Raw genomic sequence first — 72,089 nt, 5'->3', positions numbered from 1 at the left:
GTCAATTATTTACATGAAAATGGAATGGAGTGTGATTGACTTAAAGTTAACCAAACAATAACTTTTGGTTAGGCTTGACATTGAGAATAAACAACAACGAACCGATCAACGATCTGCAAGTCCGAACTTAAATTGAGATTGTGGACAATTATCGGAAACAAAAACTGCAATTAAATGCAACTAATGATATGGAACTAGGGTCTCTGTGCTATGGAAAGTGCTATATATCCAAAGAACGACAAGGTGAGAATACACAGCGACTCGTACGCTGTGATGCTGGTTCTAGCACAAACCTGAAAAGTGTGTACGAAATAGCATATAGCGCTCCACGTCATGTACGTTGTCGGAATCATCTGTAAACTACATAAAATAAAAAGAGGCAAATTGCTGAAATAGCAAGTATACCACGTAATTGCATAGGGATGTTAATAATAAATAAGTACTATGAAGTTAATAACTCTACATAAATTGTCCGGTGAGGTCCTTGGTACCTAAAATTGTGATCCTGCGTAGTAAAAACCCGTGAACCCCTGTGGCCGTGAATAGCAATGCCTACCCTGAAACTTGGGCCCAATAATGCCTAGCAAGTAAACCTTGCGAGATAATGTAGTGGTTGGCCACATTGCAAATTGAACCTCGTGGTAGGTTGAGGTCCGAGTCCCTGGGCTATGCAGTGCCGACATGGCACAATCAGGTATACCTGAACGTTATCCAGGTTCATCTGTGTATGACATGTAAATGAATAAAACAAGTAACGCGACATAATGAACTGATTACAGAATGGGACGAATTAAGAGTAAGCAAGCCTTGGAATTTGTAGCATGATCTGACTATCTGGTGCCCTTTGCTTGACCGACTCGCTAGCCATGCCTATGAAAGGTCATGAAACCTACGTTAACCAAGTACCTTGAATCATGAATGGCATTTTGGCCAAATAGATACAATCAAAATTGTGCCATAGGTTTGCCATTGGGATACATAATAATAGAGCACCGGCAATGCTAGGTATATTAGGTGGTGTAGGACATGACCAGGACATGAATTTACATATGGCGGCTGCCAGAAGATACATACAGAAACTAAGTCTGAGTATGGTATCGCCCTATGGGCTATGTTGTGCGAGTGCTTTACGACAGCCGGTAGAATTTGAACTAAGTGAATATTAAGGAATATCATATAATTGCAGCGACTCACCATGTTGACTTTGAGAAGGGATGGTAGCCTTCGTCAGGGATTAGACGACTATCGCTGGCTGAATAGGTACCTCCTGCCTTCAGGGGAGGGGGAGGACCAGCGTTGTCGTGCTTCATTGCCTGGCTGGTATGCCGTCCTTGTCTCGAGCTCCAGTCCCGTGGAGATCCCGTTTAGAAAAGGTCCGTGTGTGGTGGCACGATAAAAATCGCTCCCCGCAGGGCGGCCGAGCACAGGCCAAAATTCGGAAACCCATCGCCGACAGTGGTGACGATTCTATTCAGGTTGACCTTGAGAAAGGCGAGTTGCGTTCGCCCGGGATTAAACCTCCATCACTGGCTGAATGGGTACCTCCTGCATTTAAAAGAGGGGGGTGACCATAACGTTGCCGTGCTTCACTGCCTTGCCCTCCTAGTCTCGGACTCAAGTCCCGTGGGGATCTAGGATAGAAAGGTCCACAGCACCCATCGCAGTTGTAACAGGCCGTCAAATTAAACCGCGGGTCCGAGTCACAGGTGGCACGATAAAAATCGCTGAGGCTGGGGCTCCCCGCTAAGTGGCTGAGAAAACGCCTAACTCAGGACAAAGTTTAGCAACCCATCGCCGACAGTGGTGACGATTCCATTGTTGGAAGAGATGTTTTATTGTATTGCTTATAGGAATTAGATAGGTCACAGTTCGTTATCTTCACCATGGACAAACAAATCAAAAACCAATCAATCGGTATTGCTTCTATCTGTCCCTTTTTTTTTTTTTTTTTGGCTTCATCCTGTTTCTGCACTGGTAAAGGATTGTTTGGCTGCGTATACGATTGCACGATGTTAATAAAAAAAGCTCGATGGCAATGGATTGTCATTAAGAAAATCATTTTTCACAATGTGTTGAGGTCGGATCAGTTCACGGGCTTATAGCCTATCCCGTTGAATCTAAGGTTTGAGCAGAATGAAACGTTAACTCGTTCCCCGTTAAGCGGAATTGTAAGAGGCAAGATAGTTCGAACCAGGGTTATTTCGTAAACGGTACGAACTGTATTAGCCAATCTTAATTAATTGTGGACTATTTGATATGTATCAAGTAATCTTGATTAATGTGCACTTAGCTTACACTGCTGTTCGCTTCAAATAAGTAAGCTGACTATTAAACCAACTCTGTATCACTGTTAAAGCTGCATTGCTTACCGTACAAGTATGTAAATTCCATAAAATAAATTATCACTACATTTTCCGTTCAAATGAAGACTTCCATGGCGCAATATTTAATCTCCCAAAATTGAAGAGTTCCTATACAATACTGTAGTTTGTTTTTTTAAATTAGCGCTATACATGTACATGTAAGTAGGAGGAGATACAATGTATCAGTAACTAGATACAACAGACTATAGGAACTCTTCAATTTCAGGAGATAAAATATTGTGTTATGAAAATTATCATTTGAACAGAAACTTTAGTGACTATTTTCAATTTGGGATTTTCATACCTAGACGGTAAGCAACGTAAAATTAATAGAGATAGAGAGTTAGTTTAACAGTCAAATCACTTATCTGAAGCGAACAGCAGTGTCGTCTTAGTGCACATTAATTGATAGAACCGACCAAAGCTGAAGTAAATTTCCAGACTTGATTTATGAAGGACTGCTCCGAGATTCGGAAAATTCAAATATTCAGCCAAGCCGAATCTCAACCGAGATTAAACTTCCATATAATCAGTTTAACTAGGTCTGTCCATCTGCTTTTTGGAAAAGTGCAAAGACAGAGGCAACTGGGTTTCTTTATGGCAAAGTTTTTTGCGTCGACAATTTCCCCCCCTCAAGCCTTCCTTCCAAAAAATGAAACAACTCAGTCTCCACCCCTTTTTCTGAAAGCCATTGCACCTCTAAGCGGCACGAAACGCCTTAATACAATGTTATTTACAAGTGGTTAATGTGATAATTGACCTGGTTGTCGATTAATACATGTAAAATTGCTAGCAGCTGTTTTCTAAGGTCGCATATGACGTCACGCATAATGGCGCATAAAATATAATAGTGAAACGTATATTCTACATCATCGTCGGAAACCCACGGTTGATTACGCTTTGTTTCTCACTCCATCACCCGTGGGTCCATTCATTCCTACTCGCTCGTTCTCATGAATAAACAGTTTAAAATATCGTCCAATCGAAGTAATGGTTATAGTAACGGAACTCTTCTGTTTTAAAGGTAGCATTAACTTAACTTTGCTATCATAGCAGTTGTATACCGAAATTGGACCGAAAGCGTCTTGTTGATTGGACAGATTCGCTCAGGGTGTACTATGAGCGCCCAATCAAATTGCCTCATTCATTTTTCATGAGAACGAGCGAGTAGGAATGAATGGACCCACGGGTGATGGAGAGATAAACGAAGCGTAATCAACCGAAGGTTTCCGACGATGATTCTACATGTATATATAAACACCCCTATGTACATATATATAGCCTCTGACCTTGGTATGGTCGTCTTCCTAATCCTAGAACTGGAGCTCCAGTGCGCACAGCCTTGACCACCTACATGTACATGTGCCTGTCCAGCAGTCGATCACCTACCCTGATATTATATACCATATAAATTGGTTTGGGGCAGTTTACGCTTAAGCGGTTTATAAAAAGCGTAAACTGTCCCAAACCAATTTATATCGTATAAAAAAATTCATTCCTTAGAGGAAGGCATAATAAAGAACAAAGCCCGAGGTTGTATTGGCAAAATAGATCGTTATAACGACCATAGAATTTGCGAAATGCTGATTTTAAACGAGACTGTTGCAACCCCTGCACCATCAACTTGTTTGTCAGTAGCCTGCTTCGGTTTATAAACAAGTTCTTGCGTATCGAATCAGTTGAGTGGACGACTCTGTGATGTCTTTTATTTCGAGTTCACTGGGATATATCGAATCGACATATGAATGAAAATTATAATTGTTAATAGATAATGCATCGTCGATATATCCAAATGTCGAATTGAAGGCCACAGGAAGAGATTGTTTCTTCTCACATAAAGGTTTTTGAATAAATTCTGCTTCATAGGAATATAAAAACAGGTCAGCTATTAAAGGAGCACAATTTGTGCCAGTGGGGATTCCAACAGACTGACGGAAAACCTGATCACCAAAGAACACGAAGATATTGTAAATGAGGAACTACAGCATATTTTTTATTTTAACTTCAGACTACATGTGCGTGGAATCAGAGTAGTGTTTAACAAATTAATTTTTTGGATGACTGATCACTAGATAGGAATATTTGCGTTTTCCATTTTTGTTGAAGCAGCAACTGTCTATGATGTCAAAAAACCTAGTCTTTAATTATCGCGAGGAATGGTCGTGTAAAGAGTTGAAAAGTCATGTTTTGATGTTCTTGATTTGAAAAGTTTTGTGTTTCAAATTTACTAAAAGGTCTTTAGAATTTTTTAGAATCCACATTTACACCACTTCTGGCATATATAGTTGCACAGTAAGTTTGAAGTTTCTCCTTCACAGCTGTTTATATTTTCGTGAGGAGCAAAGATAGGTGCTTGGTAGAACATTTACTGGATCCAGTAATGTATCTTTGTAAGGGTTTTTATGAAGTTTAGGAATCCAGTATAGGTACGGTAACTCATATTCATCTGACCCATTGACTGGGATATTAAATGTGTCTAAAACTGAAGCATGGTTTTGAAGACTTTCATCTTTTGAAAGGGCAGTTGGAGTATAAGTACGATTACCAAAAGTGGAAGTAATGCCATGTTCGTTTAAAATACAGTTGTAATAATGAGCCTTACAAACAAAGACAATGTTGTTAGTAGCTTTGTCAGCTGGAACCAAAACATATTCCTCGTGTAACCTATCTAATTCTTTTATCACTTCTGGTTTACTAAACACAGAAGGATAGATGGTACGTACTTTTGTTTTCATATGTCTAATGCGGGATTTTGATATTTTTCTTATACTTTTAATTCATTCTGACAATGTATCAAGTTCTTCATTTTCATATTTAACCCATCGTCTGGCATAATCCTCGACAGAACTCATAATAGAAATGAAGTTCTGTCGCCAATTGAAAGACCGAGGTTCTCTGTATTTAGGACCTTTTAGAATAAGTGATTTGAGGTTCCAATTTTCAACTACATATAGCAACATCACCAGTTATGACATGTCCAGCTGGACTATAGTTGAAAGAATATCAAAAACACTTAGGTGGATTAAGTATAAGATGGTCTATATCTAGGCACTGCAAAGTTGGTTTATAATTGAAAAGTTTGGATGCAATAGTAGAAGTATATTTGTAGGAAATACTGGGTGTAGACTTGAACTTGAAATAAGTTGGAATACACGACTGAATTCTTTTATGATGAAGAATGTTGCTTATGTTGACGGCACATATTCCTTTGTTTGTAAATTTGAGCTTCAGGAACTGGCGGCACGATTTGGAAGGAATATCATCCATGACCCGTGGTGGTTTGTCTTTAGCATCTTTTCAAAAACATAACTGATTCGATAATAGACAACTGAGGAAATAGAGTAAATAAAACAACTGGTTTTCATCTGATTTTTGACTCTTGTGTCAATCAATGAAAATATTTTTTTAAAGTATGCCCAATGCTGTAAAAGAGATTTTAAATTACGAGACTATTCCCACGCAATAGGGATAAAATCATCTAAAGCAAATCCTGATAATTAAAACGTAATTTTTTAAAGTAATATTTCAGGAATATTAGCTCAATAGGTTAGCATACCAACTGCTGAACTATAGGTCGCAGGTTCGGGTCCATCTTCGCTAGCCAAGGGTTTACGATCCGCTCCGCTTCTCTACAAACCCTTGGTAGATATAGTGCGATTTTCGTAGCTTTGAGTGGTGCCCTGTAGCGGATGGAGAAAACAATCCGGTTTGGATTACATCATAATTATCCAATGAAAATGCGTGTTTCAGCTATTGTTTAAAAGTTGTTTAGAAATGGCTGCGCTCGTTGTTTAGAAATGGCTGCGCTCAGAGAGTAGCGCAATGAGTATGCAAATCATTCTAAATATTAATAATAAATTTAACTATCACTTAATTGCATACTTGAAAAAGAAATCAATGAGAACATTACTTTGAAAATAAATATGTGTGAACCCGTGAAATATATGTAGTCGTTGAGTATACGTCTAAAAATAACCCAACGTGTGTAAGGTGAATTATAGCTCTGACGCAACTGTCTAAATCTGGGATAGATAGAATATAAAACAACGAATTACAAGATATGTTTGATATTAAACTTATGGTACGGTATTGTAGTAAATAAAATGCACTTCTTTACGCAGATACGAGTCTGAACTGCGCACGTGGCATCATTGGTTTGGATATGTTTTTGATCCACGGTCGAGTAACAATTGTAGGTATTTAAATTCCTTTGTTTTGCACGTGATCTAACGTAACACGTTTTCTGATTGAACAGTGGACTTTCCCTGCGTCCAATCATATGCTGAAAGTTGAGGCTACGAAAATCGCACTAAATCTGCCAAGGGTTTGTAGAGAAGTGGAACGGATCGTAAAGTCTTGGCTAGCGAAGATGGTTCGAGTCCAGTAGAGGTTTTATTTTTTCCCCTTCAGATTACCTTCTATTAAAACTGACAAAATACAGTAAATTAAAATTTTTTCAACTTCCAAATATTGTAGAAAACCTCCATTTTATCTACATCAAATTTCTCTGGTGTAGCATTCCTCCTTTCTTATTTAACATACCAGCATAAAATCGCGTTTTACATTATGCCAAACGTTCGCGGATTATGTTTGACGTTTGTGTCGTTTTTTTTTTTTTATATCGATCTGTTCGTGCCTAGAGCAAGCACTCTTAGACACCTGACCCCCCCCCCCCCCAAAAAAAAAACCCCACACCGACTCCTCATTCTTTAAATGTGCATCCGTAAGGAACGATTTCTTGGAGAGGGGGGGGGGGGGGCATATATAAAATTGTTCGCAAAATAGAAAAAAAAATTACTGAATTATTTTATAACAGTTTTTATCAAAATTTACAGCTCACGAAAAAACAAACAACCAAAAACAATCCTGTTACACTGTTTATTATATGACGATCACGTGAAATGCACGTGAATTCTTTATTGCCAAGACAGATGCAGCCAAACTCAACAACAGTTGTGGAACATGACGGGAATTCTTCAAGGTCCAAATGCATGTAGCCACATTGCTTTAATTCAAAAACAATTGTGGAACTGAATCTAAAAGAAACCGCGTAGCAATTAGAGGCAATCAAAATATATCTTTAACACATTGAATCTAATTCTAAAAAGCGTTGCATTCAATCAAAATGTATCTTTAACACATTGAATCTAATTCTAAAAAGCGTTGCATTCAATCAAAATGTATCTTTAACACATTGGATCTAATTCTAAAACGCGTTGCATTCAATAAGACTTTTTTGCTAACCATTTGGAAAAAAAGCATGGCATATTTTATTATGTAAGATTGGAAAATTAAAAAACTAAAGTGAATCGACTTTGGAATCGCAATACATTCTGACGTGTTTCATACCGATTGTTCGGTCATTCTTGACACACTTGACTATGGATAACTCTGTTTACCTGATCAGGATATAGGGCTCACGGCGGGTGTGACCGGTCGACAGGGGATGCTTACTCCTAGGCATCTGATCCCACCTCTGGTGTGTCCAGGGGTCCGTGTTCGCCCAACTATATATTTTGTATTGTTCATAGGAGTTATGAGATTGATCACTGTTCGTTATCTTCACCTTTCATTCTAACATAATCACCAATTTGTTATACTGAAAATTGGTTCCCTTTTTACCTTTCAAATTAGTTAACTAAAGTATCAAATATTTTATTTTAATGTTCTTGCTCGGGTGATATTCTTCAATTTTTTTATATATACATCTTCAGTTGCACTATACTGGTTTAAGAATCATGGGGGAAAATCCGTTTTAGACAGAATCAAAACTAGCCACATGTGAGATCATAGCGCTCTGTGAGCTACTCCACTTTATGTCGACAAACGACGAATGAGTAATATTTGCTCAGGAAAAGGGGAGATTATTTGTGTTTTATGTACCAATATCATAATTATGTTATATCATTTTATTTTTATGCACATTTTAGGGTGCATGAAATGTTAAGTACGCTCTGTAAATGAGACTCTGATGATTTATCTAAAGGTGTGATTAATTTATAATCTGTTATAATTAAAATTTTTAGATACATTATAAATGCTATTCTTTGACCGGCATACATCGCTTATGATGTAATATATAACTAGCTTCGTATCACTTACCTTATCAATGTAGCCTACGAAGCCCAGAGACAACGAATTCTTTTTACCGATTTCCATGGGACAGGAGGAGGACTGCACTGTAGACGCTAAATCAATTCATATGAGTAAACAAAACAAGATTTGATAAGCGGGCAGATTTGTAAAAAATTAAAAAAAAAAAAAAAAAAAAAAAAAAAAAAAGTAATAAAATAATCTGTAATGTGCACTTTATCAATATATAAAACATTCGACTTATAACTTTGTTATAAACAGAATACAAAATTGTCTCTGGTGCTATTGCAGCCAAATTTAAAAACAAAAAAACAAAAAAAAAACCACAAAAAAAAACCCTTTAGACAAGATAGTTTACCCAAATTAAAAAAGGGTTCACATCCAACAGATATATTGGAGAAAACACAAGGTAATATACGATATTATGCATTATATTGAAGAAGATGACATCCCTGGCCTTTTGCTACTTATTGACTTTGAGAAAGCCTTCGATACTTTAAATATCGTGGAATTTCGTACAAAAAACTTTGGATTTCTTCAATTTTGGTCCTTGTATAAGAAAATGAGTTAGCTTTTTATACAAATACTCAAGTATAACATCTACGGTAAACCAAGGCGGCAATCTGTCTGAAGAGTTTGATATTCAGAGAGGGGGCCCACAAGGAAACACTTCATCACCTTATGTATTTCTAATTAATATGTGCAGAAATTCTAGCAATGCAAATGGGAAAAAATAAAAACATTACTATAGGGAATATTAAAAACAAATTCTCAACTTGCTGTTGACACTTCACTTATTCTCGATGGAAGTGCACAAAGTCTATTGGAAACTCTAAAGCCCTTACAAAAGTTTTCAGAAATGTTTGGTTTATTGGTTTATGTATCAATTACTCTCTCTCTCTCTTCTCTCTCTCCTCTCTCTCTCTCTCTCTCTCTCTCTCTCTCTCTCTCTCTCTCTCTCTCTCTCTCTCTCTCTACATGTATATACAGTGTATATATCTTGTACTTCACAGATAGGTAAAGCGTCCTATTGATCGAGAAAATTTCAATAATTGTATTTTAAATACAACATGGTGGGATAATTTGACACATCGATTGATTATTTGTATCTTGCTTAACGTCTCACTCAAGAATTTTTCACTCATATGGAGACGTCACCAAGATCGGTGAAGGGTTTCAAATTTAGGCCTATGCTCGGTGCTTACGGCCATTGAGCAGTGAGGGTTCTTTAGCGTGCCACACCTACTGTGACACGGGTCATCCGATTTTAAGGTCATCTCCGAGGACCCGTGACATTCACACCTGATGCCGAGCATCTGGCGATGGAACTGTCACTACCTGTTTAAAAGAAAACATAACGACTTAGGTGTGTCGCGGCCAGAATTCAAACCCCGGCCTTCCGCATACGGGGCAAACGCTCTAACATCTCGGCAACCGCGGCGGTCTGACACATCGCAAATGGCTACTAGAGCGTAGGAAACGATGTCTGGGCTGGCCGGCCATATTTGTATACAGCTAGACTGCAAGTAACCTCGGTGAATGTGATAAGAGACGCGGGTTTTGTGTTGATATATATATTTAAGGAATGACTTTAATTCTGGGGCAAGTTATACGAGTATAACCTGGTTTGGGTCAGTTTACGCTTTTTTATAATCCGCTTCGCTTTTTTATGATTATAAAGCGTAAACTGACCCAAACCAGGTTATACTCGTATAACTTGCCCCAGAATTAAAGTCATTCCTTATAATTTAATGCAAGAGACAAAGATGCTAACCTTCGTTTATCAAAATGTAGATCTACATAAACTCGGAAAAATACAAGTCAACTAAGCCGCGCAATGATTTACTTAGCAACAGCGACACGAAGCGTCTAACTGCGAAGCCAAAGGTCGCCATCTTAGTTCTACGGAGCCTAGCCATTTATCAAAATATTGTATCGAAAGTGAAGTTTGTCATGATAGAAAATATGTGTAGACTATCCACGTAATGCGTATTTCACTGTCCTTTATAGATAGAGACCGACTTTGAAGTTGCTCATCTCCGACAGATTGAGAAAATACGGGACATTGCATTGTTTAGGCCTACCCAAAATAAATCTTCAAATATCAGAAAATGCAATAATTTACGACTTTCAACTCTGTGAAAACTTCTACTAAACGAAAACTTACCCTTGTATGCAATGTTGTCGCTAATAGTAAATCCGACACAAGAAAATATGTAAGCAAGTAACAAATAGCGATCCACATGTCAATGTGTCTGACGTCATGTGATAAAATGTGACGTGTGAATTTTTGTTTGCTTTGTTGAAAGACGGATCAAGGAATGAAACAACGCACCCTCCCTCCTCCTTTTCCCCAGTGAGAAATGTATTTCAAAATGAACAGGGTAATGCTTACTTGGCAAATCATTAATTCGAATATAATATCTTTGTTTTAATCTATTAATAGTATTATTCGACCATACATACAGAGAAAGATGTTTTACAAAAGTGATTTGCGTACAAGTAGGCCTAGATGCTAATATTGACTACGAGAAAACAACATGTGTATCAAACCGAAGTATCTTATTGTGCACGTTGACTTTCTATTCCATAGAACGCTGAAAACAGCGCTACGATGTAAATTTAGAAAGGGGAAAAAAAATAGTTCCGACATCTGGTTGTCAAGGGGGTGTGTCCCCATACCAAACCAATTATATATTTAATTTAATTCTTATTGTATCCTTGTCTCTGATTGGTCAATTTCCAATTGAGGAACGTAAGTTATTTTTGTATAACCTGGTTTGGTATGGGGACACACCCCCTTATTATGCGGATTATAAAGCGTAAACTGACCCAAACCAGGTTATACTCGTATAACTTGCCCCAGAATTAAAGTCATTCCTTAAATATATATATATATCAGTGGCGGATTTAGAGGGGCGCAGCCGGCGCCCCCCCCCCCCCCCCTAAAATTTTCAAATTTAAGGTAAATCGCGGTATCTTGTTTCGGAAAATGTACTAAACGATAAAAGAAGCAATAATTTCTTCCACTCCCGGAGAAATAAATTACAAAATCTTTTGATTTCTTGAATACCTTTATTGGGAGAACTTAATTTTTTCAACAACAAAAAAACTCTTAAAATTTGGGTCATTTTATTAATTTCACCTTTAAAAAATGATAGAAAATAGTACAAATAACTAAATAGGAGAAATATTTCAAGCCCCATAAAATCTGTAAAATCCAGGAGCTTCCGGGGGGCTTCGCCCCCTGGACCCCCATGAGGGCTTCGCCCTGGACTGTCTGCCTCATAAAGTGGCGCCCCCCGTAACCGCAATTCCTGGATCCGCCCCTTTATATATATCAAACACCATATGATTCAATAATATAAAGTATTAAAATTACAATACGATCTTTAGATAAGATTTAATGTTATCAAATTAATAAATTGTCACCCCAGTTCGCGATAGAAGTAACATTTTCTTTACAATTATAGTTTACACCTTTATATAGAAAGTGAGTTTTCATTGAACGACTAAAAAGAATATTAAATTCACCGCGTGTTAACTATGCAACGATTTGTTGATTTTTCGCCGCTTCGGCAGCGGACAAGGCGAGTTCATTACCATTTTTAACAACAATGATCCATTGTGTGATTAAATCTATCAGTGCATGGAAGGATTGAATGATTGTTTGCTGTTTTTCGCCACACTCAACAATTTTTCAGTTATCTGGTGGCGCCCAGTTTTTATTGGTGGAAGAGAGAACCCAGATACAATATACCTGGGAAGAGACCACCGACCTTCCGCAAGTAAACTGGGAAATTTTCGCACTTACCGGCGCGAGCGAGAATCGAATCCGCGCCGACCAGAGGTGAGAGACCGTGTGATTTTGATCGCGATGCTCTAACCACTCGGCCACAGACGCCCCTTACACGGAAGAAAGGCATAATAAGGGTTTCTTAAACTAACGACAAAGTAGATGTATCCTTTGCGATTTTTGCAAACACCGCCCAATATCAGCCGATTTGCGTGGAGATCTTGCAATTTTAAAAAAAAGTGTATGTCCAAACAACTAATGGTCCTAAACTTAAAAAATGTTACACATGTTCTTCATCATCCGAGGTCGAAATTACGATCAATAAAGATTGAATCTTCAAAATTCGAAGAATATTTTATTAAGAAATCATGCATCTGTATGACTTATGGAAAATAAAAATTCATTTCCGTTCAAGGTTACACTCCAAACTTGCACATTTCTATATCTGATTTTCCATAAACCTAATATCTCAGAACTAAATTTCGTTCCACAGATTGAGTCTGAAAAGCAACGTAATCTAAACAAGTGTATGGATTCGAAATACTACCTAATGCTTCAAGATTATATGATGCTCTTTCTGATAACTACAACTTTGATCATATAAAATTCGAAGTAAAATAAAATTTAGAAAAAAATGTTATAATGTATGTTGCGTAGAAAACCATATTTTTGAATTACGACATATTACTCGAATTTCAGATTTGAATTTCGTAATTCATTTGAGTATATAATACCCTGGACTACATTTTCCTGACTATTTCTCTGCTTACTAGGGATGTCGCTTCCTTTTATTCTATTTATTTGGACTACCTTTTGCTGATTATTTCTCTGCTTACTAGGGATGTCGCCTCCTTTTATGCTATTTATTTGGACTACCTTTTGCTGATTATTTCTCTGCTTACTAGGGATGTCGCCTCCTTTTATGCTATTTATTTGGACTACCTTTCTCTGATTATTTCTCTGCTTACTAGGGATGTCGCCTCCTTTTATTCTATTTATTTGGACTACCTTTTGTTGATTATTTCTCTGCTTACTAGGGATGTCGCCTCCTTTTATTCTATTTATTTGGACTACCTTTTGCTGATTATTTCTCTGCTTACTAGGGATGTCGCCTCCTTTTATGCTATTTATTTGGACTACCTTTTGCTAATTATTTCTCTGCTTACTAGGGATGTGTACCTGGTTATGTTTAGTCAGCTAGGCGCTTGAAGAAACCTTCATGTTCATGCAAACTGGGATAACACTGATCAATAAAAAATACTTATTTGAAACAGAAGACAATTAATCAACATGTGAATCTCCTTCTCAATAGTCTATCAAACAACTAATGGAATTCCACAGGTAAAGTTCATTTACTCAATGGTAGACCAACTTCATCCCCTAAAGATGACCACTGGATCTGCTATAAGTTGTTGTAAATCCACTGTAGATAGTGTTACATTGTCTGTAATAGTCGGATAAGGAACACGTAAAACTAAATCGTTAACATAAGCTAATTAGTTTCATAGTACGTTCATATACACCATGTATATATATTAGCTAAGTTCTCCGTATAGTTACTAAGTCTTGTATTTTAACTTTCACTTTTCTTCAGAGCCTAGAATTGTAATTGTATCTATGAAATGTCATGACGTCAAAACTTCCTCTTGTTTTCTTTTTCACATCAGAGTATGTGACATGTGTTAATAAATTGTTTGTCTACACGTGTACAGACACCAATCAAATAAAGTCCGTAGATGATCTAAGTACAAAATAATATATACATTCTTGACGTAGAACCGATAATTTATATGCCAAGAAAACCAGAGCCTTCAGCCCATGAGGAATAGGGCATCAACACCCCATACGCATGAAGATGTAGTCTTTTATGAATGTGTTTTCGACCTCGGATGATGAACATGTGTTTTCGTAACATTTTTTTTTTAAATTTAGGACCATTAGTTCTTTGGATATATTTTAAGATCTCGACACAAATCGGCTGATGTTTTGTTTCTCGAGCCGGATTCTCAAATTGGGCGGAGATGTTTTCAAAAACTGCAAGGCATACAGTCGTTACTTAAAGAAACCCTTAATATGTCTTCCTTCCGTGCAGTAATAGATTTAATCAGACAATGGATCCTTTTTGTATCAAGAGTCCCACAGGCCTTATCGGTCACCTGAATACTAGTGAAAAAAGTATCACTACTCCCAAGGGCTATGGAATCTAGAAAAAAATTCTGTTCTGAATTTCTAAGCTAAATTCTAATGTTCAGCAACAGTATAAAACAAGATATGTTCTTTAAACTTCACTGCCCTCAAACGTGCACACACTGATGAAAGGCTTTACATGATACATGTATAATAGGTGTATTAACATTAAAACATCAAAAGATGTGACTAATTTGGACCCATCCTAAAGTCAAAACCCTGGGTTGTGAAATTCACCATTTTTGTAGATCTTTTCTGCTATTCCTAAGTATGCATTTAGAGTTTAGATCAACAAACTCACACATAAATGCTATACACTAAGTTTGACCCCACTCTGGGGATCATCAAATTTACAATTTTGGTAAAGGACTAACTGTTTTTTCTAAATATCCATTTAGTTTCAATTTAGTATCAATGACACTAAAGAAGATGTTATTTAAGTGTTTTACACATAAACACTATATAGTAAATTTGGCCCCAACCTGGGGTCAGAATCCCTACCCCTGGGATTATGAAATTTACAATTTTGGTAGAGGCTTTCCTGCTCTACATAACTATGCATTTAGTTTTTTTTTAAACATGTGCGGTTCTAGAGAAAACGATTTTTGAAAATTTGTCAATTTTAGGCCGTTTTTGCCCCGCCCCTAAGGCCCCAGGGGTGCAGGAATCCTGAAATTTACAATTAATGTCCCTCTTGTTCTAAATATGTTTCCTACCAAATTTGAAAAGAATTGGAATGATAGTTATCAAGAAGAAGTTAAAAATGTCTATTGTTCACACATTTTATAACTGACAATTTTGGCCCCACCCTGATACCAAAACCCCTACCCCTGGGATCATCAAATTTACAATTTTGGTAAAGGACTACATGTTCTTTCTAAATATCTATTTAGTTTCAATTTAGTATCAATACCACTGAAGAAGATATTTAGTGTTCTGCACATAAACACTATATAACAAGTTTGACCCCGCCCTGGGGTCAGAACCCCTACCCCGGGGATCATGAAATTTACAATTTTGGTAGAGGCCTTTCCGCTCTACATCACTATGCATTTAGTTTTTCTTACACTTGTTCTTGAGAAGAAGAGTTTTGAAAATTGGTCAATTTTGGTCCCACCCTAGGGCCCCAGGGGTGCAGGAATCCTGTAATTTACAATTTATGTCCCCCTTATCACAATGCTGCTTCATACCAAATTTGAAAAGAATTGGACTGGTAGTTATTAAAAAGAAGTTAAAAATGTTCAGTTGTTACATGTAACGAACGACGAAAGACGGACGACGACGGATGGCAACCATTGCAATTGCAATAGGTCACCTGAGTTTACTCAGTTTAAAAAAAACTGGAAATGAACTTGCCTTGTCCGCTGCCGAAGCGGCGAAAAAATCAACAGACCGGTCGTAGCATAGTTAACACCCCAAACGTTCCGTTGGACCGGTGTAATTGCATCGACTTAGAAACAACAAGTTTCATTTTGTTCTGAAGTTTGATATGAATGTGAGTGTATCGTTCTATTATATCTAGATTGTTGAATTTCGGCCAATCAAAAACTCGGTATTACATACACTATACATATGCATATTCAATCACATAACAAAGTACCATATTCTCCTCCACGTGTCTTCTTGTCATCAGACCATCAATTATTTTGAGCCCCGGGCGATCAGTTTTATTATACCAGTAAAGAATACAAAATTAAGAATAGGTCAAACACGGATCCCTGGACATACCACAGGAGGGATCAGATTCCCATGAGGAGCAAACATTCCCTGTCAGCCGATCACACTCGCCTATGAGGAGGTCAAAGTGATGCATTAGTTACATGTACTTGGGAAGTAAACTCGGCTGAGATTCGGCTTGGCTGAATATTTGGACTGACGCCTTCACCAAATCTCGGAGCAGTCCTTCATAATTCATGCCAGGAAATTTATTTTCAGCTTTGGCCGGTTCTAACAATTAATGTGCACTTAGGTGACACTGTTCTTCGCTTCAAATTAGTGATTTGATTGTTAAACTAACTCTCTATCACTATTAATTTTGCATTACTTACTGTCTAGGTATGAAAATCCTACTAAATTTTCCATTTAAATGATGATTTCCATGGCACAATATTTTATCTCCAGAAATTGAAGAGTTCCTATAGTCTGCTTTATCTAGTTACTGATACAGTGTATCTCCACATACCGTCTTGTATATCGCTAATTTAAAAAATAAACTATTGGAACTTTTCAATTTCGTGATAAAAATATTGCGCCATGGTCAATATCGCGAGATAAAATATTAATAGTTTATTTCATAGAATTCGCATACTTAGACGGTAAGTAATGCAGCATTAATAGCTGCCTTTTGCTCTGCATGTGATCAGTTTTGAAATTGAGACAGGCTACTAACAAACAAGTTGATATAACAGGGATCTCAACAATTTCGTTTAAAATCAGCATTTCGCAAATTCTATGGTCGTTACAATGATCCAGTTTGCCAATATAACCTATCATTGGGTCAGATGCTGTCTGACGTGGTTCATAACGATTGTTAGTCCGTTCTTGGCACACTAATTTTGACTACGGACTTCTTCGTTTACTCGATGAATCATCCACTGCAAGCTGGTCACACCCGCCGTGAGCCCTATACAGTATCTTGATAAGGTAAACGGAGTAACAATCGGTATGAAACATATTACACAGTATTTGAGCCATTGATACGTTGCCCCCCACCGCGTTCTTATGTATGTATAAGTCAGTCAACATAATGTAAATTACAGAGAGTGTGGCGCAATAAAGATCCCTCCCTGCTCAATGGTCATAAGCGCCGAGCATAGGCCTAAATTTTGCACCCTTCACCCGCAGTGGTAACGTCTCCATATGAGTGAAATATTCTCGAGAGGGGCGTAAAACAATATTCAATCAATCAATCAATCTTTTTCCAATAAGCTAGTGTACGATAACACAATTCTTTATCTTTTCAAAGCATACAGAACCCGGTACAGACTGTACGCAAAGGGCATAAGTATGGTGCCTGGAACCTAAACTAGAATTTGTGCTACTTGGGTGACTTTAAGGCACGTAAGTACTTCCATTCTTTTCTTGGGATTAAGCCCTATAAGAGTACATGTAGACATATACCGAATAGACGCCAATTCTGCTACACGGAACAATACTAAAAGGGTCTACGTTGGGCACGTAGAGACATTTTATTTGGATCCAGCCTCAAAAAACTATCAGACAGTCTAAACCTTATTTCTCCTCTCGGAGGTTTGCGAATAGCCAGTGCCCTTTTTGGACCGTCATACAAACGTAATGGTTCGTGTAGATTTTTTAAACGAAGTAATCAGTGATGTTGTGTCCGTATCGTTAACCTTGTTATTTTTAATTTAAAAATCATAGATTATTGCGTTTTGTGACTTCTCATGACTGCTCTTGATTATTGCGTTATCTGATGATGATGATGATGATGATGTTACCTCCAATATTGGCAGTTGTGTTGGTTTTGTCTGTGTATAACACGACGTCTCCTGCTGTTGCCTGTAGTGATATTGTGATCCAGTTGTCAAAATCCTAAAATAAGACACCAATGTTCATTAATGATAACTAATGCGACTTCAAAGTACATGTACCTTTATTTATTAATCAAAGAAGTGATCTCTCAACCTGATGAAACATAAATAATAATGTGAGGTTTGTGCATGTAATAGGGGGACATTAAAAACAATGGAAGCATTTGGTAATTTCTGCATAATCGACAGATGAAGACAATCCATTCTTTCTTTGTTCTCTCATAAGACAAAACACCAAAGAGAGCACATTTATGCCAACCTATTCTACAAGACGATGGTCATAAAGAAAAAAGTTTTTTAAACTAGATATTTCTTTATCAATGAAAAGCGCATTTATGATCGCATCTTCTTTTTATGTAAACGTTCATCGATATAGTCAAGTATTGTTTAATAAGCATTAGTCCAACGTCAGGTCCAAAACAAACTTTACACATGAAATGCAAGACTCGGATAGCGTAGTCTCTTAATGTTTAAAACATGTAACATACCACGTCAGTCAAAAGGAGATCCACTTCGTCATTATTTCTCAACATCAAAAATGAATGGAACTCTCTCTGGATGGGGTTAAAAGACATGCTGTACCGTGGAAGACTTTCTCCACATGGTCCATCAGAAATTAAGCTGTAGAACTCGTCTTCATACGGGTAATCAGGATGAAGTTTAAAGCGAATAAGAAATTTGAACCTAAAGGCAAACGTAATGTAACTCATACCCCACACAGTTACAATTCCGCTCCCGTCAAAGAAGGCGGACGTTTTCCCCGTACTTCCAGGTTCACGGAGGAAACGAATAGTATTAGTTGGCTGAGAGGGTACACTCTTGTCTTCCGAAAGAAACGTTCGGTCAAAAACGAATTTAAAATAAGGATTGCAGAAATTTTCGTCTTTTGTATCTATGAAAGAAACCACAATCGCTATAATGCGTCAAGTTAGCCAAGGGAAAAAAACTCAAACAGTAAAAATGCACATGGATAGAAATTTAAAAAATGGATATGTATTATTACCATCTACTGTAAGTGAATGATGATTGTATAAGTCTTTCTTAGATGTACTATCAATGTGATGCTCATCTCCATTTGATATTTTTACTCGCTTAAGAGGTTTGACTATCTCTTGTTTGCCTTGGACTTTGGTGCGTGCTCTTCTATTGAAGGGTGACGATGTCAATATTTTAAAGTTCTTCTTTCTAGCTGACTTAGTAGATGTTCTTTCAAACGGTTTAAAAATTTTGCTCTGATGTTGTAAAAGGCGCCGACTTGATATTCTCCTCGAGTTCACCTCTCTGTTTTCAGGTACATTTGAGTTAGGAGACTGGATCATGTTAAAACCCCCTCCCATTAGAGCGAACGAATTTGTCACCAGAGGGTCCACAGTGGTCACAAATTTTGGACGTTCCTCTATTGTAACTGGGAGGAAGGTGGTGGGCAAGGGACGGTCTGTTCTGATGTCAGCTGGAAGTCGATTTGTTTTGGTGGGTAGCGGGCGTCGTCTCGGAAAACACCGACAGAGTCGGGGTCTGTAATACTCGCCAGGTGGACATTGTCGAAGCAAAGAATAACCTCTGATATAAATGACGTAATAATCTGGTCTTCGGAATGGTTCTATGCTACAGACTGTAAATAAAGATAATGCTATTTTCAAACTAAACCCTAAAAAATATCAGCTTTCAAAGAAATTAGATGCAAATTGCAAATTTAATCTCAACGTCAAAAACCATTGTGAACAGATGTGCAAACAATATATTCTTCCGCCAAATGGATAATTGCGCGGGGGGGGGGGTATTTTGTAGATTTCATTTATGAAATATACAGGACAACTCCCAAGTAATCGCTAACCATTAAAGATCCACGTTTTGAAATGGACCGTGTTTACACGATGGGACTGTTCTCAATATTCCAACACAATACATTATGATAGTATACGACGGGCTAGTATTTCTTTTCTTTTTTTTTTGTTAGCTACAGATCCATCTCTTATAAAAACCTGCATTAAAGGCGCAGGGAAAAAAAATGCGCGTGGTTGGGGCCTTATATCGCCGTATTCTTACATTACTGTTTCAAAACATTTTGAATAAAAAATTTCCTGACATTTTCCCCACTATACTTGTGTTCAAATTTGCCTTCAAATACTCATTAAAGCCCCATGCGACCCCGAAAACTTGCAGCCTCAAATGAGTGAAATCGATCCCTGTTCATTTCCATACTCCTACTCTTTTAAAAACAATAATGGACAGTGTCCCCACGACTATTTTAGCTGAATATTTTGGATGAAATCATCCAAGTTCAGTTGAAAAATAACCATTTTAAAGAGTTTGATTATTAAAGAAAACCCCAAACGTCTTACATTAGTCTGGTGCCCATCCCAACCACTTTGTTATTACACTTCGCCATTAGTAGAGGGGGCGGGGACCAGAATAGGCTTTCATAACAAACCATGATTACTTGTCGATGTGCAAAAGGGTATTTTACGTATAGAGGAATTACACTTTTTTCACTTTTTATTACCGGTAATTATTCGTGTTTATGATAAATGAAGATCGAATACATACCTCGTACTTGATATTATGACATAGACAAAAATTAACGAGGTTCGAATTGACTGTCTACCTAACGTGACTACGTCAACAAACGAAATCATTTAATGCGGTGAGATTTCGGATCGCAACGGGATTTAATGAATATCTAAAGGTATAATTTTGGAAAATAAGTTAAGAATTTTTATATAAAATAATGCAAGAATATAGCGATATAAGTCATCAATCGTGCGCCGTAAATTGCAGATTTTTATCGGGGGTTGATCCGTATAGCTTTCTGGTCTGTCCCAATACTTTACCAAAGAGCTACAGATCTACAGCCAACAAAATCCATGCATATTGACTGTACAGGTAACATATATTCTTTATTGCTTAAGACATATGCCTTATCACATCAATTTCATAAATACATGTACATAAAAATGACATTGTATGGCAGTGTACTAATTCAAGCAAGCAACGGAGAATGACTTAAACAAGGTTTTCTCGCAACTTGAGTGCAAGACATAAATATTTTCCTAAATTACAAAGTTCGTGTACATTATGAACACTTAATAATTGTACAAATTTGAAAACAGATGGTTTTTGACAATAATAATTTTTGATATTTCTATGTCGAAATTCCTCGTAATGAGGGCAAATTAATATAAAGTGGTATTCGTCCTCTATGTCATTTTTACAAAATTTACATACTCTATTTTCTCTAAGTATATTGTTATGGCGGCCTTTTTCAATTTCAAGATTATGAGAGGATAGTCTAATTCGACAAATGTGTCTTTTATACATATTAGGTATAGGTTTACAAAGGTAATACTGTAACGAAAAGTGATCAATAACATGTTTGTAAATAATACGCTTTGAAGAACAATTAATTTGTTCAACTAAACTTTGAAAACACATATCAGTCAACCTCTGTTTATAATAGGAGAGAAAAGTTTAGAAGTTGCATTCTCCTGATCACACCAAATATATCCTAACCCTATATCGTACAATTTTTGTTTAATACAATAGGCCCGATTTTTGCTACAATTTTTCATTCTATCACAGTTGTAATATAATTCCGTAACAATTTCTAATTATACAATTTTCACTACGCAACACTTTAAACCAAAATTTGAACATTCTGAAGAATCGAATGATTTCATAGGTAACCTCCCAGTTTCAAAATACACCGAGGCAGAATTTATGTTTTTTCGCACACCTAAAACAGATTTTATAAAATCTAACTGTATCTTTTCTATATCTCTGGCATTATGGCTTCCCCATACTTCACAACCATAATTCAGGATACTTGCTACATATATGTCAAAAAGTGCCAATAGTGTTTCTGTGTTAAAGCACATATTTTTTTAACTTTTGATTTTAATGAGAACATTGCTTTTCTACCTTGACAGACTAATTGTTTTTGCGTAAAATTATAGTTACCGTTAAAGTTAAATAAATCACCAAGGTATACAAATTTATCATCAACTTCAATTGGCTGACCATTCAGATTCCATTTTACTGTATGTTTGATTTTACCTCCATTCCTAAAAATAATTTTTTTTTGTTTTATCAACATTAACAGTAAGAACCTAGTCAGTTATATATTCATATAACTCATCTAACATATTTTGAAGCTCATATACGCTTTCAGTAAAAATGACCATATCATCTGCATACATCAAAACATACAAGTTTAGCTCATGAAAGTTATTTGTAAAAGTAAAAAAAAAAAAAAAAAAAAAAAAAAAAAATCATTTTAGTACACCTTACCGTAAATTATCGCATAATCGAGTCAATTTCCCCAATTATTGGTTAAAGATATGATGATGTTACTTTATTTCGACGATGGAAAGCACGCTAGAACAATATGATTTGTTTTTATATCTAAAATTAACTGAAATAATTAGAAAATAATTAATAATTTTCAGGGAGTATGTCAAAGGTCGATTTTTGACCAATTTTCAAGGGAAATTGTCATCAAAGAACTTATGGTTTCACACTTTTCCTTCATACTAAATATATGTATGTAATCATATGGATTTGGAAATAAATCATCAATAATATAAGTATTCAATCATTGTACAAAATTCAATGGGTGGTATCAAAATATATAATACAATTATCAATTGTTACACATTTAATGATCCCGCTACTAGTGGTCAGTGTTGGATTGGGAGATTGGGAAACTAGATCGTTATAGCAACCATAGAATTTGCGAAATGCTGCATACTTTAAACGAGATTGTTGAAAGCCTTGTTAGATCAACTTATTTGTCAGTAGCCTTCCTCGATTTAAAAACTGATCATATGCAAAACAAGCTCATGTATAACGAATCACTTGAGAGACACAAATACCATATGCAGGTGATAATGGAATATTGCTACATAGATATGGGGAGCTGACTATTAAGTTGAGTGTTAGTTTGCCGTTAACCTCTATATTCAATAAAATATCTAAGTTCGACGTAGATGTGGAGGACTCTTTGGTGTCTTTTAAATCGAATTCTCCGACATAAATCGAATCTACATAGGAATGAAAATGAGTATTGTTAATAGATAAAACGTTGTCGATTATCTAATAGTTGAATTGAAAATTGAAAGCCACAGCAAGATATATATATATATATATATATATATATATATATATATATATTCAACATTATATATATATATATATATATATATATATATATATATATATATATATATATATATATATATATATATATATTCAACATTCTGTAAATAGTTCATGGTATATCTTCATAATATATACATGTAATATAGAATTACAGAAGTGTTTATTTCTTTTAGAGAGAGAGAAAAAAAGAAAGGAGAGAGAGAGCTATGAAAATATTTGGTTCCATCTATTCCAAAGGGCATCAAAATTTTCAGTATCACCATTTTTATATGAAATGAATTTTTGTGTTTCATAGAATAACTTTAAAAATGATATTGCAAAACGCACACTCAAATTTTTTCTGTACACCTTGCTGTATAAATATAATACTTTAACCAAAGGATGAGAATATTTTGTATACCCTTGTTTTTCTCAAGGATGCCTACTATAAAAGACTTTTTGTAAAGACTAGTTGACAATTTGTTCTCTGTTCTACGTAAACTTCAAAATCAGCTAGAAATGATTGAACACAATTACATTCCCATATTATATGTTCTATTCTTTCCTCCTCATTGTGACAAAAGGTACACATTTGTGAGTTCACTTTTTTATTTTAAATAAAAATGAGTTTGTCGCTAAAATTTTAGTAAGTATTCTATATTGGAACCATTGAAGTTTACTATTTTTTGTTATTATGAAAGGTATTTTGTGGATTATTTTCCACTCAGTATTATCTATTTCTAAGAGTTCACTCCATCTTGTTTTGCCAGTTGTCACAGAGGAATTTTTGTTGAGAAGTTCATAAAAGCATTTGGACTTTCTACATTTCAGTACATTGTATATGTTTGACATAAAGAATGGATTTGCCGACTTTTTAAAACTTATGTTTTTGGAAGACTTTTTAATACATGTTTTTATTGCATGAATGATGCTTGCATATTCTAAGAAATTGATTTTCACATTTGGATAAGTATCACAAAAAGTTTCATAGCTTAAAAAACTACCATCTTCTTCAATAATATCATTTATGTGTCTAATGTTACTGTCAAAGAGTTGTTTATAAAAATAATCCCACCAATATGAATCATATGATTATAAAATAGAGGTGTAACTGCAGTAGTATTTGATTCTGCACTAGCATTTTGTAGTTCAATCCAAGATTTGAATACATCTATCCAAAAGCTGGGTTTTTTTTAAAGGATTTCAAGAGTAATTTGACATATTCAATCCCACAAGAAATGAACGTAGTTCAAAGCCAGGTATTAAGTTATTCATTCCCCTGTTTGTAGAAATAAGTTGTTGTATCCAGAATGATTTCATTGATGCTATGAAAGATTTTAGATTAATCATCTTTAGAACCCCATCTTCATATTTCTTCACAAGGACATCTTTTCTTACTCTATGAGTTGAACCATTCCATACAAATGAAAAGAACATTTTTTATAATTCTTTACAATAAAACACAGATGGGTTAGGGATAGACATAAAAATATGATTCAATAAGGGTAGAACTAATGTTTTAATGACTGTAATCTTGCCAATGGGGGTTAAATGTCTTTTCCCCCATTGATTTAGAATGGATTTGATTTTTACTAATTTTGGATCATAATTTAGCTTAGGCATTTTGTGCAATTCAACATCAAAAATAATTTCTAACAGGGTGAATTTAGTAGTTCCCTATCTGAGATTACTGTTGGGTAATAAAACGTCATTACTGTATTTTTTGAGCCAATCCATTTTTTTTTCTTCTCATGTAGAAGCTTTTGAAGAGATTCTGTCTCGTAAGAATATTGTAATCTGTTACTTGATTTTCTACTTTTAACATGTTTGGATCAATAATAATTAGTGACATTGTATTGTGCATTACGATGTATTCCTTCAGAAATGGTCCCGTATATTCTGACATGTCTCATGTTTACACGTGTTCCGATAGTTAAGTTATTCATTTACGAGTTTAGAGCAATCTCGAGTCATTTCATGTACTTACGTGCATTCCCTTGAATAATTCCTGTTGTAATTACCAGTTTTAGTTTCACGAGGGGTAGTAGTAGTAATAATGTTGGGGAATGTCGGGTGGATATTTACATTTCATGTTTTTGGCTGCCATCATCTTTTTTACGAGTGCAGTATCACTCGTCACTTCCGGTTTGGTGACGAAGATATTTACGATGGTTGTGAGATAGTATTTACTATGTGAATCATTTAGACATATGAATTAATGTTCTTTAACAATTTGAGGTTGAGAATTCGTTGTTATTTATTACATACTACATGTAACCAGTCATATCTTAAGGAACTATATTTGTTTACGGTATCGTTGATAGTAACTGTATTCATGCGCACACAAGACAGAGTATGTTTAACCCACATGCATGAGATATTGTGATATTTATTTACTTGTTTAGATTAGCAAATTGAGCTTCTTAATGTATGCTACTCAGTTTTAATTATTGGTACTTATTGATATTCCTTTCGCGCTTGTACGGTGGCCTGTACGGGAAAAAGTAGTTCTGTGTGGGAAATTGTGTGGGAGCCGATGCCACCGTACAAGTCGCTGATTGGTTAGAGGCCTGTACGGCATATTTTGATTGGTTAATTGTAGTCATGTGGTCTAGGACCGAAGGTTATATAAGTAAGCTCGCTACGTTACTACGGCAGATTTCTACAAGTTGAGCGGCGGTAGCATTCAAATCTCTTGGAAGAAAATTAAGGTGAGACTACTCATAATGTAATAATCATAGTAAAAACTTAGTTAGAAATCTCCTACCACACTGGACAACCAAAACTTGTATTTCTGAAAATTCAGCACTTGTATAAAGCCTGTCGTAGTATACAGAGTTCACCACATGAAGAGATTTTATTTGTGCCTTGTTTTGTTTATTCATCATAATAAATACAGATTAAGACTGAAAAGTTTCTAGTATTCTTCATCAAAAGGAAGAGAAGTGTGACCGAGATATTGTTTATTGAAGTTAAATGATCTTTGGAATTATCCTGACATGAGTGGATCTGCTGAGGATTCAGAAATATACAAGCAAACCCCTATCCTTGGGTAGCTTACAATATAGAAACACTGTTGGAAGACCTGATCATTAAAGACTACGAAGATATTGTCAATGAGAAACTCCATCATATCTTTGATATCAACTTCAGAGTATTTTGTGCGTGGAATCAAAGTGATGTTTAACAAAGTATTTTTAATGACTGATCACAAATATGAATATTTCCTTTTTCCATATTTATTGACGAAGCAACTTTCGGTGATGTCAACAAGTCTAGTCTTTGATTTATCAATAGGAATGGTCTTGTAAAGTGTTGAACAGTTATACCTTCGGTGTTTTTGATTTCAGAAAAAGTTTTGTGGTTTCAAATTTACTCAAATTTCTTTAATTTTTAAAGAATCCATATTTGATTTCACCGTTTCTGGCATATGTCGTGGCACGATACGTTTGAAGTTTCGCCTTTACTACAGTTAATGTTTTCTTGAGGAGCAAAGATAGGGGCTTGTTAGAACATTTACTGGATTCAGTAATGTATCTGTGTTTGTAAGGATATTTTTAGTTTAGGAGGTACGGTAACTCATAGCATTCGTCCCCTTGACTGGAATATTCAATGTATTTAAAACTGAAGCTTGATTATGAAGAATTTTATCTTTTGAAAGGGAAGTTGGAGTATAAGATGAATTATCAAATGTGGAATTAGTGTAAAGTTCGTTTAAAATACAGTAGTAATAATAAGCATTGCAAACGAAGACAATGTTGTTATATAAGCTTTGTCAGCTGGAATCAAAACATATTCTCCGTGTAACCTATCTAATTCTTTTATCACATCTGGTTTACTAAGCACAGAAGGATTGATGGTACGCACTTTTGTTTAGATGTGTGAATACATGATTTTGATATTCATCTAATCGTATTATTGCAACGATATCATGCAACAAGTATACAGATAAAATTACAAACATCTTAAGGTGAAAAGTGCATATTTCTGCTTAACAAAATACATTGATAAAACGAAAAGAAAGAAATAAAGGTACATTGTATTAATAAAGAGTATCAATGTTCGTAGCTGATCAAATGTACTATAAATTGTACATACAACAGAAGAGTATTCAGTGGTTTGAATACTAATTCTTTTTAAAATCCAAGCGCTTTTTTTTGGTATACATGTATTTTTAGAAATAAATTTCATTTTCGAAAATACATGAGGGCATGAACTGCAACGGCCGGCACACTTCATAAAAAGCGTTATTTAAAAAAAAATGAAATTTACATTCTACTTTCATTTTTATCGGTATTCCCAAATTAAAATAGACATGCTATATTCATCAAGATTCATACGTGTATTGTTCACAACTGTTACCTGTATACGATTCACATGAGGAAATAGCTATCATTACACGTATCTCCGTACTTTCTAAAACGAGTTCAAGTATATTGTTGATACCTTGGTCTGTCCGTCCGTCTGTCACACGTTCTTCTCTTTTAAAGTAACCAATTAATCGTTTGGAACACGATAAAAAGTGTCCTGTAGATGTGCAATAAGGTTTTTGAATTTTCAATTTTACCCTGGAGGCATAATGGCTATTAAAAACGACGTTTTTCTTTAAAAAGCTGGTTCCTAAAACTCCTCTTATACTTTAGGTAGACCTAAATCATTCTTTGTACGATGATTGGTGGTGTCCAGTAGATGTTTTTCGCCCTTGGGGCCAAATGGGGATCGAAAATGACAATTTCCTATACAAACCTGGTTTCCAGAACTCCTCTTGCATTTTATGCAGTAGCCAAATTATTTTTTGGAAGGTGATTGGTAGTGTCTTGTAGATGTGCAATAAGATCTCCAAATTTTCCTTCACTCTAAGGGCTAAATTGGGGTCGAAAACATTTTTCTTCAAAAGTCTGGTTCCTCCTCTTACAATTTACGCAGGTTCCCATGGGCACTAATTGTGCTCCTTTAGTACCTGACCTGTTTTTATATTCTTACGAGGCAGACTTTATTCAAAAGCTTCTACATGAGAAGAAAACATCTCTTGCTGTGGTTTTCAACTCGATTGATTGTATCTTGCTTAACGTCTCGCTCGAGAATTTTTCACTCATATGGAGACGTCACCAAGACCGGTGAAGGGTTTCAAATTTAGGCCTATGTTCGGTCGATTCGATATATCCCAATGAACTCGAAATAAAATATACCACCGAGTCTTCCACATCTGTTTCATACTTACATGTAGATATGTTATTGAACATAGATATTTACAACAAACTAACGGCTGAACTTAATGGCAAACGGGATTATTTCAGCTCCACCATCAACTTCCCATATTTATGTAGCAATATTCCATTATTACCTGTAAATGGTGTCTATGTCTAAAAATGATTCGATACGCAATCTATTCTGCGTATGGTCAGTTTTGAAATCGAGACAGGCTACTGACAAATAAATTTATGTTAAAGGGATCTCAATAATTTCGTTTAAAGTCAGCATTTCGCAAATTGTATGGTCATTATAACGATCTAATTTACCAATACAACCTACCATTGGGTCAAATGCTGTCTGACGTGTTTCATACCGATTGTTAGGCCTTTCTTTGCACACTGATATTGACTACGGATAACTCCGTTTACCTTATCGAGATATAGGGTTCATGGCGGGTGAGACCGGTCGATAGAGGATGCTTACTCGTCCTAGACATCTGATCTCACCTCTGGTATGTTCGGGTTCCATGTTCTTTATAGGCGTTATGAGAATGATCACTGTTCGTTATTTTCACCTTTTCACATTATCATTGGAGATGTAAACTGGCCGAGAGGCAAGCTATAAAACAACTCAGGTGCAACAATCACTTTTGCGGTATGTACTAGATTTGTTCAAGCCTCTACGCTATTGTTTTTAACAATTCATGCATCTGCTCTCTTTCATGCCTTTTTATAATTAGCAAAGATGTTTAGGAAAATCAAAATATCACAGAAAGCAGTCAGCAAACATCTAATACAAATACACAAACTGGTTTGATGTGTATGTTCATATAGACAGACGTCATATTACGTCACGTGACTCGGAATCTGAAATATTATGTTGTGTTCATGACATTGACGTGCATACAATAATTGATATCACACAGATGTTTCGAAAAGCTACACATTTGTATTGTACTCTGTAGAGATTGGTTTTAACGAGCTAAAGGTACATATGCTCCAATTCTTATGTTAGATTTTGATAAGGATATCAATAGTACGGTATTCTATGAATAAAATAAAACAGTAACTTTATAAGATATGCGAACAAAAGACAATGGCTGTAAAGATAGATGCATACATGAAAATCTGACTGTCTTTTTACACACTTTCTTTCCGAGACGAACCGATTACTGACCACGTGACTGTCTTATTGGCATACAACGTACTATTTTCTTAACAATTCTTATAGATATGTGCATATCTAACTACCCTTTAGTGTTTTACATATTATCTAGCATGACAAATCAAGTTTAATATGTCCAAGATCTACAGTCAAGGAACTTACAGACGCCAATGTTTTCTTTCCGACCACGTGTGAAGAGCATGCGTTATACACAGAATTAGTCAATTGTCGGCCCATTACTTTAACCTGGGATGAAATCAAATAGTTTCCGCTACATAAGTTATTATATATCGCCATCATAGATACACATGTACATTAATCGTGTTAATTTGGAAGCAAAAAAAAATTAGTAATACTAAGTACCTTTAGAATATTCTTTTTTTTTTAAATTACAATTGTTGCAATTCCGAATTAATCATTACATTCTTACTACAAATAGTTTTATGTTTAAAATTGACAAAGTAAACTCAAATTTGTGTGATTTATGTAAAAACGAAGAAGAAACAATCTATCATCTGTTGTTACTCGGAGAGTTCATTAATCTAAAGTTCATTTTAAACCTGGATGTCATTACCTTCATATTTGGAGAATTAAACAAAAGTGAATCGGCCAAAACATTCAATATCATGTTAATGTCCATAAAACATATATATATATATATATATATATATATATATATATATATATATATATATATATATATATATAATGAGATGTTTAAAAAATAGCCTATCCATGAAAAGTCTGTTAAATGAAATAAAGAGTATGTTAAGAGCTTTAAAGCAAATTGCATATGAAACTAATAAAACTCTCTCTCTCTCTCTTTCTCTCTCTCTCTCTCTCTCTCTCTGAAAACGACACAAAATATATACATAGGCCAAGATTATTATGCGATATTAGATATGATATCAAAGATTTAGATATGTTTACCATATATTTATGCTTGACATCAATAATATATATATGTACTTATGTTTTGTCATCATACATTCACATACATGTATAATAGTGTATATATTCATATGGAAATAAATGTAACACCAAAAATAAAAAATAAAAAAAAATAAAAAAACCACAAAAAAAACTCCTCATATAGACGTTCTCATTTTTTAAATAAAAATATAAAGCCCCCCCCCCCCCCCAAATATTCGTTTTTTATACCAAAATTAGAAAATCACTAAAACAGTCATGCTTTCTATTTGGAAAGAGAATTGTTTTCATAAAATTGATTCTTGCCTTCTTTAGTTGAAGTTTGCACCCCGTGGAAGCTGCATAGAATGGTAGGATATACGGAGAACAGCAGGAAATGATATGTTTTCATGACCTGGAAAAAAAATTCCTATTATAAAGAGGGACGGCAGTAAGGTAGATATTTTACACAAAATATTTCATCTACGGACAAGGAGATATTTTTACTTATTCATTACTCGATTTAATTACGCTTTTAGTACAATTAATATGACGCCATTCACATTTAAAAACTGAAATTTTGGTGTCACATTTTGTTAATATTTAGGTGAGCATTGAATTAAATAAAACTCAATGCCGTTTTTATATTTTATTTTATTTTTGCGCGACTGTACTAGTATCAAGCGCTTTTTTAAAACAATGTTGCATATATTGTTCTCTTTGAGTTAGATTGACAAGTTTAAAGCGCAAAGATATAATTTATGACGTCATAGAGACAAATAATTAAGAAAACACTTACTAAAGGTAGAACGTTGGGTTCAATTTCAAATACTTACATTCCAACATGATTTTGCTATGAAAATATATTGCAATATATTCTGTGGTTCATTTGACAATAACTACCAATGGCATTGCACAATACATATTGACATACCATCCCTTTACACTAGAAGGATATCGCTATTGGTTGTAAGGATATCTCTGTAAGTTAGAGAGATATCTTTTTACGCTAGGGAGATATTTCTTTAACCAAGAGATATCTTTCTAACTAAAAAAGAGATATCTTTAAACAAAAGAGATACCTCTTTACGCTAGAGAGATATATCTTTCTCTTTGAGAGATATCTCATAGCTAGAAAGATATTTTTCAAAGAGAAAGAGAAATTTCTCTAGTATAAAGAGATGTCTCTCTATCAATGTAATAAGAAATATCTTTTTACGCTAGAGAGATATCTCTTTAAATTTTCAAAAGATGTCTCTTTAACTTTAAGAGATATCCCTTTAAATGTCCCCCCATAATCATGACTTTCCCCTGTTGCATCGCCATTAATATGATGTAACCCTATTTTGTAACCAGTCAAAATACAGTACTGTACTTCTAGTGTAAAAATGGCGGATAAGGTTGAAGAGGTGGTTTGGGTAACATTGTCAAGTTGCCGAGAGGCCAAATCCACTCTACCTCACATATTTTATCAAGTTATTGTCTTTGTTTTCTTGTTACCTATATACACTTCACATGCGGTAAACGCAAAAATTTCGCCCGGGATTGCGGCCATCATGGTAAGATATGCTTTGGAGGGCTTCCGGTTTAGGGAGATTTCCTTAAGTATTCAATCTAATAAAAAAACATTGGAAAGAGATATCTCTTTCTCTTTTAGAGATATCTCCTTTTCAACTAATTAAGAGATATTTATTATACTTTGAGAGATATCTCTCAGGGAATTCTTAGAGATATATCTTTTTAAATGAAGGAGATATCTCTCAAATTAAAAAAGATATCTCTTAGAGTAAAAGAGATATCTCTTTAAGTGAAAGAGATATCTCTCTAAGTGAAAGAGATATCTCTTTTCTAGAGAGACATCTCTTAAAATTAAGAGATATATCTCATTTTAAAGAGATCTCTCTTTGAAATAAGAGATACATCTTTAATTCAAAGAGATACCATTCTTTTCGAATAAATAGTAAAAGGGTTTACCATAAATGCCAGTTCAGCCAATAGCGTTCAAGAAAGCACTTGTGGCTATATCCCATGTCGTAACGACTGCTGGACTGAAAACACGGATAAATCTAGGAATTGGGCTTGCAACACTTTTCAAAACTTCACATTTGTAAATATAAGCGTTAAATGTTTTACCTAGCTAACTATCTATCTATCTATTTATCTATCTATCTATCCATCCATTTTTGTGCTAACATATATGTATATACACTATGTAGATAAATTTTCCGTCATGCTCTATCGCGTTTTATTCAATTTGCCTGTACTATTGTTGCGTTTTATTCAATTTGCCTGTACTATTGTTGCGTTTTATTCAATTTGCCTGTACTATTGTTGCGTTTTATTCAATTTGCCTGTACTATTGTTGCGTTTTATCAGCACAATAAACATTAAAAAAAAAACTTAATACTGAAATATGCATCAGTCGTTTAGAATAACTTTGAAAGGAAATTTATCAAAATTATACTCAGTAACTCATTTCCAAACATTTGAGTACACAGCTTTGATATAAAGGTATTAGTACTACCCTGGATATGGCAGAGCCTCTTTTTTTTTGACAATAGACTCCCTTCAGGACATTTACATTTCAAGACAGAATGAAATTCATTTGAAAGTAGAACTCTGATACTCACTCTTTATTTGATCTTTCCACATAACCATCAACTGTACAATTTACTGCCATACTTATGAATATCCTTCTTGTACTTGCTAACGATCAATTAAGAAAATGTGTCAGGAACTAATATTTGTAATGGGTCCGATACACAAGTCACGTGCTCTGAGACGTTTAGTAGTGCTATTAATGGACATACATGTTAAAGCTACATAACGAAGTGTTTATAACAAAATCGAAATATTCATACATACCACGCAGATTAGTCTTATAATATTCATTATTCATCATATATATATTTTATATACATGTATATTTTATATATATATATATATATATATATATATATATATATATATATATATATATACGTCGCTGGTTCGACCCCGGGCTGGGGCGAAAATTTTCAGTACCTAGTTGTGATTATTTAGTGCTTTATATATTAATTAATTGATTTTCACATGTATCGTTTAGATCCTAGGGGTAAACGTAAGGTTGAGTGTTATAATTGTTTGTTTGTGGTTTATATATATATATATATATATATATATATATATATATATATATCCCAACAATGTATTAAACAGGTCCATCAAGGTTCAATTCTAAAAGTTGCACCTAATATTCTACTATTATTTTGAATATCAAATGAATATTCACAACCCATTTTACGACGGTTAACTAACTGAAATGTGTTCGGTTGTGAGTGTTGGGGTTTCCTTGACGGTCTTCAATGAGCCTACTCTTTTTCGAACATCATGGAAACGATCTTTTGAGTGCCAAGGGGATTTGTGATCCTTGACACGGAGTCCTGATAATACAAGTTCACAAAAGTTTCAGATTACACACACACTCCCCCCCCCCCCCCCCTCTCTCTCTCTCTCTCTCTGTGTGTGCTATACCGGTATTTATATAGATGAATAATGTCATAACAATAATCATACGCAGGTGTGGAAATAAATATGGATGTAAACAGATATTAAACTGACGAACATGGCTGAACGTAAATAAGGTAATGACAATAAATCTTGACTTCTACAGGGTGGTAAAATGGTTGTTAGACTTAAATTTGCACCACAATCTTTATTATTTTTTATTTCAAAACTTTTACTGAAATTGAAAATTACATATTATAAAAGTATTCATTATCTTTGCTTCGTTTACTTTTTTCCACAAAGGAAGAAAATATAGTTCGATGGAAATTATATTATGCAATAACTGTTCGAGCCCACTTTCGATTATTTAACCCGAGAGCTGGATTTTCATTCTTTTTGGTTGTATTCCGTATGGCAAAAAAATCATACGCGCAAAATATACAATATTGTGCAATATGAGCTGTCAAATTCAAAACACGAATCGTCCGCATGACTCATCATTTTAAGAATATTTCTATCAAAAAAAAGAAGGAAATAGATTAAAAGGAAAATATCTAAAATAAGGTTTTCTCATAAGAATATTTAGTGTTTGGTAGTGATTGTAATTGTCTCAATAAACTGAAAACAATATGCATGTCAGAAAAAAATAAAGATTTTTTAAAACACTACCTCGACCATGTTTGTTTACCCCCCCCCCCCCGACCCATTTTCACACCTCCTGCAAGGTGACCAATAGCTTCCGTCTTTATCAGCACTTCGCAGTACTATACGAAAGCCCTAGAAGGCTCACTCGACTTCGACATTCGAGATTCAAAATTTCCTCAGCTTTGTAAATATCAGAATCCATAGTACAAAGTATCAGTAATTATCAGATCTTATCAGCACCAACAGCACAATAACAATAATTATCAGCATGTTTTGTGTACACTGGGCCGTTTCTTGTAATACATAGCCAGTGTTTAGCTGGTTCTCTGTGGTAGTTTAATACAGTGCCAGTGTTTAACTGGTTCTCTGTGGTAGTTTTAATACATTACCAGTGATTAACTGGTTCTCTGTGGTAGTTTTAATACATTACCAGTGATTAACTGGTTCTCTGTGGTAGTTTTAATACATAGCCAATGTTTAGCTGGTTCTCTGTGATAGTATTAATCATTGAGACCACGGGCACTGGAAGTTAATGTAAATATATAGTATGTACATGTATAAAAAGGAAGGGTAGGACACTCTTTTTGAGGCAAATTCGGGTTTGGGTTATTGTGGGCGTTTCTCAAACGGCCTGGCGCGATGAATCGTTCACATGTACCATACTTTCAATATATGTACGGTTTCTTTCCGTTCCAATGCCGTTCATTCGAAGAAAAAGATGTTTTTACACCTCCAAGTGTCTAAGAATTTCGCTAGACTGCCTTACTTCCGGTTTAATCGCAATGAATCGAAAGGTAAGTTCTGATAGGTCAATAATAAAATTGAAGTCTGATGTGACACACGTTATCTAGTCCATAAATACATATGTAGAGAAAATAATTCTTAGGATTATTACTTCATGATGGTGTTAGAGACTAGTGGTTAAGTACATGAGCCATGTTTGTTTTTATAGTTCAAATATCCTTATCATTATTTCACAACCAATAAGAATATGACATAAACTTATAAATGTTTATCACATTGACCAATCACAACTTACCTTTTGATTCAGTGCGATTAACCCGGAAGTAAGACAGTCTAGCGAAATTCTTAGACACTTGGAGGTGTAAAAACATCTTTTTCTTCGAATGAACGGCATTGGAACGGAAAGAAACCGTACATATATTGAAAGTATGGTACATGTGAACGATTCATCGCGCCAGGCCGTTTGAGAAACGCCCACAATAACCCAAACCCGAATTTGCCTCAAAAAGAGTGTCCTACCCTTCCTTTTTATACATGTACATACTATATATTTACATTAACTTCCAGTGCCCGTGATTGAGACCACTTGGGATGACCTTCAGAATATTTCTAAACCTCGAACAATATATGATGTGAAATAATTTTCAAAACCGGCGAGATCTCTTAGTGGTGACCACTACGACTGAGAACAGAAACAGAATGCCATACTAAGAACAGAACCTGTACATTTTGTAAAATTGAAAAACGAATTTTATTATATGATCTTCATAAAACAGTCAAAACTTTTATCATTATCTTTAGATAAATCGTCATTCATGGGAGATTGATTGTTTCCCCCTACGCAAGACAAAGTTTAAAAACAACGCTTACCATGGAAAGTTTTCATGCATTTTGTTATTCATATTTCTTTGCCTTGAAGTAAATAAACACCTCTGTCAAAGGATCCTGCATCACGTGATGATTTAATCAAAAGAAAGAGTGAAAACGTTCAACTCATGCCAAAAATGAAAAAGTAAATTAAATAAATATTAACCGATAGAAAACTGAAAGATGCCGACTAACAGTCTAATGATTAACATGCAACTGATGTGTAATTTTTTTCATTATAACGAGTCAGTTTACATCGTTGTAACGAGTTAATTAATTATCTCTTTATAATGGGTTACGGGAGCCCCCCCCCCTCCCCCCCCACGTTATAACAAGTTAGTTATCACGTTATAACGAGTTAGTTATCTCGTTATAGTTATCTCGTCATAACCAGTTCGTATCCATGGAGACGTCAAATCAAAAGGACCTAATCTTCCCAAAAACTCAACATAACGATTAGAAATTATATAAAACACCAAAAATAAAGTCTGATACAATTCATTATATCGAGTGTGGGATGGAGAAATCCCATCGTGTGGAGAAGATTCACCATCTAGCTGCACGACGGTTAGTTAACTTTAAAAGACAGTTAACTTCCCATTAACGTATTTAGCGTTAAATAGACGTTCAATGTCAGTTAACCTTAACTCATCTTTGTGCAATAAAATCTCTGGTTTATAGACGATTATTTTACGATAAATATTATGCAAGACCATTAGTCGTCGTTATGATGGCGAGAAAATGTTCATTTCATACTTCAGGACATAAATTGAATTCAGCAAAAAAAACCTAAATTTTCAAGAAGTAATACATTATTATTTAATGTTTTAATAATTAGTTGAATTGTGCAACAATGGTTTGTCATATTTTTATAGTTAAATTGGTATTTGAGCAAAAAATCAGCAAGGTTAGATGCATATTCTATCTCAAATACACATGTAATCACTGGTGATGTCGATATTATACAAGAGCGAGTCAATAAGTAACCGGCCTAACTTATTTCCGGTTGAGATCCACCTCTTCTTTTTCAATGTAATTGCCCTCTAGTGTGATGCACTTAGACCAATGGTGTTCAAGTGTCATCAGCCCAGAACTGAAAAAGTCAGGGTCCTTTCCATTGACCCACTCCTCAACTGCCATCACGACGTTTTCGACAGACCGGAAATAACGTCCATGGATATCCTTTTTCAAGCTTGGGAATAGGAAGACGTCCCTAGGAGCTAGGTCAGGCGAATAGGCAGAATGTACTATCAATTCATACCCATTTCGCTTTACAGCATCCTTTGTAAGTGTTGACTCTTGCGTTGTCCTGTTGCAGCAAAACACCTTTAGAGAGTTTACCTCGGCGTCGTTTTTCACGGATGGCGGTTCTCAGCTGGTCTAGGAAGTTTGGATAGTATACTCCAGTTATTGTACTTCTCTTGGGTAAAAAGTCCAACATAATAACGCCTTTTGCGTCCCAAAATACTGTGGTCATCACCTTGCAAGCAGATGATTGCGTCTTGAACTTCTTTGGCCTTGGGGACCCAGGCCCTACCCACTGACGACTCTTGAGCTTTATTCTCTGGCTCATAATTTCACCTAAAGTCACCAGACGCAAACGAAAATCATCTTTTGACCCAAAACGCTTGGCATAATACCGTTATCTGCAACGCATATCTTTAATATACATTTTATTCCGTAATTTAGGTTCATCCACCACCATCCCCTACCACTACCCAGAGGGTTATTTTAATTTATACTTCTTTTAATTGTGCCATATGCAAATCTTTGAAGATTTGCATATTCCTATAGTAATTTAACGGAATAAACCAAATTTAAAGAGCAAATAACTCTTACTAAAGGAAAAATAAATCTTACATTTTATCGCGGTGCAGATAACGGTATTATGCCAAACCCTTCAACAAGGCGCTGCATACTGATGCTTTGGTTGTCATTTATTCATCACTAAGGGATTTAGGGACCCATTGGGATGTTAGCTTGAGCATACATAAACGATCATGTAATATTGTTGAAACGCTACCATGTGAAATGCCTAATGCCTGAGCTATTTCTTCCACCTGAATTCGCCTATCAGAGTCTACCAAATCCCGAACTTTCTTACACATTTCTTCGTCGGTGGCATCCAGTGGGCGTCCAGACCTGACTTCATCTGCTAAAGACGTTCTACTGCGTTTGAATTCCCCTACCCAGAATTCACTCCGAGTATAAGATGGTGCAGAATACCCATAAACATCGGCTAACTCGCCATGTATTTCCTTCCCTGTTTTACCTTTTAAATACAAGTACCGAATTATAGCACGGTACTCAACTTTAGATGAAAAGCATACCTTTGCATCACTAGCCATGTTTGACATTCAATAACATATTAAAGAATTTCTCGATAGGCGTGCAATTTTGTACCCAGGTGTAAAACATGTATTGAAACAAGGCATGAAAATCGTGACCGTCTCGGTCAATCAGAAATGGGATAGGCTGGTTACTTATTGACTCGCCCTCGTATAAATGTTGTCTTATGTACAGTTTATTGTCATTATCCAAATGGTGATGAAAATGGTCGAATAACATTTTCAACCATAAGTTATAGGAACAAGTGTTACTGAGTATGTATTGCGCAAAATAATTGTTTCGGTTTGATAAGCAATTTACAAAAATAGGTGATTTTAACATTTGGTCTGGCCATGCACCGCTTCTTTTTACTTTAGTAATGTAAATGCGTCAAATGTAATACATGTATATATTTAATGATGGGGAAATGCAGCAGATGAATGTAATTCTTATGTCCAAAAGAAATTATATAGGAGCCACCATTGATAACGTGACAGACTCGTGTTTTATATAGTGTGCACATTTACATAGCAATGCATATTGCATATGCAACTATTGAAGAAATTGGTACTGTATATACATACATATATTATTATTATTTGCATTACATTTCTACAGATGAATTCTAGATTTATTCAACCAACCTATAGTTTAGTGTATTGATTTTTAAATGGTCATTTGCTAGAAAGATCCAGAGTTAGCCTCAGGGCTCTAATCATTCTGGTCATGGTTGTTTTGTATCTTTTAATTTCATTGGTGTTTTAGTTTGTCTTATGCTTTATGGTTGGTTCTTGTGTTTCCCACCAAAAGTTCTTCGAGTTCTTTTGTGTGTTTGGCTTATACATTATCCAGCTTCTGAAAGTGTTGGGACAGATTTTGAGTTTTGGTGACCAGTATTGAGTTTATCTTATTCAGACCCTAGACTGTGACAGTAATTTCCATTTGCATGGTAAGTAGTTCTTTGATAATAATGTTTAATATATTATCTAAATTCTCATTAAATGTTAAACCTGTCATTATGCACCTAATTCCTTAAATCACTTTTCCAGGAGTAAATGATTAGTGAGAGTGAGACTTTGAATATAAAGTTGTGTGTAAATAGTTAATTCATAATGTCTCACTGTTTCATGTTTTAAAGTAAACTTCTTGTTTTATGCCTAGTAGATATCAACAAAGTTGTTAATTATTGATTTGTAGATATCAGCCTGTCAGTGTATTTTCGTGTAACTATAAGTTCCATGACTCATTCCCATTGAATGGTAAGTATGTTGTGATTTTATATATTGCAATAATCAATTATGTTCATATACTTATAAGGATAATTATTGTAAATATTTTATGATGAATATATATTGATTAAAGAAGTGGGAGACTTGAATTTGTAAATTTCAAGTCATTGAATTATCTCCCTTCGATGATTATATCAATAGTCATAATTATACGCCAAATATTTAATATTTGTTATTTGTTACAGGGTTTTCTTATTCTTATTGATCCATAATAAAGAGGCCGTCTTGTGGAAAACGAACCAACAGTGTTGTTGTAATAATCACCACGAATCTGTTACAATAACATAACACTATATAAATATTGCATGTATTTGAGGGTAACATTGAAAATTTTCACCCCGAGAAAACCATTGTCAACCGAGGCGTAGCCGAGGTTGACAATGGTTTCTCGAGGGGTGAAAATTTCCAATGTTACCCTCAAATACATGCAATATTTGTTTTATTATACTGAATGTTATGTAAACTGGAAAGCAGAAAAACTTACGTCTGTTGACATTTGATCAATCACTGTCGTGCGATATTTCGTATTTCGATGCGGGTACTCGCGTTTATCACAAACGCTCAAACGACGTCGTCTAGCAATCTACGGCGAACCGTACGCGCATAAATTTGACGCATGTGATAATTTTTTATAATATCACCCGTTGTCAAGTACTGTTACCCGTTGCTAGATACTATGACCCTGGAGCGCGTGTTTTTTGTACTCAGAGGGTAACAATATGTTTTTTCAAATGCTTCTCGACCAATCAAGTTGGAGTATTTTACATGAAAGTATAATAAAATGCATTATACGTTTAGATCACGATGTTAATAACTTTGTCTCTCAGATAAACGAAATATTTGAACCATTTTGCAAAATTCTTTTATCTTGTACAAGTTCTCGCAAGATAACTGTTAATTCACATTCGTGGCTTGAGGAGAGATGTAAGCTTTTGTATAGTATTATGTACAATCGCTTGGAACATTCAACCATGATCACTGTGCTGAAAATAGACAACAATTACTGATATATAAAAATGGAGATAAATTTCATATAAAAAAGGTGAAGTGTTTTTACGACAGACAAGAAGTTAATATATTGGGTTACTTAAGGAAAACTAATCCGAGACATTTTTACAAAATTTTCAAACGAAGGCATGTAAAGAGTTACACTTCTTTGTGTGTAAATGACTTTTTTGAAGGCATGTAAAGAGTTACACTTCTTTGTGTGTAAATGACTTTTTTGAAGGCATGTAAAGAGTTACACTTCTTTGTGTGTAAATGACTTTTTTGAAGGCATGTAAAGAGTTACACTTCTTTGTGTGTAAATGACTTTTTTGATCACTTGTAGGTTCTGTCTGTTGATAATGAAACCGATGCAAATTTTCATTAAAATTCTGTAAGGGACGATTGTTTTTTTGAAGAATTAGATGACACTATTAGTGGAAAAGAAATTATTGCAGCTCTAATTAGAGCAAAGATGAATAAATGGTGTTGACAATATCTTAAATGAATATCAAAACCATGGTCATCAGGGGTAGGGTGGGACCACTATAGGTTTACATACAAATATATAAGGAAAATCTTTAAAAATCTCCTTCTCAAGAACCATTAGACCAGAAAAGTTTACATTTAAATGAAAGCTTCCTGACGTAGTGCAGATTCAAGTTTGTTAAAACCATGCCCCCTCCTCGACCTGGGGGGTAGGATGGGGTTACAATAAGGGATCAAAGTTTTACATATAAATATATAGCGAACATCTTTAAAAACCTCCTTCTCAAGAACCACTGCGCCAGAAAAGTTTATATTTATACCCTACCCCTGAGGACCATGGTTTTAACAAACTTGAATCTACTTTATACCAGAGAGCTTTCATGTAAATTTCAGCTCTTATGGCCCAGTGGTTCTTGAGAAGACTTTTAAAGCTTCTTCCTACATATTCGCATGTAGTCCGAAATATCTGACGTTTTCCTGGCTTTTTCATTATTTTGATATTTACTGTGCCAGGAAAACGTCAGAACCGGCGCCATTACGTAAACTGGAAATTCGCCGCCTCCAGCTGGAGGCGGCATTCTCGGGCCGATTTTAAATATTTTGGAGTCGAATTCAATGTTAAACTCATAATTAAGCAAAAAAACGATGTTTCTTGTACTTACTAATACCGATTAAAAGAAAATATCACTCCAGAATTCGATAACAGAAGCATACAATTGTAGTCAACCGAATTTTCGCTGTCGTTTGAGCGAACGAGTCACGTGACTCAAAACAGCTCGACAGTTTGTTAAAATGTTTTCATCAGGCTGTTTATGTGTGGAATGAACCCATAAAATTGATATGTTGTGTTATTGTGTTGTGTGGGGACAATTTCTGCTTAGATGCCCCTCTTCTGTAGTCTCTGGCTGAATTATTACTAGGGTGCACATACTTCACTTTCAAACCCTTTACTTCTGAGCGTAATTCGTCAATGGTTTTCTGCATGTTTGATATAATCCGCGACAACTCATCCTCTCTTTTAACCGATGTGTTGTTTTGTTTGACAGGTTCGCCGGACACCATATGTCGCAGATGTGTTTGGCTCTCCATGCGCTGTTTATCTGACCGCACAAAAGCCTCTAATTCAACTGCGTGTCTTATAGCGTCGTTGAGACTGCGTGGTCTAGTTTGTTTTATTCTAAGTCTCATGTCCATATCAACGAGGACATATATGAACTGTTCCTTAGGTAGTGTTTCTCTCACGTCATTTGGAGCCGTAGGATAGGTCAAGTGAGTTAATCTCCGTATAGATTGACCCAACTCTGGAAGTGATTCAGTGGTTTTTTGTCTGCGTTCTCTAAGTTGTACCCTATACAATTCTGTCTGATTTGCCGGAGCAAAACGGTCTTCCAGGGCCACTACTATTTCCTCGTAGCTTCTGGTCGATTGCTTTGGTAAGTTACCTAAAACGCTCATAGCCTGTCCTCTGAGAGACACACTTAGATATAAACCTTTCTCGCTATCTGTCCATTGATTCAAAGAACTACAGGCCTCAAAATGGGACTTATAGTCCACCCAAGAACCCGTACCATCAAATGTTGCTGGCTTTATATAATTATGTGGTCTTCTCGAATTCGTCACTTGACGATTTATTCTATTCGAGTCTGTTGTCTTCTGTACGTAACACCCGGTTCATATTCATGCAAGTCCATATTCATGCCACGCCTTCCTGTTTCTACTCCATTCCTGCCACTAAACTGTGGCATCGCAAGGTTCTTTGTTAAGGGCAGGGCCGTAAGTAGGGTTCTAAATCAGGGGAGGCAGGGGATTGGGGGCCGCCGATTGACTTTACGACTGAAAATGACACTTTTTAAATCCCAATTTATCATGTTTGTGTTTCATTTGTACTATGTAAAGAATCGTAATATGGTGTCAAAGACAAAGGTGCTTGTCTTCATTTTAAACATATATCCTATAATATAACATTTATATAATTTTATTTTCTTTTTTGCCAAAAAATCAGACGAGGCAGTTGCCTCGTCTGCCTCATCGGCAGTTACGGCCCTGAAGGGGATATGATGCTGAGATGAAAGTAATTAGATTTTTCTGAAAATCATTTTAGCATAGAAAGGAGGTCTCTCCTGTTTGAAAAATGACAATTTTTATATATGTAAATGAGTTCGTTTCCATGGAAACAACCCCTGAACCTAACAATGTTGAAAAAACACAAAAGGCCAAAATTTAGCAGTTGTATATCCAAAAATATGTACAACAAACAAACAGGTTGTAATATGGCTATATTTAATGGCCATCATACAAACAGTCTATGTGCAGACACTATGATGTGAAAATATTTTCCACGTAACTCAAAAACAAATTGCCCAAAATTCAGTCCGAATTTCCTCAGCGCCTCTAAAAAATATCTTTTGGAGGATAGAGTTTCCTAGGGAAATGGTCAAAAACATTTACTGAATGTAATTAGATTTTAATTATTTTACTATGAGTTAAAGATGGCATCCATAGCTACAGGACTAACCAAAAATATTGGCATGTCAATGAATTGGATAAAAAGATATGATGAACTGAAGGTAATCTGAGGTCATTGAAAATTGCTACAAATAAACTGATTTTTTTTTTCTTTCTCTAAAACACATTTTTTTTAAAACATCAAACACAACGTTTAAATCTTATGTTCTTAAAAGTGGTTAATTTGTGAAAATATTTTAGTTGATATGAAAACGAATTCAAATTTGGAAAGAATTTCCTCTGTCTTTTTTTTTTTCTTTTTTTTTTGCATTTTGAGCGTAAATTGTTCAGATAAATGCAAAAAATCATATCATGTATGAATGTAAATAGAATTTTTGAAATTTCATATAAAGAATGCATAAAGGTACCAAACCAAACAAACAAACAAAAAAAACCCACTTAAAATCATATCACCGACCAACCTAAATGTTCTGATCTCATTAAAACTTTAATACTTTAGTGAATCTTTAACCACAATAATCGAATTGTTTTGAACACAGCCTTATTTTGCTTTGAAAAAATAATTCAAACAAGTAGCAATCTGGCATCTGATATTGATACCGTAAATTACGTATCGCAGATCTACATTATGTACCCCTCTAAACTGAAAATATTATTTTAAGTGTAAATGTAAATTATTTGATTGCTATTGATTCTAACTATTCTAAAGTTTCAACTGATATTCTGATGAAACCTATTAATGTTTCGAAAAGGGAGGGGGTGTAACAAGTTGGGCGCACTAAACATTTTCATAAAACTATTAATGAAAGTTGAAGAAAACGAACAGTGATCAATCTCATAACTCCTATAAGGAATACAAAATAAAGAGTTGGACAAACACGGATCCCTGGACATACCAGAAGTGAGATCAGATGCCTAGGGGGGTGGGGGTGTTAGTGCTTCATCTCCTCTAGATCCCCTACTTTATTATTTTTAAAATTTATACAAGAATTATAATCAAATGTTTGGTTTTCTTTCTACGCAATCTGGGGAGAGGGTGGGATTGGGTCTATTTGAATATGGAATTTGCGTAACAAGTATGCCCGTTTCAAAGTAGAGGAGAGGCAATCTAGAACACTCAGTCGTTTAGGTCACCCCCCCCCCCCCCCCATCTGCAAATGAAAATAAGATGGGTAAAATACATGTACTATGTTAGATTTAAAGCATACAATCATTATTTGATGAGAGCAGCTACAGGATGATAAAGTCAGCTTTAATTTTGCCTATTCCGCATTTCCTCCGTTTTATGACATCTAGGTGTTTCGCCACGTATCGGCCGATCTAATTTCAAATCCAAACATCTAACAATATATAATTTTGATTCAAATAAGCAATTAAACTTACGTACATTTCAATTATTTTTGCAAAAAATGCATGCATGCACACCTCATTTGGACTTCATTTTCTCCGATGAGTATAAATCCATCGATAATTATATTCCTCCATGCGTATGCAGAAATCAGTGCTAAATAATTCGTAGCCTGCTTTGTATACATACTTATTATGGTACATGAGGTTACATGTATCATAGATGAACCAATGAATTGCATTAAATAATTCACAAGACGCAGACAGTACATAGGCTACATGTACCGGTAGAGGTATATCCGTGAGCGGTACCACATGTACCTGTGTGCCGACAAAATGTTTAGTCCTCGGGTAAATATATTTTTCAATTATTTTTATTATTTACGAAATCTCGGAATATAATACAAAATATTTATTATTACTCTGACATAATAAAAATTTTGCAGAATTTTTTAGCCCCAAGTTTATTGTCGTTCAATTTGGCTATATGTACTTTTAAAATTGTGCAGAGATTCTGTTCTACGTGTTGCGACTCCGTCTTTCATTTCTATTTTGAGTCTATTTTGAACAGAATACACAGGTCTAGAAATATATAATGACATGCGATACCACGACATCTGTCAAACTCTGTCTGCTGTCAACGTAAACATGGCGTCAAAAATCACGCGCTTATGTCGTTACCTCATATTTCCTAAAAACACGTCATAACGGCATTCATACAAAATTATTTAATCCAAATAAGGCTCCAACTGTTATGATTTATGCTTTTGTATTTCGAAAATATGACTTTAGTCAAAGTCATAATCAATATATGTCACGACAATCATGACCTACGTACGTTAGTTCGAGTTGCGCAGTGACTTCAAAAACGTCACAATCATATCCCCTTAACAACGGTTGCTGTTCGAAAATCACCAACCCCCGTTGTACTAGGATCATCCAAACCTCTAAATTGAACGTGCTCGTCCCGTCCACTTCTTTGTGCATTCTCGGTATCTGTACGAGACTTAATTCCGTAGTCGCTTCTATGTAATCTACCAGACGGGTTACTTCGTGCAACGGGCGTAGAAGCATGAATATCTGATAATTCCAATGTTATTTGTTACAATTGTTTTGATTGGACAAAAATAAAGCTGAACAAGAGTTTATACCAAACTTCCACCAGAGTTCGTTTGCTCACAAACCAAACTCTTCCACTTAGGCATTATGGGATAGCGATTTCTTAGGCCGGGTATACTGTGACGTCACTGTAGAATGACGAAAAAACATAACGTCAAACGTAAACAACGTTCAAAACAAGAACGTAAACATCAAGTTCATTACTTTACACAATAATTTGAACAGAGTCTCCCTACTTTTTAATGATCTTTTGATCATTTTATGTTTAAAATAAAATCCATACTTTTATATTAATGCTCTTAATATCAATATCTTCAAACTTTTAACTGCGAACTACTTTTTTAGTGTAATTTGTCTGCGTGATAATCGCGGACTCACAATATACAAATCTGTATATTGTGGTGCGTCACATAGGAGAGGTCTATTCGTAGGTGACGTAATGAGGCCTCGATGGGGAGTTTGGAGTTTATACATCAATAAATCCGAAAACGCGATGTATTCATACACGCCCGAAAACAAATAACATAGTGCGGGGAAACTATTCAAATTTTTTGCAATTGTTAATAAAGTGAATGAATTGGAATTATAAGAATCAAACATTCTTTTTGAAGAATTTATTGATGTGTAAACGTCGGACATTTTACTCACAAACTTAACATAAAAGTGCTCCGCACTTTTATTCAGTTTGTGAGTAAAATGTCCGGCGTTTACACATCGATAAATTCTTCAAAAAGAATTTTTAATCCTATAATAAATTCCTCAACGACCTAGAAGTTTCAAGCGTAGCTCTTTCGAGCGCTTCTATCTGCTCTGGTATCTTACTCAAGTCGTCATTCAAATTAGCCATGATTTTTCTTATAAAAAATAAAATAAGCAACAAAAATTTCATAAAACTAATATAATTCGATAAACAGGGCCCCACGTTGGGCGCCAAAATCTGTAACGTGTAACCTATCTAGCTACCGTTATTATATTATTTACAACAGGGTCCCCTCAGATAACTTGCTGATGATTTGAATTTATCAATAATAGATGCAAATATATACATGTAAAACTTATACGGTACCAATTTTTGATGCACCAGATGCGCATTTCGACAAATAATGTATTTTCAGTGATGTTCAACCGAAATGTTTGAAATCCGAAATGACAATGAAGTTTTAGAGCTATTATAGGGGAAAACAGTGTGCCAAAAAGTGGAGTCAAGTTCATATTATTCTTAGAAACGATTATATACATGTAAACCTAATAGAACATTACCTACGTTAATAAATCACTGATTCATGTGTACGGAGTTATCACGTGGCTTCTAATCAAACGACGATGGTTACTTCAGCCAAGTCACATCAAAGCGACCGCGGTGCTTTGAACTTGAAGCAACAGCTTTACATAAAACACAAGCAACCAGTGTTGCTAATAACGAGTATCAGATCCCGAGGCGACCAAAGTTATTTAACTAAATCATATCAAGGAACATACATTGACAATGTTAAGCATATCGCATAGCAATGGTGACGTACTAACACTGTCAAACCCTTAGGCCTATACGTAAACTATCTAATACTTTCAACTTTGATCTCACCGATGTTCTTCGTCAGACTAACAGTCAAACTGCAGGTTTGTGCCGTGTTTATAGGGTTTTACCAAGTGACCATTGTGCGATCATTTCGACAGTATCTTGGGTGTTTTCCATCATATACATTTCTATTCTACCGGACATGATCGTATGTCCCATACCAGTATACAAAAATCCGTTACAGTGCGATATCTCAAAAGCATTCGACTCAAATAGTGAAATGAACAAACATCTCTTCAAAGTATTCTCCGCGGTTTGAAATGCATAATTTCAATCTCTGAATCCATTTCTTCCATGCATCACGGTACGCTGATTTAGGCAGACCTCTGAGGCACTGACTGATGACTGAGTCAAGGGCTTGTCTACGAAAGCCCAGAAGGCTCATTCGAAATTCAAAATCCAAATTAACCAATCAAAATGTAGGTCACAATAGATTAAAAGTTAGAGGGTACCTACATATAAACTTAAAATATGATAGAATATGGCATGTCAAATGTTGCAATATTTGATCTTTTCCATTTGTATTGTATAATTTCCATTTGTATTATGTATTTTCCATTTGCATTGTATGATTTTTCATTTGCATTGTATAATTTCCATTTGTATTGTATAATTTTCTATTTGTATTGTATAATTTTCCATTTGTATTTTATATTTTCCATTTGTATTGTATAATTTTTCATTTGAATTGTATCCCAGGGAATGTTTATTTTGATTTGTTACGAAGGATTTCATTAGTTAATGTTGCTTTGAAAATTGTTCACTGATGTACCACAAATGTAGACGTGCTTAGCGCACAGGGCCGTGGCAATGACGGTTCTTTATCGTGCCAACGCCTACAGCGACACGGAATATCTGTTTTACGGTCATTTCGGAAAAACCCGTGATTCTCACTTTTACTCTCTCCTTTATTGCTTATAGGAGTTATGAGACTGATCACTGTTCATTATCTTCACATTTTTTTTAAAATGCCGAGTGTTTGGCAAAGGATCAATCACTGACTTTTTTATGTCTTAGGTTTGATGCGGCAATGGCAGGAGCGGTGCTCGAACTCACGACCTCCCGCCCACAAACCAAGCTATATATTACTGAGCTACCACGACCAGGTCCATGCAGGACTAGTTATTTTTAAAAATACGTAGCTAGCTCTAGCAATGGCGAACCCCCAACCCCCAACATGATCATTAAAAAAAAAAAGAACTGTCCAGAAAAGCATGCACATTTTATTTAGTCAGAATTCAGTAGATTCGGGGGATTTAATTCATCCCTTGGGTCCCCACCAATTGTTAACATCGAGTTTGGTTTGCTACAGCTATTATTGGATTAATCTTAAGTTATCGTTTATCGAATTTGGTAATGCGCGAGATGTTGAAAAGGTGAAGTTCAGGAGCCACGTTTCGCACGAATGTACCGTATTTGCTAAGAGGAAATGGAAATTATGCAACGCAAAACGAGCGAAAAATTATATAATACAAATGGAAAATATACAATACAAATGGAAAATTATACAATACAAATGGAAATTATACAATGCAAATGAAAAATTATACAATGTAAATGGAAAATGGAAAATTATACAATACAAATGGAAAAAATCAAATATTGCAACGTTTGACATGCCATAGACAGGAAGCTTATTCTTCCAATATGTTTACCAAACAACGAAACATTTCTTTTAAAACTATAAATCAAGCTTCCTATGAATAAGTTTAATTTAACTAAAACATAAAAAAGCTATAAAGAGACAACATAGTTCGGAGAGAAATATTTATTCATGGTTCGAATTTCCTCCATTGTTTACACACAGGTGCTTATAAAAGATGGAACGTGTGGGGGAAGGTATCGGCACTACTACCTACACCCTTCCCCTTTCTGATTTTTTTGCGGCGATAATTTCTCTGAAATGTGTGGATTCCTTGTCTATCCCATCCCTATTTCGATTTATATTTAATTGTTTCACTTTTTTTGCAAGGCTTGCCGAGCGAATAAATACACCATATCAACGAGTTGGATAAACCAAAATATCAAAATACGCAATTATAGATGTTCTATTTATCTCGTACGTCTTCTTTTCGCTTAATTTTGAGATGATCCACAGTATGAATTTGTTTTGAATCCTGGGCACAGGCGTCATACTTATTAATCTTCCTTACGCGAGGAAAAACAGTGCGCTTATAATAGATTCATGTATATTATAAAGGGCATTTTTATAAAAGAAACCATGGATGAATTTTGTTATAGAAGGGATATACTTTATGATTAATAATGGTTTTGCCATTCAAACAAAATGACAACTATATTCAGTCTATTGACCGAGTATTTATTTTTTGACGTAGGCCTGACCTTCGGGTAAAAGTTTGATGTCTCCGTCTTTTTGAAATAAACATGTGTAACAACCATCAATGAAAAAAATATTTTAATGCAGCGTTATTAGAATGTTCAATAGTTTACAATGAAAAGTAGAAGTGTTTGTGTATTTGGATTTTATTGACGTGGATTCTTTGGATCTGAGGTCGAGAGGAATTCCTGAGGCACTTCAGTAAGTAAAGCTGTTGAGATTTATTTGGCTCCAAAGATAGACTGTGCTTGTGAATGCTTGGTACCGCAGCATGTCGAGGTACTTTCGATTAGGCCTGTCCAGTAGGCGGTTGATTCCTTGTTGATGATAATAGTGTGGGCATCTCTTTGTTTTCTATTCGTAATTTTTTAGTAGTTATTGATCGAGTCGGCATTTTTATGGCCGGTAACTTGCATTACAAATTTAAATGTCAGTAGGGGCAATATCATTTTAATTTTGCCTTGTCGGGACTTTTAACGACGACCAGATAAGAACTTATTAAGTTTTGGAAAAAGGAAAAAGTCGCATGGGGCTAGATCTGGAGAGTGTGGTGGGTGTGACAAGACATTAACCTTCTCCGACTTCAAAAATTTATTCACAAGCTCAGATGTATGTGATGGAGCATTATCTTGAAATAGACGAACATGCCTAAATCCTGACACAGGTCGTCGTTTATGATAATATTTCTTGAGCGTTTTTAGTATTATATTTCGGTAATACCGACCTGTAACACCTTTGCCCTTCGGCACCGGAATTTGTACGGTTATATCATTACATGAGAAGACTATGCAATAAAGAACCTTCTTTGTACTTATGGTTCTTTTGAGCAATCGCTTAGCGGTTTGTACTCGTACGCGTTTTTGGTCATCTGTCAATATATACGGTATCCATCTGGCAGAAATATTTCGTACTTTTAAAATATGCCTCAAAATGAAATGCACCCGCGATAGCGATATGTCAACAGCTTTGGCAATATCACGAATCGTGTATTTGCCATCACTTTCAATTATTTCCCTGACTTTTGAGATATTTGCCTTGCCTGTTACAGCCACAGGTCGGTCAGATTTTGGTGCATCTTTGACGGACTCTGTGCCAGTTAGAAATTTCTTTCTCCACCTGCGAACTGTCTCATAAGATACCTTATCAGACCCATAAACTTTCCCCAATTCAGTAAGAATCTGCATTACCGAGTGACCGAGTTTTGTGTGAACTTTTATATAAACTCTAATTTCTTCAATATTCTCAACCCGCTTCCCAACCATTTTTACAACATTGGTCAACGACTGGCTTTATTGAAATGACTATAAGTTTAAAACTATGTGGTGCTGAAGGCTCGTGTTTATACCGTTAGAAAGGTATGCAAGAGTATCATCATCCACGAAATTGTGCAAAGCGTCATCGCGCTGTGGTACAATACACATTACATATCGAACATCCCTCGTATTCAACTTTAATGTGACTCTTCAGGATCCAAGGCAGCTACTGTAGGTGTATATCTTTAATTAAACTCTGAAGTGCCATGCATTTCCCATGTACTCTAGCAGTGGTTTTTCTTATCGTACTAACGTTACCTCGGCTTATAGGTCCATCCAAAAGGCATCCGAAAATCGTTTTACTTCATTATATTGGGTCCCCGGTGGATGCACAGTCACTACCTGTCTTTGACATCTTAGGTTTGCAACTAACTTACTAAGGATTGAACTCGAGACCTCTCGGTTGCAAAGTGGCTAGCAGTCTTATCTATTTTAATTCGTAATTGAAAACTATTCAACTGCCTGATCATCAGTATCTGCAGAACCTTTTTATTTCAAAAGTAGGAATTCTTTGAAAACACATGTATCAAAATACTTTGTAAATCACAAATTGTAATACAGCAGGGCATGTATAAGATATGTATTATATTGATTGATTGATAGGTACATATTCATACATATGCCAAGGTCGGCATTTTTTTTAATGCACCATTCCTGATTTGGTGCAACGGTTTTGGTAGGGACTAAAATGAAATGCGACTGTTTCTTATTCTTGATAAAAAGTACAGGAGGTCCCATCCGGCATACTGCACAATTTGTCATATACTTGACATGAGTATTGTATCGCATATAGGAAATTAAAAAATGATGTAATAATGGTTAATATTAGTATTAGTGAGTAACACATTTCCCATAAATTTCTTCTGTCCTTTAAAATGTTTACGGTGTTGTAATACAATATTTGATGTAAAGCCCACGCTTCAATTCTTCTAAATATTTTGTTAGTTCGTATTGGGTATTTTTGGTTTCTTAGCATGAGCCCTAGTGTTTATTATCATCTGCGTCATAATTTTGAGTTCTCGGTGGTGAAAACTTCGTTGACGTGATATTCTTCCGACTCTTTGCTTTTCGTTTTGTTGCAACCATGTAATATATTTCTGCAAACCCTTGTAGAGAACACTCGGTCGTATACGAAGGCCCCTAACGCCCCTCCAATCATCGGTCCTGCCCAGTACACCTGTGGATGAGAAATAAACAACATAATATCATGCACGTATTCAATACCTATAGACATGCCCCAGCTACATTTTTCTATTACATGATTAAGGAGGTACTCTACATCATCAAAATGGCTGACGTCCTTTTAAAACATGGATGAAAATATAAATATCAGCAATATTTGTCTATTCATTTAAAAAAGCATTGCCTAGCTAAGTAGCTCTGTAGGTTTTGCACTTCGACTGCTAGGGAAATAAAGCACGTCGACTGCTGAACTGTAGATCATGGGTTCAAGTCCTGCAGGTGGGTTATTTATTTTTCAGATTGCTTTGTACTAAAACTGCATTTTTGGCTAAATAAAGTGAATTTGAAAATTTTCAATTTCAAAATATTGTTGTATATATCCTCCACTTTTCATCCATAACAAATTTCTCTGATGTAGCATACCTCCTTAAATCTGTATGGAAAAGACTTCCAGTCACACACTTTGCTTTCGTTGTTATTACTGATCATTTGCTATTGTAATTCTTGATGATTTCGTAAATTCTTGTTAATGCAACGAATAAATATAATATGAGGGACAATAATCGGCCACTTCCTTTTCATTATAACCCCCTTCTTTGTAGTTGTGTAATACAGCTTTAGAATGCTGCTTTGTATTTTTGATCAGGTCTGTTCTCAACTAATCTGTCCAATAGGGAATTGGTGTTCAGGTTTATTCTTGATTTGGCAAATGCATAAATTAAAAGTACTGTAGTAAATTGGGAATCGCAAAATTTTTCTAAAATCAACAATTCCAAAACGTACGACTTTTCAACACATTATACCATCACTCCTCACAATAAATTAATGACTGTGAAAATATGAAAGATCTACCTTAAATAGTTTAGGGCACTTTGAATAGGTGAGATTTTTATCAAATGTGGGTCAAACTCCCAGGTCAAGGTCGCAAGATCCCACACCGTTGCATTACATGAAAGGTCTTGCCGTAAAAAAAAAATGTATATACAAAATATGTAAATACTAGCTTAAATAGTTCAAGAGATATTTTTGAAGATTTGTCTTATACATGTATATACATGCGTGCATATCAACATATAAAACTTTGATTCCCTATTGTGGCTAGGAGATTTGGTTCCGCAGGTCGTGAGTTCAACCTCGGGTAAGGGCGGAAGTGGGTATCCAAATACAGTGAAATTGTTTCTGTGCTTTATATCAAATATTTCTTCACTTAGGGCATGGCAGTTATGTTTATCTAAGAGTTGATTGCTATTTCCGTGCTTTATATATATATATATATATATATAGAGAGAGAGAGAGAGAGAGAGAGAGAGAGAGAGAGAGAGAGAGAGAGAGAGAGAGAGAGATGTAAAAAGAATCCAGTATTTGATACAGTAGTAAATATATCTAAAAATGAAATTCAAGAAAAGCAAAAATCGAATAGCATTTCACTGCTAGCGCTTTCGGTTTTAACTGTTTAAATCATTACCACTTTCCATAAATAATCGTCAAATGTTTTATAGTGCACTTTGTTCAAACTTTAACCTGATTGTACTTTAAAGGCATCTAATGGTTATTTAATGAACGCACTAATGATATACTAATTTTATCCGGTCACTGTGTTTCTTTTTCTGTATTATAATGAATAATCACTAAGGACACATTGTGTATTCTAAAGAACCCTAAGAGTGAAGGTGTGAATTAAATTTCAGTATAACGCTGGTAATTCTTCCTCTTCCCAAAATTGAATGGCTAAATTACAGATATTCTCTCTCTCTTCCTCTCTCTCTCTTTCTTCCTCTCTCTCTCTTCCTCTCTCTCTCCCTCTCTCTCTCTCTCTCCCTCTCTCTCTCTCTCTTCCTCTCTCTCTCTCTCTCTCTTCCTCTCTCTCTCTTCCTCTTCCTCTCTCTCTCTCTTACTCTCTCTCTCTTACTCTCTCTCTCTTCCTCTCTCTCTCTCTCTCTCTTCCTCTCTCTCTCTCTCTTCCTCTCTCTCTCTCTTCCTCTCTCTCTCTTCCCCCTCTCTCTCTTTCTGATGAATAACATACCCAGGCTTTATCGTATGCCGCATTGATGATCATTGGACCGAAGTTTCTAGCAGGATTCATACAACCGCCCGAAAGATTCCACTATAGAAGAAAAGTATGTATGTGGGTTTAATTATCAATACTTTATTGCAGAATACACTCATATGGGTCAAACAAACAAATGAACAGATCAAGAACAATGAACACTCTTATATATGCATACATCATAGCTAAATTTTGCGAGTTCTCAATCTTGCCACTTTACCCTAAAATAAAGTAGCCGTGAGTACTTCAAAGTTTCATGTATGTTTTTGGTTGTACATGTATATTAAATATGGAGGCAAAACCCCTTTTTGACACGAAACTCCTCGTAACCATAAATAATGACAGAGATCGAACTATAACCCAGATAAAACACTACACATTTAACAACTTAATTGAAGAATAAATAAGTAAGTAGCAATTCCGTACGATAAATGCGAAATGTGTCCCACTTGTGTCTGACTTCCACTGCTGTAATGGGAGGGAACCCATGGGAAGACCTCGACCCCAAGTAAAGACAAATTATCACGAAGAAATCTGCCTAAGGAGTTCAAAATTTCAACACCTTCGTAACTTCAAATCCAAAAACCTTTTTCTTTATACACTATAAGATAAAACAGTCAATTTATTCACTCTTCAATGTACATCTCTGCTTTTTAAAAGACCCTCTAAATTGAAATTCAGCATGCATGAAGTTAAGACATTACTTTATGTATGACGACCTGTACAGATTACGTAGTTTAAAACGATGTTTTGATTTGTTAGGCGTTTGGCGTGCCCTGTCTTTATTTATGGCTACGATGAGTTTCGTGTCAAAACGCAAAACAGTGCAACTATTGTGCAATTTCTATGACTTGACAATGCAACTATACTGATCTATCAGCAGTATTTTTTTTTCATACATGTATCTATATGCTAGAAGACAAAAAATGTGCATTAAAATCTCGGTGCAAATAAATCTCAAGTTCTAGCATTAAAAAAATGGAATACGCACTATGATTCTTATTTTATGTTCCTCAAACAGTGTGCATGGGAACATATTATTTTTACTGTTTCTAATCCTTATTATCATATTCCTCAAACAAAGGTGGGGGTATATAGTTTTTACTTTGCATGATTAGACGTCAATTAAAAATGACACATTCGGATATAAGTAGATTATTAAAGACCAATACATTTGGAAAACCCAAACTTTTCAATCATTCCTGCTTAGAAAATACAGTTTAAAATAAGTCATATCAAACATAATTTATATCATTTGACCCCTCGTACATTTTGTTGCAATGCGTTATATTTCCCGCGTTTAAATGAATAGGCAGATCAAATGTCTAAAAGTTAAAAAACCTTTTTGACAGCTGGTCGTACACGTCCGGATATTTCTGATTCTATGTGCCTGTTATGGATAAATCTATACATACATAAGCGTAGCTTGGGTTCGAATATTACCGAGGCAGGGGGTCTGGGGGGCGCAGCCCCCCAGAAGCTATCGACATTTTAACATCGTAAAAGGTGTTGTTTTTTTTACCGAGACAGCTGCCTCGGTTGCCTCAATGGAAGCTACGCCACTGTCATAAAGGTATACATTGGCTACGCTCGCTCCAACGGTAACTACATTAGAAATTGAATTATGAAACTTGTATGGATAATAGACTATTGTCCTTCTTATATTAGTCTGACGTTTTTGTCCGTCACTTGTGATGAAATGTACTTCCCGTTGGCAGGATTTCTTATCTATGAAACATTTAATCAATATGAAATTTTTAAAAATAATGAACAGTATTGCGGTTGTTCCCCCCCCCCCCCCCGACCTATGTACAACAATTTGCTTCGGGTCGGCTGCTCCGCACGACTTTCTGTTTTTCTGTGTCCACCCTTTTTTGTGTATAACGTGTTTAGATAGAAACTTGCAATTTTCAGAGATTATAGTTAATAACGAGACGCTGTAGCTAGTGTGATTTACTTTGCAAAACCTTTACCGGAAATGTTGTTCATCCACACTAGAAGTTGTCCTATATAATTTAGTTTTTCAACTGATTCAAATCTAATTTCGTTTTCGTGGGGTTTTTTGTCCACGAACTTTCTCAGAGATGTTTCAGTGGTTTTGGTAGAAACAGGAAGCCCTGAAACAGTAGTAGTGTACCGGTAAACCTGCTCATTACTCTAGTTATTAATATTTCCTCCTTTTTTTTTTTTTGTCGCCAGGATTCCTCATATCCAGGGGTCCGTGTTTGCCCAACTCTCTATTTTGTAATGCTTATAGGAGTTGTTAGATTGATCACTGTTCGTTATCTTCACCTTTCATAGATGGTTTATCGGATTTTCTTAAAAATTTCAGGGATAATCGAGAATGATAATATTTAGGAAGCCCTTTTCCTTAAAATTCACTTCCGGCTGATTTTGTTTAAATATACAAAGAGATTTTGTCCGAACGTTTTCTCAGAAATGGCAGAAGATTTACTCACAAACTCTTTGTGGCTAATAGACTTCGAGTAGTAAGTGTGCATGAGAGGATTAAGCTTACCAGTGAACAAAGAAACGTCTAATTACAACTTTATTCTTTTCAAACAAAGCTTGTGTGTTATAATTACTAGATCTCTTTTGGAGTTTTAAAAAATGTTAGATTTACCGGAAGTTAAAAGATAACTTCCGATTCTTAGATAAAACGTACTACCGCCCCTCACCCCTAAATATTTCGCTAATGCATGAAGTGCTAGCCATGATTCTAACATATATCATTGACACTAAAGTAGAGTAACAATATTTTTTTTAATAAACCACAAAACCGGTTACTACACGAAATGTAGAACTTACCAATACCTGATCGATCATCTTTAGATCGCACTCGATCTTACTATGATTCAACAATTTTTATTCCAGTTCGTGATAGAAGTCACCCTTTTATGCATCATATTGCAAGATAGTTGAAAGTAAGTAGAGACGAGAGTTTTCAGTTTTGAGATTCCCAAGTCATTTTTGCTCCAATGTTGGAATGATCAAATGTTACGATGTTCACCTTAAAGGCATGCGCAGGTGAATATAACATTCTGTTCTCCTGAGATTGTTGGATATCAACAAATCGATCATGTGATACACGGGTTCATATTCTATAACACTTCTAGTATAATGTACAAAAATGAATATAGTTTTATTTTTAATACATGAGATATAAACTAGGATTTAAACTACTAGTGATGTTGAAATACCAAGAGACCATACATAATTGTTATTCTTCTTTCTCTTTGTATCAGTTCTGTATTTGACCACCTACTGATAGAATGAAAACGCTGATGGATTTGATTTCCACCTATATTACATGTACATATAGAATATAAGACAACGAGCTCCGCAAAATGATTACCTCTGTAGCGTACAGGCACCGATCCATCTACTGTACCACCGAAAGTTGTGAAAGAAAAATCGCATGATAGACATCCCGTTGTGCAGTGGAACCCCCCCCCCCCCCCCCCCCCCGCCTGTTATATTCAGTTACGTCTGGGGTAAGTTGACCCGTGCAAATCAAATTGGGTCTTAAATCGAAAATCTAAGAATTTGATGCTCTGAGCAATTTAATATTCTATGATTTCCTAGGAAGCAAAACACTCTGGCTCGTTTGACGCTGGAATTTGTTTTGACGTGAGAGACGATAGTGAATTTTACCAATCAAGTTGAACTTTTAATCCAAAAAAAAAAAAAAAAAGATTCTCAAATTTATTCTATATAAAATTGCAAATAAACTGAACTTAACTTTGCCCTTTGATATCATGTCCTGTAAGGGATGACGGAAATTCTGACTTGTTTTTCAAGAAATTTGATATAAATAAAATGATTGTGCATGAGATCGCCTGTTTGCACAGGAGATTTTGGATTGAGCAGTAGATTAAATTAAAACAATGAAAGCAATGTGATTTTTCTACTGGATATTTGAAATAGATAGTTCGTTATTAAAATTTCCATCGTATTTGGAATTTATATATTTTGTAAGAAGTTTTTGTTTGAAATTTTACATCATACTATCATATGATCGAGAAATTATGTCATTGGGTATTTTTGTATGGCGCGTTTTATCAAATTAAATATTCTGTGAGAACTCAGTTAAACAGCAGGTATTTTGATACGCATGTTGGTATCGTGGGTTGTATTGTGATAAATAGTGTCGAATTTTCAGTGTTTGAATTTGATACTTTTAAAAAGGTAACATTTTTATTACTATTTACACAATGTGACGTTACTATTTTTTCCCTTAGAATTATGAAATTTTCGTTCGCTTTAATTAGTAAATTAGACATTTTTAAAATGATACATGTTTTCCAAAAGATGAAATGAACTGACACATGTATGCATACCTTTCATGAAGCATGCATTATTTACAGTCGTCTGCTTTGTGTAAATAGTCGCGTTGGTATTTGTTAAAAATGTCTTTTTGATGTAGTTTTCGTAAGTTTTCCCCCCCAGTTGATATCTTGATAGTCTGAAATAAAGAATAGGAATGACACGACACGATGTAATCTGGTAACTTGTGTAAAACATTTTATCTTCAGAAGTAGAGAAAAACATTACATTCTTTAAAGTTAAAATCAAACTTAAACACTGGAATTTCAACACTATTTTTTATCATGATACACCCCACAAGAAAGATAGTGGGGGGGGGGGGGGGCGAAATGCTTAAAAATGACTTTTTATATTAAAAAATTCAACCACGGGTGGGGGTGTGGTCGCAATCTCTGTAACCGCCGTATAGATCCGTCACTGTCATTGTATTAGTGTATTATGCTGCCAGTTTATTTATATCACTGAATAAGGTACATGTATGAAACTCAAACGACGTTTAACTTATTATTTTGACCAGATTGTGTCCTTTGTTGAAAGGTCCAAATCAAACACAAGGGCTACACTTAACTTGATTCTGAGGTTAAAGCTACAAATGGTTCATATCCACTAGGTCCACATGTACATGTATATATCACTACAACTCTAGCAATAAAGCTTAAAATGAAATATTTGCATGTTTTAAGATTCTGAAGGGAAAAAATCTGTTAGAATATTAACTTTCTGATCGAAACACATTCGTATGGTCCACGTATTGCAATCCTTTTTTAAAGGACAGCAACTTTTTTTTATATACATAACTCTAATCGTTTTAATTTGGCGATATTCTGCGCAAACGGGCGATCTCCTCCACAATCATTCACATTTCTTTCAAAAAACAAAACAAACAAGCGACAATTTCTGTAACCCTTTACCAGACATCATAGCAAAGGGTGGTATTAAGTATAGTTTATTTGCAATTTTATATAGAATAAAACTGAGACTGTTTTTTCGTTAAAAAGTTCAACTTTTAAAAAATTCAATACTGACTCTCGCGTTAAAACAAATTCCAGCGTTGAACGAGCCATTAAAGTGTATTGCTTACTACGAGATCATCATGGAATATCAAATTGTCCAGAGCATCACATTCTTAAGTCCAATTTAATTTGCGCGGGTCAACTTACCCCCAACGCAACTGAATCTAGGGCATCTACTGCACAACCGAATGTCGATCATGCGATTTTTCTTTCACAACTTTTGGTCGTGTAGTAGATCGATTGGTACCCGTGTAGCTAACTTTAAAGATATCAATTATTGTCGACGAAAAGTGACAAGATTACGCTTCATTCCATTGCCGAAATAACAAAGTGTTAAAGTGAAATACTACTACACCTATATTCAAAACTTGATACACTTGGATCGATATCTGTAATCAGGTCGACCAGAGGATTTTGAGAGAGAGAGAGAGAGAGAGAGAGATAGAGAGAGAGAGAGAGAACAGATATATTTTTCTAAAACTGCATGGCCATATCATAAAATTATGCACGTACTGAAAAGTGGGTAGCTGCTTTTTGATATGAACTTGGTATACCTGTGATCATGATATAGCAAGAATGTGACCCATATTTCATGAACACATATCTCTTTGCCCCTTTTCATACGAATTGTCGCTTGAATAACAGTGTTTAAAGATTACATGTACCTTTCCAACCATTGTGGGCATTATAGTATAATGTCTGAACACTTCATGATGATTTAAACTGGAAACAAGTGTATTTTAATCTTAAGCGCTTTACAAAAGATACATCATTATATCTGTATATTGGTTTTATTGTAAAATTTTGCATAGAATTTTAGGAGTAAATGAATATTTGTTTTTTTCAAAAATCATTGATAGCCAAGAATGTGTATTGTTCATACGGGGACTCTGAGATTTCTTTAATATGGTGTAGTTAAGATAGTCAGGTCTTAAGAGGATTGGATTCCACAGAAATCTGACAAAATAGTAATGTCGAATTCAAGTAATGTCATTCCTGTTATATGATGTATTCTATACTGAGATGTGGGTTTAAATTTGATCATTGTATTAGTTAAAAAACATATATTTCAAAACGAGTACTATTCTATTCAAATATGTTTTATTATTATATCATTGAAAAAATGTGTAGTAATGAATCTTTTGAGAGGAAGGATGATCAGCGTGGAAATATTTATTTCAGAACAATGCTGTACAGCGTTATAACTTATAAGATAATGTAACTACTTTCTCCATTCAATGTCTCATCTGTAAATGTGTATATACATGTACAGGTATGTATAGATGGTATTGTTTTTGAAAACGAAAAAAAAAAAAAAAAAAAAGGAAAATCTTCCACAATAATGTCATTCAACAATCATATCTAAATATTAAATGCAGTAAACCACAGCTTTCAATGGAGTTCATTTTCAAATTTCAACAATTCGAAACAGGTTTAGAACTAATTTATAATCGTGATCGTTTGACTGATGTGAAAACACGAATTCGAAGATGATCCTAGACAAACATTTAAAATAGTTTTTACCGTATCCTCTACAAGATGATAATTAGGAAACAGATATAGGTACACGTAACTGAAGACACAAAACACACAACATTTTTGACACCTAACTCGGTGGTAATTCCAAAATTTGAAGTCTCGTGATATTATTTTCAGCCCTTTGACAATAAAATTGTTCATCCGATAATATAATTGCATATCATGGAATGCGATACTTTTATTTGGTGACGAGAATAAGATTTACTTACTTGAATAGTAGACCCAGCGCAATCAAACTTAAATTTTGTAACAATATGATATACATAGGATATAATTTCCAGAACAGGATGGGTCATACATCGTAGGTACTGAGTACTACCCGGGAGGGATTTATCTACCTTAGTGGACTTACCTACAGATCAATTCATTTTAATGTTCAATAATCAAAATTATTCTGCTTACGTCTTCACAGTTCAGATTTACAATCTGTGATTAGGATTCAATATCGTACGCGGAGATCCCATTAAAACGATACTCGAGCATGATACAGTATATAATGCTTTATAACATACCAAATTAATTTTGTAATTTTTCTTCCCGTTGCTTCTAATGCAGGCAACTCATATCTTTTTTTGGTTTTGTTTAAAAAAAAATTTATTCACAAATTTTATAAGTGAATGGGATCGAGCAAATGGCATAACCTATTTTAGCCCTTTCCCTAAATCAAGGTCACAACGAATCAAACACATGTAGATATATTATGTGAACAAGACAAAATAGAATATCTAATTTGAAAACATGCATATGTGTATGTAAACGATAAAGAAAATTCAATGATATGTATGACGATCCAGTGATGGTTTGAAAGACCCCAAAGCAGCAAACGGCAAGAATTTATCGGTATTTTCAACCCTACTACCATTTCATCAGATTCATTGAATATAACTCCTTCTCCATCTCTGAAGTGTACGAACTAAAACAAAGTATCAAGAAAACGAGCAAAACTAGACTTAAAAAAGAGGAAATGTTACCAACCGTTGCGAAAATATTTATGATGACTGTTATACCGATGATAAACGGAACAGAACCCGCCATATCTGTTCTTCCGGAATCTAAGAAGGAGAAGGTCGCAAAGTCCAACAGGAACGTGATGTAAACTTCACAAACGAACGCCTGTACGTCAGTGACGTTTGGACCGGGCAATATCACACCAAAGCTTCCGTGCTGCATTTCTACAGGCGATACTAAGCTCATGATCCCCATTCCAGCAATAGCACCAAGTACTTGGAAGCACACATAGAACATGAATCGGGACACAGTGATGCCATTTGTCACTAGGAAACCTACACTAATGGCAGGGTTTACATGACCACCACTGACGGTGCTCAAGGTCGTTATTATGACAGCAATGAAGAATCCTGCTTCCATGGCGACATGAACACTGCTTGGTTTTGTTCCCAGGGTTTCGTGGTACAGTCCAGCTCCCACCGCATACATTACCAGGAGCATTACTCCAAGAAATTCAGCAATTGATGCTCTCAAGAGGTCCACTGACCTCAAATCGTCCAATTCCCTTTGCAGAAAACTTTTCTTTTCCTGAACTGCAATGTCTTTTTTCTTTTCGTTTGACATTTTCGTACGGTATGTAGAAAGGTTTCTTCTCAAAAGGTGACGATTTTCTACAGTCTTGTTTTCAAGAACCTTTACTAGCAAACACTCATGATCACGTAGAGTGGGCTCCAGAAGGATTGATCAGAACGTCAAGGTTAACGTACGATATAGGGTTAATCACACAAGATAAGATTTTGACAGAAAATATATTGCCCTGTGTCCGTGAATGGGTATTTATATCCATCTCCAACAGACACACTTAAATGAAACTGTAATCATGATATGAATACATGTATCCATTTTGTCAGCTTAAGATGGTTGGGTGACACATCAAGAACTTACTGTTGGGTGATTATCGTAAGCTCCACTTGATAAGAAGCGGATTCATTGTACGCTTATTTTCTTCGTTATCAGCAGACAGTAGTTTATGTACCTGATGACGAATATATTGTTGCATCAAAATGCAAATGATTTCTTTTACCAAAATAGATTTAGAATATGAATACGAAACTATGATGATACGTTAATTTGATAGTACAGTCATGTATGTAATACGACTAGACCAGGTGTTGGTTCTTTATAGATTTCACTAAATATACTTAAACTTGAGTTAACAATTGCAATTTGAATTTTAAATTTCATTTAGCGATTTAAAGTATTGTCATGCAATGCAAATTTCCTAACAATGTCAAAGTTGAACTTACTAGATTTTAAATATCAGGTTTCTGTGACCTCAGCCAGTTCGTTTCAGATCTCCAAAACTATGGCGGTTTGTTTATAAAATTGTCGACATGGTCCGATATAGATCAAGTCCAAGTTAACTAAATAAACATTTAAATGGCTTTTTTGCACAAATTCCCACTGACAATTCATAAATTAACAAACATTACAAACATAGAGTAAATACAAAGTACCCGAAACGACCTTGTTCGTGTTGGTACGGGGCATTCTATAAAACCTGGCATGGGCCTGGCCTGACCTCAAAATTGAAAGTGGGTATAGCCTCAAATTGGGCCTCTAAAATGTTTGGCCTCAGTGCAGAAGCACTTGTTCCTAGTTGTACATCCGCATATTCCTAGCCAACCCATCCCCAGGATCTAATGTTATTGCTTTGTTAGACATTTTGTAATTAAAATGTGACAAAATGTTTTGGTTGTCAAGGTTATTTTACCTGACATGTACACACAGTTTTGGTGAAAAATCTTGTAGTAATAAAATATTTCCATCTTAATTTCATCTAAAATGTCTCCAATTACTTCCACACCATGTTGATACCATGCTCAACATAAATGCGTTTATTACCAGCACAAATTTGTATCTCGCCACACTTGGACATACATGAATTTTTGCATGGAAAATTTATCATCCATTGCTCGCACCATTGGTTGGTTGTATTGATTGATTGATTGATCTTTTCCGCCACTCTGAACAATTTTTCAGTTACAGTATCTGGTGGCGCCCAGTTCTTATTGGTGGAAGAGGGAATCCAGATAAAATGTACCTGGGAAGAGACCACCGACCTTCTGAAAGTAAACTGGGATACTTTCTCACTCGCGCTGAGCGTGATTCGAACCCGCGGCGACCAGAGGTGAGAGGCCGTGTGATTTTGAGCGCGATGCTCTAACCATTCGGCCACGGAGCTCTCTCCTATATTCCATTCGAGAATGTTTTACTCATATGGAGACGTCTTCAGTGACGGTGAAATTTAGGCCTATGCTCGGCACTTACGGACTTTTAGCTAGGAGAGATCTTTATCGTGACACACCGGCGTCTCATTCGAAGGATCACCACATTCAGTCGATTCTTACAAGTAAGTGGTACTGATCATGAGGACCTATTCTAACCCGGATCCACTGCCCCCCCCCCCCCATTGGTAACCATAATGAAAACAAAACACGCCAAAGTCATTGCTATGATTTATAACAGTATATTCATATTCATCGCCAAAAGCTAGTAACATTTTTAACCACCCCATTGCCATGGACTGCGAAAAAATATATACCCATGGTTTGAGACGTTTTGTTAATCTAGGTTCTGAATTTTAGGCATTTGAAGCGAATGGGTAGTTTTTGTTTATCTGGATCAGAGTTAGACCCCTTTCTTTATTGATGGTATCACAGAGTTCGGGCCCAAAATTGGCTCAGCCCCTTTGGTTAACCCCAACACTCTTAATCTAGAAACATTTAAAGACACCGAAACCTTTTTCACATCAACCATTTTTATGCCACCCTTCACCCTTTAAGTATTCTTGAGTGACAATTTGTCTCTTGACCTTGTCAATCTTTGAATTCCATATATATATATATATATATATATATATATATATATGTATATATATATATATATATATAAAAGCACAAAAACCCAACAACACCCTACTTTCTTAAAGTGTCGGATCTGAGAAGATACAAGGCCAGTAAAGAAATTTATAAAAGCACTGAAAAGGCCACGACACTGTACACTGTACACTCAGTACAATAGTGTATCACTCTTCTCACCAATGTAGTTTATCGATACTTGTCGTTTTTGTGTGTTATTTGTTTATGTAATTTATGTCTCTTGATAAAGACGCGGGTTGCGTCGAAAATTTGAGTTTTAAATAACCAACAGTGTCGTGGCCTTTTCAGTGCTTTTATATATATATATATATATATATATATATATATATATATATATATATATCTGACGTGTTTCATACCGATTGTTAAGCCGTTCTTGGCACACTGATTTTGACTGCGGATAACTCCGTTTACCTGATCAGGATATAGGGCTCACGGCGGGTGTGACCAGTCAACAGGGGATGTTTACTCCTCCTAGTCACCTGATCCCACCTCTGGTGTGTCCAGGGGTCCGTCTTTGCCCAATTATCTATTTTGTATTGCTTATAGGAGTTATGAGATTGATCACTGTTCGTTATCTTCACCTTGCATATATATATATGGATTTGGTAGTACAATAAACAGTTGATTTAGCTAAGGTAAAAGAAGTGCTTTGGCAACTGTGGCTCAACCAATGGGAGTGATCATTCTTTTATTCCACTGGCGTATCAAAGCTTTGATTTTTGGTATATGAATACTATATTTTAAATCAGCTATTTTTTCATATCCACAAAGAATTCTATTCCCAGTAAGTTTAAAGTAGTATATTACCACTCCAGTTTCCATCTTGTATGGTCATATACTTGTTTTGAAATTTTTTTAAAGCCCATCCAAAAAGTTTTGTTTTTGAGCAGTCTATTTTTAATCCAAAGAAAGTTGAGTAATAGTCTATAGTCTCAAGTGCAGCGAAAAGAGATTTTTGGTAAACCATCGTGTACGAAAGTTCAGTCAACAGCATATTGGGAATATTTGTATTCCTTACCATTCATTATCATACCTTTGACATAATTATGTATTCTGTTTGGCAATACTAGCTAAACTTTCTGCACGGAGGATAAATAGGATCACCTTGTCTACAACCTCTTTCTATATCAAATTGTTCTGATAGGAAACCACTTTGTAATTCAGATGCTTTAATATTTGTATTTAAATTTTTTATCGAAGTAATTATATAATCCCAAAACAAAAACAATGAAAAAGTTTATAGATATATGAATAAAATTCAAAAATGAAAGGTTAAGATGATGAACAGTGATCAATCTCACAACTCCTATTACCAATACAAAATGGATAATGGAGCAAACCCGAGCCTCTGGCTATACCACAAGTGGGATCAAGTGTATAGGAGGATTAAGCATCCCCTGCCGATTGGTCACACCCGCCGTGAGTCCTATATCTTGATCAGGTAAACGGAGGTATCCGTAGTCAAAATCAGTTGCCAAGAAAGGCCTAACAATCGTTATGAAACATCAGTTCTAGGGACCCGATCCCACCTCTGGTATATCCAGAGATCCGTGTTTGCCCAACTCTCTATTTTGTATTGCTTATAGGAGTTATGCGATTGATCACTGTTCGTTATCTTCACTTGTCATCAGACAGCATTTGACCAAATGATTTCTATTAGCAAACTAAATCGTTATAACGACCATAGAATTTGCGAAATGCTGACTTTAGATGAGACTGTTGAAACCCCTGCATCATCAACGTGTTTGTCTGTAGACTGTCGCGATTTAGAAACTGATCATACGCAGAACAAGCTCGTGATAAGGAATCAAAAACATTTTTAAAATTTCTGAGTTCAAGCAATCATGGACCATTGCTTGATTCGGTGAAAGACGTGAAGTGATACCCTAATCTAGTATTTTCTCCTATGAACCGACCATTTATAAAACCATGTTGAGGTGATATCTAGGATAGAATTTATTCTATAACTGAGACACCCCGATATAAGTTTATAAATCACATGATTGGATGCCAGTTTTTCAGATATCGTCTACGTTTATCACCTTTCGACAATTAGTCTTTGCGAGGTAGAGAGCTCCTTTTTTCTTGAAAATATGATTGACAGCCGGTACAATGTGCTTTTTACGGTCCTTACAAAACCCTGACTTAATGGTGATTTGCTATTTTCCAGAACTGTATATATTTCACTATCAGATATCGTGTCATTCAGAGAATTTGTAATTGTCTTGTCTAACATTGGAATGTCCGAGGTTTTTATATCTTCCAAATCTATATCCAAGAGATCTGAATATTTAAATGTGTAAAGAGTTTCATAAAAGACTCTTCACATGATGGAGAATGTCTGAATCATTATATATAACCTGATCATTTTGTGTTTCTAACTTTTCGATAGTTTTGCTTTTAAAAACAAATTACAAGATTTTAAAGAACAAAAATATTTGCTAGAATTCCCCTTCTTCTATCCATTTAGCTTAATAATGTGACCTTGTGATTATTCCTTCCATACATTTTCAAGTTCAATCTTTCTTTCCTCTAAACGTTTTGAATTAATGATACAGTGTGACTCTATGAGTTCACTTTTTTCCAGTAAGGTGTTTTCAAGTTGGTCTCTTTCCTTTTTCTTAAAAGAAGGCTGTGAAAATGTAATATTTTATACATTGTTTGCTTGACCCTATCTGTCGGTAGACTGTTATTAGAGTTCTAGAGTTCACGGCCTCTTGTAATTGTATAAAATCTTTACCCTATCACTGATACGGAATGGTCTGACCTATATCCAGACTTAATATTAAATTTTCTACCATATTTGAGATGCTTTCTTATATCAATATATAATGTAAACAAGCTTGTTTTAAGTGATTTTTCCTCTTCATGTATACTTTCTTTGGTCGGAGTACAAATCCCTGTAGTAATCAAGAAGTGGTAAACCACTCATCAACTCGAGAACATTTTCTCTAGCATTAGGTTTATCAACATTGTGATAATTTTGTGTATCTAATATTGGATGTAAAGCAAGATCAAAGTCATCACATGATAAATCCCCATAAATGCCCAATCCTATTCAGTTTTGAATAAAATATTGTTTAAATTTAAATCACATGATAAAAATAATCATTATCTAAGCTCAAAAATGTATCTTTAACCTTTTCATAAAACTAGGGTAAATTCAATAAATCAACAAATAATTTCATAAGGCGAATTGATATTGAAGATGCGTGGCCAAATGAGCGGCAAATAAAATTCAAAATGTGTGAACACTATCTGTAGATATCTTCTACAATAGCTTTGATTGTGAAGACCTGGACATGTCAATTGTAAATGATCTTTTCTTTGGAGACAACATTGACATCAGCGTCTTATTACTATTTTTTCAAAATGTATATCAGAAAGCCAATCACAAATCCGTCTCATAATCATTCAAACAACTAGGAGGTTTACGATTTCTTCTAGAGTGGTGGGTTACTGGTAGTTCACTTGTAGGACCAGAGCCCTCGGGAATTTCAAATGTTGTGAACAGTTCATCGTTTTCCCCTGACACAATTTGCGCTTTTTGCTCATTCTGTCAACATAGATAACTTGATCCGATCCTCTCGGACCACAATTAACATGATATGTCAAGTCAGATATTCTTTTGACAACTTTGAATGGACCCCGCCAATTACTTGTAAACTTGGGTGATGTGCCTGGCTTGGGGGGGGAGTAAATATAAACATTTTCACCCACTTCAAAATGATGCCATTTCATTTTCCGATGATGGCAATATATTTTACCTGACCATCGCCTGATTCATTCTTGTCCGTACAAATTCAGGAGCATTTTCTAGGCGTTCTTGTAAATACCAGGACCATTTTTTGTTGGACACCTCTTTAGCCTTATACATCAAATCTAATGGTGTTGACACCTCTCGCCCAAACATCATCACATTCAGTGTCATTCCTGGGGTTTCGTGCACCGAACTTCGATATGCCATCATTATAAAAGGAAGATGGACATCCCAGTCAGTATGGTGTTCATTAACAAAGCCACTAAGCATTGTTGTTAACGTTCTGTTGAACCGCTCTACAATTCCGTCTGACTGAAGGTGGTACAGAGTGGTGTTGTCCAACACTCTGCACATTTCTTTGAAAAGTTTGCTTTCGTACTGTGGACCCTGGTCAGAATGTATCACAGCTGGTACTCCAAACCTTGAAACAACGTCTTCTACAATCTTTGTCGCAACTGTTTCTGCTTCCATGTTTGGCACTTTGTAAAGTAGTTTGCCACCACAAGTATATATTTATTCCCATTGTATGCCATTGATAGTTTGCCTTACAGATCATTTGCCAGCCTTTCCATTGGATACAGGGGATGCTTACTCCTCCTAGGCACCTGATCCCACCTCCTTCAAAGTCTGTTAATTCCATCAGACCAAATATGGTCTGTCCTTACCGTGAATTGTTTGCCGTATCAGTAATGTCTAAACTACTTGTCGAAGTGTACAACAACCAGAACCTTTTGAGCAACACACTGCTTCCTTTCTGATTTGGAAGCTTAAGCCTTCTGCTGGCAAAGGCAATTGATCGTTCAAGACAGTTGAAGATAACGAACAATCTCACAACTCCTAAAAGCAATACAAAATAGATAGTTGTGCAAACACGGATCCCCGAAATGGCAACAAATGACTTTATATTTTTTAAAAATTCAACCAAGGGTGGGGGTGGGGGTCGCAATCCCTGTAACCACCTTATAGATCCGTCACTGTCATTGTATTAGTGTATTTTGCTGCCAGTTTATTTATATCACTGAATAAGGTACATGTATGAAACTCAAACGACGTTTAACTTATTATTTTGACCAGATTGTGTCCTTTGTTGAAAGGTCCAAATCAAATACAAGGATGACACTTAACTTGATTCTGAGGTTAAAGCTACAAATAGTTCATATCCACTAGGCCCACATGTACATGTATATATCACTACAACTCTAGCAATAAAGCTTAAAATGAAATATTTGCATGTTTTAAAATTCTGAAGGGAAAAAATCTGTTGGAATATCAACTTTCTGTGCAAAACACATTCGTATGGTCCACGTATTGCAATCCTTTTTTCAAGGACAGCAACTTGTTTTTACATTACTCTAATCGTTTTAATATAGTCGATATTCTCCGCAAACGGGCGATCTCCTCCACAATCATTCACATTTCTTTAAACAAAAAAAACAAGCGCCAATTTCTGTCTCCCTTTACAAGACCTGATAGCAAAGGGTGGTATTAAAGGGAAAGCAACCCTAACCACATCTTTGCTTTTATGAATAAAGTATTACTTACTGATATCGTAAATGACAGTCTTTAACAGCAAAAATCCTTGCTTAATAACAATTAAATCAATATTAATCTATCTTATATTTCAAATTACCCGCCGCTAAGAGAACGGCCATTAAAGTTTAATTCATTACGTCACACCGTCGGTTGCGGTTTATTTCATTAGCACCACTGTAATCATGAGAAGTCACAAACAATTAAGTTTGGAGCCATATAGAGTTGAGCCCGTTCTTTTGCGAGAAGAATTTAAGAAAAGAAGACGTTCAGTCGAGTCGTAGACCAGGCAGATGGTACTCGTTTCTTCATACATGTAAATGTCTCAAACCTCAACTTTTCATTACGCAAATGATGGATCTACATTTTACATAGTAGTTTCTTTTCAAATAACTTTGTTGGTTCAGGAATTTCGGGGGGAAACTTTTTTCACATCTCCCCTTCGTATTAGTGTAATTAACTGCTTGACAGGAAGGCGTCCACCTATTTACAATGCATTCGTAAAATCTACCACATGTACATCTTTGATCTCATCAAAACCGGAATAGACGGTGTGACGTCAAAATTATTGATTGTTGTGGTCTTGAATACGAAAGAGTTCCGCATCATGGTAGCCTCTATAGATGGCGGGAATTTCAATTTTTAATGTTTTAAAATTAGTACTGAACTTTATCTAGACCGTATATCAAAATAATTGTATGACAAATCTTTATCATATAATTAATTCTATCATTTATCATATAATTTATTTGGGGATTGCCTTTCCTTTTAAGTATAGTTTATTTGAATTTTTTATAGAATAAGATTGAGACTGTTTTTTCGTTAAAAAGTTTAACTTAAAAAACATTCACTACTGACTCTCGCGTCAAAACAAATTCCATCGTTAAACGAGCCATCAAAGTGTATTGCTTACGACGAAATCATAGGATATTGAATGTCCAGAGCATCACATTATTATGTCCAATTTAATTTGTGCGGGTCAACTTACCCCCAACGCAACTGAATCTAGGGGGTCTACCGCACAACCGAATGTCGATCATTCAAAATTTTCGGTTGTGCAGTAGATCGATTGGTACCCGTGTAGCTAACTTTAAAGATATCAATTATTGTCGACGAAAAGTGACAAGATTACGCTTCATTCCATTGCCAAAATAACAAAGTGTTAAAGTGAAATACTACTACACCTATATTCAAAACTTGATACACTTGGATCGATATCTGTAATCAGGCCGGCCAGAGGATTGAATGAGAGAGAGAGAGAGAGAGAGAGAGAGAGAGAGAGAGCAGATATGTTTTTCTAAAACTGCATGGCCATATCATAAAATTATGCACGTACTGAAAAGTGGGTAGCTGCTTTTTGATATGAACTTGGTATACCTGTGATCATGATATAGCAAGAATGTGACCCACATTTAA

At 35.3% G+C, this 72,089-nt stretch overlaps 2 protein-coding genes across 3 annotated transcripts; both read right to left on the bottom strand.

Moving 5' to 3' along the window:
- Positions 1-51,851: 51,851 nt before the first annotated feature.
- LOC125659931 (aquaporin AQPAn.G-like) lies at positions 51,852-63,453 on the bottom strand. Of its 2 annotated transcripts, XM_048891741.2 has the most exons (3): positions 62,466-63,453; positions 54,589-54,669; positions 51,852-52,560 (listed from the first exon to the last, which is right to left on the bottom strand). In XM_048891741.2, exons 1-3 carry the CDS (start codon positions 63,060-63,062, stop codon positions 52,387-52,389), a joined length of 852 nt encoding a protein of 283 aa, XP_048747698.2. In that variant the 5' UTR covers positions 63,063-63,453; the 3' UTR covers positions 51,852-52,386. The 2 variants fall into 2 exon arrangements, with proteins under 2 accessions (XP_048747698.2, XP_056005370.1); XM_056149395.1 differs by lacking the exon at positions 54,589-54,669 and having other exon boundaries at positions 62,466-63,377.
- A 5,321-nt stretch (positions 63,454-68,774) lies between these two features.
- On the bottom strand, positions 68,775-69,614 carry LOC130050548 (uncharacterized). Its single transcript, XM_056150761.1, has 2 exons — positions 69,156-69,614; positions 68,775-68,939 (listed from the first exon to the last, which is right to left on the bottom strand). Exons 1-2 carry the CDS (start codon positions 69,612-69,614, stop codon positions 68,775-68,777), a joined length of 624 nt encoding a protein of 207 aa, XP_056006736.1.
- Positions 69,615-72,089: the final 2,475 nt, after the last annotated feature.

This window comes from Ostrea edulis, chromosome 9, assembly GCF_947568905.1.
Source record: "Ostrea edulis chromosome 9, xbOstEdul1.1, whole genome shotgun sequence".
Classification (NCBI taxonomy): domain Eukaryota; kingdom Metazoa; phylum Mollusca; class Bivalvia; order Ostreida; family Ostreidae; genus Ostrea; species Ostrea edulis.
This window is presented reverse-complemented; position numbering and strand designations above follow the sequence as displayed.

What these genes read in the sequence shown, in the direction of transcription:
- LOC130050548 (XM_056150761.1), bottom strand. Translation starts at nt 69,614, where the DNA reads ATGGAAGCAGAAACAGTTGCGACAAAGATTGTAGAAGACGTTGTTTCA. An exon ending in CAAGAATGAATCAGGCGATG is followed by an intron (nt 68,940 to 69,155) that starts GTCAGGTAAAAT and finishes CTATGTTGACAG; the next exon opens with AATGAGCAAAAAGCGCAAAT.
- LOC125659931 (XM_048891741.2), bottom strand. Translation starts at nt 63,062, where the DNA reads ATGTCAAACGAAAAGAAAAAAGACATTGCAGTTCAGGAAAAGAAAAGT. An exon ending in TCATAAATATTTTCGCAACG is followed by an intron (nt 54,670 to 62,465) that starts GTTGGTAACATT and finishes TTTCTTCTATAG; the next exon opens with TGGAATCTTTCGGGCGGTTG. An exon ending in CGGCATACGATAAAGCCTGG is followed by an intron (nt 52,561 to 54,588) that starts GTATGTTATTCA and finishes TCTCATCCACAG; the next exon opens with GTGTACTGGGCAGGACCGAT.